Source organism: Populus trichocarpa, chromosome 15, assembly GCF_000002775.5.
Source record: "Populus trichocarpa isolate Nisqually-1 chromosome 15, P.trichocarpa_v4.1, whole genome shotgun sequence".
Classification (NCBI taxonomy): Eukaryota; Viridiplantae; Streptophyta; class Magnoliopsida; order Malpighiales; family Salicaceae; genus Populus; species Populus trichocarpa.
Window position 1 is genome coordinate 5,075,252 of NC_037299.2, and position 71,795 is coordinate 5,147,046.

At 31.6% G+C, this 71,795-nt stretch overlaps 6 protein-coding genes across 13 annotated transcripts in view; 2 read left to right on the top strand and 4 right to left on the bottom strand.

The window, feature by feature from the left end:
* Window positions 1–16,392: 16,392 nt before the first annotated feature.
* On the bottom strand, window positions 16,393–18,663 carry LOC7475626 (protein BREAKING OF ASYMMETRY IN THE STOMATAL LINEAGE). Its single transcript, XM_024585900.1, has 5 exons — window positions 18,207–18,663; window positions 17,622–17,980; window positions 17,366–17,473; window positions 16,975–17,138; window positions 16,393–16,879 (listed from the first exon to the last, which is right to left on the bottom strand). The coding sequence occupies exons 1-5, from the start codon at window positions 18,292–18,294 to the stop codon at window positions 16,771–16,773; spliced, it is 828 nt and encodes a 275-aa protein (XP_024441668.1). The 5' UTR covers window positions 18,295–18,663; the 3' UTR covers window positions 16,393–16,770.
* A 13,113-nt stretch (window positions 18,664–31,776) lies between these two features.
* Window positions 31,777–36,190, bottom strand: LOC7475625 (D-aminoacyl-tRNA deacylase). The gene is made up of 9 exons (XM_002321430.4): window positions 36,003–36,190; window positions 35,714–35,894; window positions 35,441–35,583; window positions 34,059–34,122; window positions 33,870–33,922; window positions 33,529–33,584; window positions 32,990–33,064; window positions 32,625–32,813; window positions 31,777–32,287 (listed from the first exon to the last, which is right to left on the bottom strand). Exons 1-9 carry the CDS (start codon window positions 36,102–36,104, stop codon window positions 32,200–32,202), a joined length of 951 nt encoding a protein of 316 aa, XP_002321466.3. The 5' UTR covers window positions 36,105–36,190; the 3' UTR covers window positions 31,777–32,199.
* Window positions 36,191–41,455: 5,265 nt separating this feature from the next.
* LOC7453859 (plant intracellular Ras-group-related LRR protein 7) lies at window positions 41,456–47,168 on the bottom strand. The gene is made up of 11 exons (XM_024585947.2): window positions 47,041–47,168; window positions 46,787–46,919; window positions 46,115–46,184; window positions 45,917–45,963; window positions 45,283–45,391; window positions 45,033–45,118; window positions 44,595–44,685; window positions 43,332–43,417; window positions 42,417–42,503; window positions 42,158–42,298; window positions 41,456–41,640 (listed from the first exon to the last, which is right to left on the bottom strand). Exons 2-10 carry the CDS (start codon window positions 46,883–46,885, stop codon window positions 42,188–42,190), a joined length of 786 nt encoding a protein of 261 aa, XP_024441715.1. The 5' UTR covers window positions 46,886–46,919; window positions 47,041–47,168; the 3' UTR covers window positions 41,456–41,640; window positions 42,158–42,187.
* Window positions 47,169–56,299: 9,131 nt separating this feature from the next.
* Window positions 56,300–62,624, top strand: LOC7453858 (uncharacterized). Of its 5 annotated transcripts, XR_002978023.2 has the most exons (11): window positions 56,388–56,542; window positions 57,182–57,276; window positions 57,368–57,427; window positions 58,794–58,896; window positions 59,334–59,931; window positions 60,302–60,428; window positions 60,586–60,753; window positions 60,838–60,942; window positions 61,477–61,588; window positions 61,710–61,925; window positions 62,312–62,624. XR_002978023.2 is itself a non-coding variant. In XM_024586049.2 (10 exons), the coding sequence occupies exons 2-9, from the start codon at window positions 57,196–57,198 to the stop codon at window positions 60,895–60,897; spliced, it is 1,065 nt and encodes a 354-aa protein (XP_024441817.1). In that variant the 5' UTR covers window positions 56,388–56,542; window positions 57,182–57,195; the 3' UTR covers window positions 60,898–60,942; window positions 62,312–62,624. The 5 variants fall into 5 exon arrangements, 3 of the variants coding, with proteins under 3 accessions (XP_024441815.1, XP_052303678.1, XP_024441817.1); XR_002978022.2 differs by lacking the exon at window positions 61,477–61,588; XM_024586049.2 differs by lacking the exons at window positions 61,477–61,588; window positions 61,710–61,925 and having other exon boundaries at window positions 59,334–59,371; window positions 59,504–59,931.
* Window positions 62,625–63,553: 929 nt separating this feature from the next.
* LOC7475624 (SNAP25 homologous protein SNAP33) lies at window positions 63,554–67,008 on the top strand. The gene is made up of 6 exons (XM_002322005.4): window positions 63,554–63,776; window positions 64,221–64,776; window positions 65,358–65,451; window positions 65,853–65,983; window positions 66,554–66,651; window positions 66,775–67,008. Exons 2-6 carry the CDS (start codon window positions 64,282–64,284, stop codon window positions 66,872–66,874), a joined length of 918 nt encoding a protein of 305 aa, XP_002322041.2. The 5' UTR covers window positions 63,554–63,776; window positions 64,221–64,281; the 3' UTR covers window positions 66,875–67,008.
* Window positions 67,009–70,956: 3,948 nt separating this feature from the next.
* LOC7453857 (heparanase-like protein 1) overlaps window positions 70,957–71,795 on the bottom strand; it is a 5,581-nt gene continuing 4,742 nt past the window's right edge. For all 4 annotated transcript variants that reach the window (XM_006374103.3, XM_052447574.1, XM_024586699.2 and 1 more), the window contains one exon: window positions 70,957–71,548. In XM_006374103.3, coding sequence (XP_006374165.1) covers window positions 71,159–71,548 — 390 coding nt within the window. In that variant the 3' untranslated portion in view covers window positions 70,957–71,158. The remainder of the gene's footprint in view (window positions 71,549–71,795) is intronic.

The window sequence follows — 71,795 nt, forward strand, 5'->3', positions numbered from 1 at the left end:
CCACTAATGGTATTTCAAACAAGTATAGTATAAACTCTTATTATTCAATTGGAAACCACACACAAAGGAGGTTCCAATCAGATTATAAATTGTTAACGTGATTACATTAGTTATCTTATTCGAATAATGCTAATACTTGTAAATGTTGTCAGGCATTCATGATTATAACTTATGTTAACAACAAATCAAGTTCCTTTCATAGCTCAGGTGTCGGTTATACCATACAGTATGGGCTATGAAAGTGCCAAGTATTTGTTGTACCAAGTGTTATACAACATAAATCTAGATTAACCATTTAACAAGCAAAGTATTAAAAGTGAACAAGATAACAAATATAAAGCATGTTAGTATCCAACATTAAGGTCCATGTTAAGTTTATATTATACTTATTCTTACACCATTAGTGTACCCTTTTCACCTTGACATAATTAACTTAGCTAAACATAATGAAAGAAAGAAACATAAAGAAACAAGGAAAGGAAATGAAAAGCATAAGCAAGAAATTAATATAAGCAAAACTTAAGCATTACAAAATATAAAGAGAGAACAAGAGCATGATCTTGATCTGAACACCAAGATGCCTAAATACATGGCAAATGCCTCCTTTTATAGGCCAAAATTCGGAACTATTGATTTGTTGACTAATTGATGAGTGGGTGGCCACATCTTGACTTGGTGACAATTCTTATCTTCTTGTCTGCCAAAAACGTCATTGATGACGTCATAATTTGAACAAACTTAAATCATGAAAGTTCTAGGGAATTGTCTCATCTTTCCAGGATAAAAATTTGAGATCATTTGGACTTCTAAAACTCGAGATATGGGCTGAACACTGAACAGTGTCTGGGTTGCAGGACAGATTCGGGCTTCTTCATTGTTGCTACAATTTGGACTCGAAAACGGCCTTATTAAATCTTGAGCTCCGCATGAAAGTTGTAGTTCTATGTCTTACCTTTCCATCCATATAAAGTAGACCTAAATCCGAGATCTACAGCTCCAGATATAGCCCGATTACCGAACAATGTTCCAGTTTGGACTGCACCAACATCTCTTTTCTAAGTTTGGCCATCTCTTTGTCCTTTCAATTTCAGTACTTCAACTCATCAATCAATTCTTTCATTTATGTGATAGGCCTGCATTTAAGATGAACATTTACCATAAATTAAAGGTATCTTATATTATTAGATACGTTATTATAAAACATGCTTTAGTTAAGGAGTTATTGATACTTCAAGTGCAAAATAATGATATAAAACCTTGATAAAAATGCACTTTTAAGTACTAATCACACCCCCCAACCAGCTTATTACTAGTCCCTAGTAATCAAAGCGTTAAAATAGAAAAACTATTTGCAAATTTCACAAAGCAAGGCATTCATCATTCAACTTCCATTAATCTATCCAGATAAATAAACTCTCATTAAATTTTATGTATCTGCTCAATACCTCTTAAACAAAATATTATTAAACCTTCCTTTTTATGTGCTCAATGTATGAAAACATAGATGATGGGGCTTTTATTGGAAGAAAACAATATTATGTTCTAATGTTTAAGGTTAACTTCCTTGGGTTGGGATTATTATCTTTTTTTTTTTTGGTATTTTTTTTCAATATATATATACGTATACTTAAAACACAATGCATCTTTAACCCATGTAACGAGCTTTCGGCTAATGACTCCCAGACCAGTTGGTCTTAGGGCATTAGGTGTTGAGACACCCCTACGAGCTTAGTAACTCGGGTTGCAGATACTGATACGTAGATAGTGCAATGTTTGATTCCCTTAAGCTTTTCTCCTTAACCCATGTAACAAGCTTTGGGCCAATAGCTCCCAAGTCAGTTGACTTTAGGGTATTAGGTGTTAAAACACCCCTTCGGGCTTAATTGCTTAGGTTAGGGAGGCTACGAAACCAAACTTATCTACGCTTTTATTATCATCAATTTTTGTTGTTGTTGTTTTTTTTTTTTTTTTTTTTAAATTATAGACTATCCCTATCCCTTAGTTGTTACCTTTAACAAAAGAACATAAATAATGTAATAATCCAATGTGCAACCCACAATCATATGTTAAAGTGTGTGTGTGAAAATGAAGGTTTAAGAATACTTGTTAAATGAGTATATGAGCAGAATCAAGTGATAATAATGCGAGAGTTTGTAAACCTGAATATTTCAAGAAGTATTCTAATAGGCCTTGTTATGAATATTGCAAATAACCATTGGAAAATGTTTACTAAGATGCGTCTCAAGAGTCAATAAAATTTCCCCTTACTCTGCCATCCTAGTAAGAACAGTTTAGCCAAATGGTTTTTTTTTTTTTTTTTTTTTTAAATACTACTACCCTCTCCCCCCAACCAAAACGAGACATTGTCCTCAATGTCCTAAGGTAGAAAGATAGAGTATAGAAGACATCACCTGAAACAACGAACACTGACAAACCTGAAACATACTTAAACAAATATAAGAAATAACAAAACAAAATAATATGCTAATAATAAAACCAAAAGACACAAGGATTCACAAACGAAGGCTCAAATCCAATCTAAGCTTTTTACGGCTTTCTGTAGTTGACCAATTTATGTGACTCATGGAAGGATCAATTACAGGGGTGAAAGATTGTAGTTTGTCGATCAATTGTTCAGCAGTAGCAGCAGAGATTATGATTTGTCGTGCCGAAAATGTTAGAAATTCCTGTTCCACAGCTTGATCAAGAAAAGACAACAAATTATCATAAAAACCATTAACATTGAGCAAACCTATAGGTTTATGGTGAATGTGAAGTTGGGCCCAAGAGGAAATATGAAAGATCTCTTCCAATGTGCCCAAACCACCTGGTAAGGCAATGAAGGCATCAACATGGTTAAACATTGCATTCAATCGATCAGACATTGTGGAGACCTGTAGTTCCTCTCCAATTGTTCTTCCAATGATGTCCCCTTTTGTTAAAGCTTCGGGGACGACCCCCAAAACTTGACTACCTCCTAAAAATGCAGCTATTGCCACACCCCCCATTAACCCAAGGCTGCCTCCCCCATACACTAAATGAATCTTTTTCTCAGCTAGTACCTGACCAAGATGATTTGCTGCTTCCAAAAAAGCTATTTCCTTCCCAGGACTGGATCCACCGAAAACACAAATATTTTTTATGTGATAACTTGAGGGACCTGCCATTTCTACACACTTCTATATCTGTCTAATGTAAGGGTTGAGTAGAAATGAGGGGAAGGAAGAGAAGATTTTATAGATGAGGATTTGAAAATGCAATCATATCACCTAGATATAGGCCAGCTGGAGTCTCACACTCTCTCTCTCTCTTTATGTATTTATTTATTTATTTATTTTGAAAAGCATGTGTATGTACAGGTAGTTGTGATTGTGGCTCACATCTTCCCTTGGTTTTACGTCCAAGAACGGCTTAAACGCCCTCTATGGGTCGGGGATAGGCTTCCCATCCAGTTTTCTTAAAAACTGGCAAACAGGGTCTTTTTTAGTCAGATTCCCAAGACTAAGTCGATCATGTTCTTTATGAAATTGTGGCCCTAAATCATGAATAGCACGATGCACATCTCCACCAGGATATGTCTCAAAAGTCAATAGAAGATTATCTAAAGATTCCTTATGTTTTGAAATAAATCCTGACTTTTGACAATTTTCACAAGCTTTGCAGAACACATGTGTGTCTTTGAACATGGTGGGCCAATAAAATCCACATTGTAAGATTTTTGCAGTCGTCTTTTTTGACGAGAAATGAGTCCCACATGCCTCAGAATGACAAAATTTAATGACATTACTTACCTCATTGTCAGGAATGCATCTTTGAAATATTTGATCAGGACAACATTTGAGTAAGTAAGGGTCATCCCAATACGATTTTTGCACGTCGCTCAAAAACTTTCTTTTGTCTTCGGTACTCCAATGAGCTGGCAAATCTCCTGTTGCAAGAAAATTGATATTTTTAGCAAACCAAGGCATTGAAGTAAGAGAAAGTAAGGATTCATCAGGAAAGTAATCGTCGATTGGTGTGATGTCGGATGTCGAATCTATTGTCAATCTTGACAAGTGATCTGCATCAACATTTTCAGTGTCTTTTTCATCCGTGATTTCTTCCTGAGAATAAATCATTTGCAAATCTTCAAATTCATCCAACTCATTTTTACTCAAAGTAGATTCAAGTTGATCATAAACTAATTCTTCAATAGAATCTACTTCTTGTAAATCATTATCATCTCTAGGTTGCTTGCAAATGTTGAAAATATTCATCTCCAATGTCATGTTTCCAAATGATAGCTTCATCAGTCCATTCCTACAATTAATCAATGCATTAGAAGTTGCAAGAAATGGACGTCCTAAAATAACAGGAAATGAATTACATGCTTTAACAGGTTGTGTGTCCAAGACAATAAAATCTACAGGGTAAATGAATTTATCGACTTGTACTAACACATCTTCAACTATTCCTCTAGGCACTTTTACAGATCTATCGGCAAGTAAAAGAGTCACAGAAGTTGGTTTTAACTCACCTAGATTGAGACTTTGAAAAACTGAATATGGAAGTAAATTCACACTAGCTCCAAGATCAAGTAAGGCTCTTTCAATTTTATGTTCTCCAATAAAGCATGAAATTGTAGGACAACCAGGGTCTTTATATTTCAAAGCATTATTGTTCTGAAGAATGGCACTTACTTGTTCGGCTAAAAAGGCTTTCTTTTTCACATTCAGTTTTCTCTTCACAGTGCACAGATCTTTCAAAAAATTTAGCGTAAGAAGGAACCTGTTTAATAGCATCCAGCAAAGGTATATTGATCCTTACCTGTTTGAAAGTTTCAAAGATTTCAGAGTTGTGATTAACTTTCCTTTGTTTGGTCATGGCATGAGGAAATGGAAGTGCTGGCGGAGAATCAGTCTTTTCCTTGCAATGATCAGATTCAACCCCTTCCTTACCCTCAGAGATTGACTCATCATCATTCTCACAAGGTTCAAGAATGGGTTTTTCAATAACCTTACCACTGCGAAGAGTGATGACTGATTTTACGTGATCCATGTGTTGGCTTCCCGAACTACTTGCATTTGCATGGTACTGCCCCTTGGGATTTTGTTGTGGTTGAGATGGAAACTTACCTTTCTCTTGGAAACTGAGAGCAGATGTGAACTTTGCAAGAGTATCTTTAAAATCTGTCATGCTTTGAGCAATTTGAGTGTTAATTGCCTCTTGCTTTTCCATAAATGCATGCAATGTTTCCTCAAGATTTCTTCTAGGAGGCGGAGCATAAGGAGGTGCATATCCATGAGAATTTTGGAAATTATGGTGTGCTTGAAACGATGGCTGTGAAGTTTGAGCATTATTGTTCTCACTCTTCCAACTGAAATTTGGATGATTTCTCCAACCAGGGTTATATGTTTGCGAATATGGGTTATGGTTGGGCCTTTGGAAACTGTTTAATGCGTGGGCTTGTTCATGGAGACATTCTTTAAAAGAATGCAAGGTTGGACAGTCATTGGTTGAATGTTCGTTGGTTTCACAGATTTGACACGCAATGTCTTGAACAGATTTTAATTGACCACTCTTTTTCAATTCTAGTGCCTCGACTTTTCTAGCTAAGGATGCAAACTTGGCTTGGAGGTCATGATCTTCCCTAAGGTTGTACATACCTCCACTAGATGTATGAGGTTGGGTTTTACTTGGTGCCTCATAAGTACCTGTGGTGTCCCAATTTTGTGCATTTTCAGCTAGCAAATCTAAGTACTCCATTGCTTCATTAGGGTCTTTATCTTCAAAAGTTTCATTGCACATTAATTCAACCATTTGCCTATCTCTAGGAGTTAACCCTTCATAAAAATGTGAAACTAATCTCCATGTTTCAAAACCATGATGGGGGCAAGTATTAAGCAAGTCTCGATACCTATCCCAACATTGGTAAAATGTTTCTCCTGGTTTTTGAGTGAAAGTGATTATTTGTTTTTTGAAAGAGTTTGTTCTGTGGGACGGAAAAAACTTCTTTAAAAATTGTTGTTGCATTTCATCCCAAGCACGAATGGATCCAGGTCTCAAATTTTGTAGCCATGTTTTAGCTTTATCTTTTAGTGAAAAAGGAAAAAGCTTTAACCTAATGGTGTCCATGCTACAATTTGAGTCATTATAGGTGTTACAGACCTCCTCAAATTCCCTTAAATGCAAGTATGGATTTTCTAAATCTAAGCCATGAAAAGATGGTAAAAGTTGAATAATGCCTGTCTTAAAATTAAAATGAGATGCATCAGGAGGAAAAACTATGCATGAGGGTGCACTTGTTCTTGTGGGATTCATGTGGTCTCTAAGAGTTCTAACCCGAATATTCTCATTATTCTCATTATGAAGCGACTGATTATCTTCTTCGGCCATATTTTCTGAAAATGATGAGGATACCCTACAAAGTCTACCACTTAACGTACGTGACCACACTCTCATGCACGTGCAGGAAGAGAATAAAAGAAAGAAAAGAAAAACAATAGAAAAAGAAACAAAACAAAAGAAACAAAGTTAGATACAAGAAAAGAGAAAAGAGAAAATACAATAAACACTATAATTTGTACAAGAATTTACCTCCCCGGCAACGGCGCCAAAAACTTGACACGACCAAAAGATTGATGTCTTCTCCCAAGTGCAGGAGTGTCGAAGTAATAAATAACCCGGCAAGACCGGGGTCGAACCACAGGGAGGTTAATTGTATAAATTATAGATAACAATAATACAACAACAACAATAAGAACAATAATAATAATAGTGAAGAAGAAGAGGAAGAAGTTGATGAGAACTTTGAGATGGAAGATTAACGTAAGGATTAAACAATGATAACAACAAATGTCAAGGTTAGAGGATCCACTAATGGTATTTCAAACAAGTATAGTATAAACTCTTATTATTCAATTGGAAACCACACACAAAGGAGGTTCCAATCAGATTATAAATTGTTAACGTGATTACATTAGTTATCTTATTCGAATAATGCTAATACTTGTAAATGTTGTCAGGCATTCATGATTATAACTTATGTTAACAACAAATCAAGTTCCTTTCATAGCTCAGGTGTCGGTTATACCATACAGTATGGGCTATGAAAGTGCCAAGTATTTGTTGTACCAAGTGTTATACAACATAAATCTAGATTAACCATTTAACAAGCAAAGTATTAAAAGTGAACAAGATAACAAATATAAAGCATGTTAGTATCCAACATTAAGGTCCATGTTAAGTTTATATTATACTTATTCTTACACCATTAGTGTACCCTTTTCACCTTGACATAATTAACTTAGCTAAACATAATGAAAGAAAGAAACATAAAGAAACAAGGAAAGGAAATGAAAAGCATAAGCAAGAAATTAATATAAGCAAAACTTAAGCATTACAAAATATAAAGAGAGAACAAGAGCATGATCTTGATCTGAACACCAAGATGCCTAAATACATGGCAAATGCCTCCTTTTATAGGCCAAAATTCGGAACTATTGATTTGTTGACTAATTGATGAGTGGGTGGCCACATCTTGACTTGGTGACAATTCTTATCTTCTTGTCTGCCAAAAACGTCATTGATGACGTCATAATTTGAACAAACTTAAATCATGAAAGTTCTAGGGAATTGTCTCATCTTTCCAGGATAAAAATTTGAGATCATTTGGACTTCTAAAACTCGAGATATGGGCTGAACACTGAACAGTGTCTGGGTTGCAGGACAGATTCGGGCTTCTTCATTGTTGCTACAATTTGGACTCGAAAACGGCCTTATTAAATCTTGGGCTCCGCATGAAAGTTGTAGTTCTATGTCTTACCTTTCCATCCATATAAAGTAGACCTAAATCCGAGATCTACAGCTCCAGATATAGCCCGATTACCGAACAATGTTCCAGTTTGGACTGCACCAACATCTCTTTTCTAAGTTTGGCCATCTCTTTGTCCTTTCAATTTCAGTACTTCAACTCATCAATCAATTCTTTCATTTATGTGATAGGCCTGCATTTAAGATGAACATTTACCATAAATTAAAGGTATCTTATATTATTAGATACGTTATTATAAAACATGCTTTAGTTAAGGAGTTATTGATACTTCAAGTGCAAAATAATGATATAAAACCTTGATAAAAATGCACTTTTAAGTACTAATCAATAACTCTTAAGGAAACAATGTCTTTTTTTTGTTTTCATACTTTGCTAGCAGATTATAGGCCCAACTGACGCCATTCTCTCTCGTCCGAATGAATTAGCAAGCCTACTATATATCGTTGGAAAGGTACAGACGTTTAGTTCTCAAACCAATTAGAATCACATCTAAAATTATCATTTAGCTTCAGATATGACCTAAAAAAAGAAGAAAAAAAGTTCGACTAGTATATTTGAATTTTTTTAACCCATGCCTCTTGACTTAGCCTATTAACCTTCTTTTGAATCCACTTCATTTTAGGCCTTAGAATAGACTCAATTGACACTTCTAATAGATCATTTGATTTCGTATCTAGGATCGCATCACCTCTAGGGATGAAAGGATCAACCAAGAAACCCTGGCCTCCACCCAAGGATATTTTGAGATTATAGTCCCCATATACATACATATATGAGTTAAGGTATTCCTTCCCTCTTTGAGAGTTTGTGAGGGATGGGTGGTCTTGTCAACCTTTGACAAGTTTTTTTTGGCTTGTTGGTGTTGATCCTATAGTAAACATTTTGTAATGAATTAATCAATTAACACAAACTGTAATTTAAAATAAGGATACCATAAAATAAAATTTAAAAAACTTTAGGGACAAAATTAAATTTTTGCAAGATTTGAAGAACTAAATTATAGTGTCTCACCATCAATGGATTAAAACATGAGAAAAATAAAGCTTTTAGACCGAAAACATAAACACCTAAACCTAAAGGGATGAAAAACAAACAATTCAAAAAATTTAGGGACTAAATTGAGGTTTTTTGAAATAGATGAGGACAAAATTGATTTTTTGTAAATTGTATGTGTTTAGAAGTTTTAGGACAAAAATGTAAACACCTAAATTACAAGAATGAAAAATGAAGAACTCAAAAATTCAAATTTAACTTTTAAAAAAAACTTTGGGAACCAAATTAATTTAAGGACAAAATTGAATGTTTGCAAAACTTCAAGGACTGAATCAATATTTTCTTAATATCTGGGAATTGAAAATTGAAAAAAAATATAAAGTTTTAGGACTGAAATATAAACAACTAAAATTAAAGGGATAAAAAAAGAAGAATTCAAAAACTTTAGGGATCAAATTAATTTTTCTCAACTTTCTGGACCAAATTAGAGTTTTATGAAAATGTTTTGAAGTTTTAGTATCAAAATGTAAACACCTAAAACTAGGGAGCAAATTGATGTTTGTTAAAAAAACCTTTATGGACCAAATTAAACTTTTGTAGATTGAATAGTTGAAAAGTTTCAAGATTGAAACGTAAACACCAAATGCTATAAAGGTTAAAAATGAGAACTAAAAAATTTTAGGTATAACATTTAACTGTTTTAAAAAGTTTGGGAACCAAATTATTTTGTTATAGGGACAAAATTGAATGTTTGCAAAAATTCTTTTGTAAAATTTCAAGGACTCAATTAATATTTTCTCAACATGTTGGGGGCTAAAATGTCAGAAAAATAAAGTTTTAGGACTTAAACCTAAATGCCTAAAACTACATGGATGAAAAATGAAGAATCAGAAATTTCAAAGGACCGAATTAAATTTTTTTAAGTCTTTAGGGATCAAATTGAGCTTTTATAAAATGAATATGAGCGAGTAAAATGAGTAATAACGAATATTCTCATTTCACATAGACACTGTAGCCATATATATTATACCAACAACCTTGTTAAAGAGTAAAATGAGAGAGGAACCTGTATAGAAATGCAAAGAGTATAAGCGAGTTATGTCTTCTCGAAACTAAAGATAATATTACATTGATTAGTGTAGAAGTGCACATATTTTAGGATCTGTGAAAACAAAGAGAAGATGTCAACAGAAAATACAATAATTTATAGGAAAAGGAGAAGGAAAGATAGACCACCTCAAGAGTTCATTCAAGACTTGTGTTACCAGAAGAAGAAGAAGAAGAAGAAGAAGAAATTAGTCTTTCAAATTCAAACTAACGTGATCATTACAGTTTTCAATGCACTGTTTCATTTATGTCTTTAAAGTGCATTGTTTCAATTAGCTAATAAGGTTTTCTTTTAGTTGATTTATGCACTGTTTTGTTGGGAAAAGTTACTCTATGTCCTATATGTTCTAGGGGATAATTCTAGAAAGGTGATTTAAGCTATATATATATATATATATATATATGTAACAAACTTGTCTAGGAAAGGCAGGAAAAGAAATGAAAAGTGAATGACACTCCTAGAATTTAGGAAATATAACAAACTTCTTTGTCCTATTAACCACCTCCCTCAACATCCATGGTTGAACACTGAGAATTACTACTCTTCTCCCTATTCCTATAAGCTAACTCACCCATTTTCATCGCTGGATCAGATCCAAATGGACATCATAAGCATCTCACACGTAACAAGTGAGCAGACTATCCACGGACTTCAACCATGGTACCATACACAAGGGCAGCTGATTTCAAACATATCAAGGATTCCATTGTAGCAGTCAAGCAAGAGAGTAGCTAAAAGTACGAGTAATTAGTGAACCTGTTGAAGGGATAAAATTTGAAGCTGGATCAAACCATTGAAAACCAAGTGGCTCAAATTAGTGATATCAGAAACATGATGGGAACCATGGCACAATGACACGACCAAAAGATTGATGTCTTCTCCCAAGTGCAGGAGTGTCGAAGTAATAAATAACCCGGCAAGACCGGGGTCGAACCACAGAGAGGTTAATTGTATAAATTATAGTTAACAGCAACACAATAACAACAACAATAATAGTAATAATAATAATAATAATAATAATAATAAAGAAGAAGAAGAAGTTGATGAGAACTTTGAGATGGAAGATTAACGTAAGGATTAAACAATGATAACAACAAATGTCAAGGTTAGAGGATCCACTAATGGTATTTCAAACAAGTATAGTATAAACCTTTTTTATTCAATTGGAAACCACACACAAAGGAGGTTCCAATCAGATTATAAATTGTTAACATGATTACATTAGTTATCTTATTCGAATAATGCTAATACTTGTAAATGTTGTCAGGCATTCATGATTATAACTTATGTTAACAACAAATCAAGTTCCTTTCATAGCTCAGGTGTCGGTTATACCATACAGTATGGGCTATGAAAGTGCCAAGTATTTGTTGTACCAAGTGTTATACAACATAAATCTAGATTAACCATTTAACAAGCAAAGTATTAAAAGTGAACAAGATAACAAATATAAAGCATGTTAGTATCCAACATTAAGGTCCATGTTAAGTTTATATTATACTTATTCTTACACCATTAGTGTACCCTTTTCACCTTGACATAATTAACTTAGCAACACATAATGAAAGAAAGAAACATAAATAAACAAGGAAAGGAAATGAAAAGCATAAGCAAGAAATTAATATAAGCAAAACTTAAGCATTACAAAATATAAAGAAAGAGCAAGAGCATGATCTTGATCTGAACACCAAGATGCCTAAATACATGGCAAATGCCTCCTTTTATAGGCCAAAATTCGGAACTATTGATTTGTTGACTAATTGATGAGTGGGTGGCCACATCTTGACTTGGTGACAATCCTTATCTTCTTGTCTGCCACAAACGTCATTGATGACGTCATAATTTGAACAAACTTAAATCATGAAAGTTCTAGAGAATTGTCTCATCTTTCCAGGGTAAACATTTGAGATCATTTGGACTTCTAGAACTCGAGATATGGGTTGAACACTAAACAGTGTCTGGGCTGCAGGACAGATTCGGACTTCTTTGTTGTTGCTGCAATTTGGACTTGAAAACGGCCTTTTTAAATCTTGGGCTCCACATGAAAGTTGTAGGCCTATGTCTTATCTTTCCATCCATATAAAATGGACCTAAATCCAAGATCTGCAGCTCCAGATATCACCCAATTACCGAACAGTGTTCAAGTTTGGACTACACCAATCATCTCTTTTCTAAGTTTGCCCATCTCTTTGTCCTTTCAATTTCAGTACTTCAACTCATCAATCAATTCTTTCATTTATGTGATAGGCCTGCATTTAAGATGAACATTTACCATAAATTAAAGGTATCTTATATTATTAGATATGTTATTATAAAACATGCTTTAGTTAAGGAGTTATTGATACTTCAAGTGCAAAATGATGATATAAAACCTTGATAAAAATGCACTTTTAAGTACTAATCACACAACATATAGAATTCATCTTGCAAAGACTCTATCAAATTCCAGGTAGTTCTAGCCAAGGTAAAAAGAAACACACCTTGAGCCTGGAAGGAACAGATTCCAAAAACAAGGTGCTACATGAAGACAAAATCATAACCCATAAGGTACACAAACCCAAACACTTTTTTCCAACATTCAATGAAGAAGATGTGCACAGGTGGCTGTACAAATGCACACAATATTTCGAGATTGAAGACATTGCCAACTCTTAAAAACTACAAATAGCATCATATTATCTAGATGGTGTTGCTCTTTACTAGCATCAAAACTTTCTGAGGAGTTTGGGGAGCCAAAAGGCAACTTAGGAATAATATATGGAAGTTATTTGTTACAGGTTTAAGGGGCAATGAGATCCTTTAGAAGAGTTGATGGAATTAAAGCAACTTAGAGACCTAGAAGAATATATCCAGGACTTTGATATATTATGGAATAAGGCTAAGATCAGCGAAAAACAAGCTTTGGTTATCTTTCTAGGAGGCCTGGAGTTAGAATTAAAAAACACAATGAAAATGTTTGAGCCTCAGACCCTTAAACATACTAGTAATCTAGCTAGATTACAAGCCAATACTCTAGCCTACATGAAATCTTCAAGCTTCACTAGGAGATCTTTTATATCACTCACCAGTCAACCTAACCAGATCACATCTCCCCCCCCCCCCATTAAATCCCACGATGAACCTTATAACCCTTCATACAACCATAACAAAATCAAACCCTGCCCACTGAACCAGTACCCTTACCAACAGCACCAATAAAACCTTCATTAAACCCATAAAACCTATCAAAAACCAAGAGTTCGAGGAGAGAAGGCTGAAAGGGTTGTGTTTCTGGTGTGATGAAAAGTTCATTCTTAGACACAGTTGTCGAAATAAAAGGTTGTATTCACTAAGTGTAGTAGAAGAGGAGGAAAGAATCACAAAGGATGAGGTTCTGGAAAAGAAAATCAATATAAGATAATTTACCCCACACACCTCCGTCGATACCTTGGAAGGAACTGTGGGACTCAATACCATGAAAGTAACTAGAAAGATAGAAAGGATGACAAAGTGCATTTTGATTGATTCTAGAAGTACCCATAACTTCTTAAACATTATTATGGCCCTTAAACTACAATTTTAGTTAACTGCTATTAAGTCAATGATTGTGCAAGCAGCTAATAGCGAGAAGATGATTTGCAAGTTCATATGTAAGAGACTCCGATGGAAGATGTAGGGAATAAGTTTCATAGCAGATGTGTTTATCATTAAGCCGAGTAATTGTGAGATGATGTTAGGTATACAATGGCTATCTATGTTAGGAGATATTTCATGCAACTACAAACACCTATGAATGTCATTCGATTGGCAGGGACATAAAGTATTACTCAAAGGGAGAATCCACCTAAGTTTCAAACCATTGAACTAGAGCAGTTAAGCTCTCTAGTTGGAAGCCAAAAGCAAGTAGCTGGTTATCATTTATGTTGCCTAAAGATAGTAGAGGAGAATGATGACTATTCCACTGGCTTCTTGACAACTCTACCTCAACTCCAAGGTATTAAGGATGCCCACCTACAGAGTCTCTTGGAAGCCTACCAAGGCTTATTTCAGGAACCTAAAAGGCTACCACCACCCAGAACCTATGATTACAGGATTCCTTTGAGGGAAGGGAATGAAGCAGTAAATCTAAGGCCTTACAGATACTCATGACTATAGAAAGACACTCTATAGAGATAAGTATTGTATCTCAATGATAAGTATCGTATCTTAATGATTGAAGAGCTGCTAGAAGAATTGGTGGGGGTTGTGATCTTTTACAAGATCGACCTCAGATCTAGTTATCATTAGATCTTAATGGCCCCAGGGAAAGAATTTAAGACAGTCTTCAAGACACACAATGGCCACTACAAATTTTTGGTCATACCCTTCGGGTTAACCAATGCTCCAATCACAATTCAGAGTCTAATAAATGAAGTTTTCAAGGAGCACCCAAGGAAGTTTATCTTGGTGTTCTTTGATAATATACCGGTGTATAGTCAGATACTTGTCAACCATTACAAGCACCTAAAGACAGTCATTGAACTGTTAAGAGGACACTTGTGTCAGGTCGTGAATTGCCTAAAGGAATCACATCTACAGAGCCATTGTTGACAGGATGGAACCGCTGCTTCCTGTAAGGAGAATGTCTGAAAGGAAGGCGATGCAATCTGAAAACTAGTTACTGAAAAGTTAAATTAAACTACTTAAGATTTTTTTAATATTAAAGGGATTATGACAGGTTGCTAAATATTATATTTGATTTTCAAATATAAATCAATTAATTATTGAATTGATAATAAATTAAATTATTTAATTTATTTAATTCTATTTTATTTAGGATTATGATTTATATTTAGATCAACTTATTAAGGGATCTAATGGGTCACACATATATATTATTTAAGGGGAAAATTGATATTTTTTTCGTTTAGAGTTTTTAGGTTTTTCTATAAATAGATTGTTATCCCTCGCATTACATGATAGTACAACAGTATAGTACAAAAACATTGAAAGACAAAAGAAAAGAGATATATTCAAAGCTATAATAATCTCTCTTTTCTAAAAGGATTTAAGAGATTTCTCACTGGTAGTTAATGTGGATTATTGTTAGATATCGAATACTTGGACAACTTGTGGTTTTGCAACAATTCAATCTTGAAGTAATTATTCAAAGCTGGAAAAAAAATTTAATCTTTAAATAAATAATTCTAAATATATCTAATGAGATACTTAGAATTTCTGAATACGTTTCAAGAACCTCAACAATATAGACCTCTATCCAGGAAGACTTCTCAAACCTCTTAAACTTTTAATATTTGCTGCTCTGTGTATTTGCTGTTAACTTCAAATAGGACATTCTGGCAACAGTTATTACTGATTTAACTGTTAATGAAAATAATGTTAAAAATTTGGATTTTTCTCCACCAGACTTGGTACTTTTCATTTGAGAAAGCCAGTAAGGACATGGTCACAAGTTTGTTTTATTGAATTCAGCGCGATGAGCAGCACCTTTTTTATTGTTCATAAGACAGCCTTTTAACGACATGGGAAGTGATGGAGGACATGTGGCATGTGGAGAATAATCAGGAGGCTGAGTAAGTAAAACAAGAGGCAAAGATTGTTTACCTTCTTGAATGAATGCCTACAGAAAACACCACCTCCTGTGTTAGTATTTTGTGAGAACAAGGCTGGTGTGGGTGACATTCACGAGTATCTTCTCCTGAAGGGAGTTGAGGCTGTTGTGGCTATTCATTGAGGCAAAGGCCAGGAAGAGAGTACGCTATTTCATCATTTAAAGAAGGCAAGAAAGATGTTTGGTTGCAACTGATGTCGCCTCAAAAGGCTTGGATTTTCCTGACATTCAACACTTGATTAACTATGACATGCCTGCTGAAATTGAGAACTATGTGCATAGGATTGGGCGAGGAGGAAGATGTGGTAAGGCTGGAATTGCAACAACTTTTATAAACAAAAACCAGAGTGAGACAACACTTCTTGATCTGAAGCACCTCTTGCAAGAAGCGAAGCAGAGGTTCCTCCTGTTTTGGGTGAGTTAAATGATCCAATGGAAGATGGAGACACAATTACTGCTGCAAGTGGAGTTGAAGGGTGTGCTTATTGTGGTGGTCTCGGTCACCGCATCCGTGAGTGCCCCAAGTTGGAGCATCGGAGAGGCCAGCAACTCGCCATCTCCAGGACGGATTATTTCGGGTCTGGTGGTTACAGGGGAGAAATCTGATGTATTTGTACGGTCTTTTCATATTTTTGTACCGTGTTTGTGTTACAGTACAAGAGATCTTTATGCTCTGTTAAATGGCTGGGATACAATAGAGAGGTTACTGTCAAATTTTATGATGTGGAACCTGTAAATGTAGTATAGGATAAAAAGCATTGGAGAAATAGCTTGTCAGCAAAAGAGAAATTAGAGTATATCTTGCCCTGCTCATCGAATTGTCATGTCGCTTGCACAAATTTATCCCTTGATATCATGAACTGCATACTGGAGAGGAAGCGAAGAAAGTTCAAGGTCCCAAAAACCAATCCATGCTATTATAGTCGAATCCAATTAAAATTATATGTTTAATAAGAAAAACATTTGTTTATTCTCTCATGTTCTATCTCTATAGCATTATTTATGTTCCTGTCTTTATGCTTCTGTCAAAGGCTTGCAATAACCTTCAACTTCCTCACAATTAGATGGGAAACTCTAGTTGATCCTCAACTTTGGTGCTTACAAAAACCTCACCAAATACTTAATCAAATACAAATGAACCAAGTCCTCGCATGCAAGCATTGATAGCTACTGTGATTAAGAAAATCGAGAATTAATAATAATTATTTAATGTAGACCTAGTATATCTAGAAGAAGAAAAACTGAGAGAGAGAGGGAGGACAAGTTTCAGAATCTACAACATTGAAAACGAGCACAGGGGGCCTTGTGCTTCCTTGCATGAAGGCTCTCTGATTTTGGCATTTGCACAGGACTGCCTATCAACTCCCAATGCATTCTGCATCATTTTAATTGATCATTTAACAAAGTTAGTATCCAAAAATTATACGATCCAAGTTGAAAATAAACAACATGCACGTTTAATTAGCTTACACTGGAAAGGAAAAAGATCCTGTACTGCTTCCATCTGATTGATTTGAGTCGCTAGATTTAGCAGATACCGTCCCGCAATTGTCAATCTCTCCAATATGGCACCACCTTGTTCTAGCATTACAAGGCGGGTCTAGACCCGAATGGCTGTCAGCTGCTTCCTCCTCCTATTGAGAAATAAAAGAAAAAATTAAATTTGATGCTCCAACCCATTTCATCCACTTCACAAAGCCAACAAGTTTCATTGTTGTTAAATTCATAGCAATCAGTCCTACGTATTATTCCAATAGAAAATATGTAGCATGTCATGTAATTTTCTACGTGATTACTTCAGTTTTCCAATCTTGCCATGTAAATTTTGTTTTAACTATTGAAAAAGAGAGAGTGTTTTTACGTTTTTAACAGGAGTCATCTCTGTCTCATGTCCATTTGCAACAATTGACTTCCTCTGATGGCTGCTCTTCCTAACTGTTTCTGAAACCTCTACCTCTACACAGTGAAGCTGTTTTGGCATCGTAAAAAGATCGAAGAACATAAATATTGAATCTTTCAGTTGTAATTTTGCACTGAATCAATTATACTTGCCTTGTTAGCTCAATATCTAACCTTTTGCAGAACAGAAAATGAAGAAATGGTTGCCCAGTGCTCACCTTTCGATTGACAGACCTTGGACTTGTATTATTAGCAGTGAAATGAAGAAATGTTTCTGGCGACTTGCATTCTTTCACAACATCAAAACCACCATCCTCTCCAAAACAAAAAACAATGTATTCCTCATCTTGCAAGTGGGGCCGGCATGAGTCCCTGCTATTACAATTTTGCACTGAAACACTACTGTCAACAGTAGCCTGTGTTGAACCAGGATTTACCTGTCTGAATTTTTTATTTTTTTTCGATAATTTTTTGTTTCTTTTATTGCCACCTCTAGTACTGTCTTTTTTCACGCCAAAAACCATGTTTCTGATTGGCAGTTTAGATGATGAATTGGGAAACGTTTCCTGTTCATCATCTGTAAGGAAACAAAAACAAACAGAACTCACAAATATTAGGAAATGCTAAAGAACAGCAGACAGAAAGAGAAATCAACACAACGCTAAAGCTGATAGTTTTTGCATGAAAATTGCTACAATGGAAAAAAACTAGTACTTCTACACAACCCATGTGCCCGAATCTTATTATTTTTTCTTTTTTAAAAAAAATAATTGACCAAGCTCAGATAGAATTCTTGTGGGTACCTAAAGAAAACCTGCAAGCCAAGAAACAGGACGCCCAGTCCCTCACTCTCCATCTAACAAGCCTGGTCATAGTCAATGGTGTGGACATTTTTTTTTTATTTTTTTTGACAGTTACGAAAATGCTCTATCCTCTTTTCAAGAAAAAAAAACAGTAGACAAGAGGAAATTGGGACAGGAGAGGGAAATGGAGGCTTTTGAATTTGAAAAAAGTAGAAGAAGTGCACGAATAAATTAGGGAGTGACAGGCACTGAGGCAGTGTGGAACAATTATGACCTTGAGACGGTTATGATTCTAGATATGGTAAAAAGAGAGAGAGAAATTGAAGGAGATAATGACATGGTTGGCAAAATCAAGACTTTGGCATTAGCTGTTGTTTTTTGGTCCTTGAGAGAACACTCAAATTCTTGACAGGTGGGTTTTAATTAGTTTAGCTACCAAAAATCTTAACGTTGTACCAAGTGAGCTGAGGCTGCCTCTTCTTTTACAATTTATGTCCCATAAATTTCGATGCCAACAAAAACTTGACCGTTGATTTCTTCTTCTTCTTCTTCTTCTTCTTCTTCTTTTACGAATGGAAATAGATTTTTATTTTATTTTATTTTACATTAAAATTAAATTTCTACGATTCAATTTCATAACCTTTTCTAAAATTAAAACCTTAAATAATAATATAAGATAAGAAGACTTTTCTAAGATTAAAACCTTAAATTAAATGAATACTAAGCTAATTTATGATTCTTAATTAGCTATATATTGAGGATTTTCTCTCTAAATAAAATTAAGTTTTTTTTATTCCGTGTACATGTTCAAACTCTTATTATTTTGTCCGTTTTTACTTGGTAAAGTGTGAATCCTGATCACTTGATTAATAGGTAGACTATTTGTTTAATTCTTGTGTCAATCAAGATTTTTTTTTAATATGATTGATTCTATTACACCCCATCAATTTCAATTAAATTCCTTCTTATATTTTCTTGTAATAATTATTATTTTTAATAATTAACATGTAAATATTTATTTTTAACATAAACACCGACACAACAAACCTATTAAAGAGTTTTGCAATACTCTACACATACATGTATATATTTAATATGTGTTGTAGTCAATCGGTTAGTTACATACAATATTATTATATTCATGTAAATATATATTTATTATTATTAAAGGCTTAATTTATCTTTAATATTCATATAATATTAGATTAATAAATCTAGAGTAAAAATAAAGTTCATAGAAAAAAAATGTCATGCAAAAAAAAATTATAAAATTATTATAATTATGGGATTCCTATTGCATCAAATCATTGTTCCTAAAATGTTTTTGATTGATGCTCCCTTAAATACTGGACATTCAATAGAGTTGTAAAAACCGGTACATATTATGTTCTTTCTTTTATGAAAGGAAGTAGCTATTATTACAAGCTGAGGTATAAGAGATACGTAAAATTAATATGTAGGTTCTTGTCATAAGACACGTATATTGAACTGACCCGCATGAAAATTTTATATGGAGAGATCACTTCTGTTTATGGAAAGGCTCACGTGACAGTTGTGTAAGTGATCTTTAAACTTGATATTACTAAGTTATCTTATATAGATAATGTTATACTTTGATCATATTACATGTTATTTTAATCGAGATAATGAAAGGACAGATATTAGAATAACATGAATTATATGAAGATACTTAAGTAATTAAAAGAGGATTCATCACCCTAAGTGAATTAGAGAAAATATTTCATTTGTTTTCAAATAGCATTGACTATTGACTGAGAAATCTTTGGTCAATGTGAAATGAGATTTGAAAAGAGTTTTAAATCTTATTCAAACAATCAATGATTATTATGTAGAGAACAAACATAATTTAACATGACAGACATATTGCATGCTTTAATATTAAATTAAAACATTATTGATGAAATGATATTAATTACACTGAGAAACCAATCATTAAAAGGTTAAGTCAAATCACTAATGACTTTTCTAATATTTTGGAAATCATGACACGTTGCTAAACGATGCGTCTGATCTTCAAATATAAATTAATCAATTGTGTAATTGATAATAAATTAAATTATTTAATATATTTAATTAGAATTATATTTTATATTTAGACCAACATATTAGAAACCTAATGGACCACACACATTAAAAATCATTAGACATAATTAAAATGAGATGATTTAATTAAGTATGACTTGATTAAAATATATTTTAGAAATTAAAAACTAGAATATAATTAATACAATGATTATATTTCTAAATCTAGAAAAATCTTCCTGATTTAATATATGGATATTATTCAATGGAAAAATTGATATTTTATCAATTTATATGTTTTTTAGATTTCTCTATAAATAGTAAATTATGCCTCTTATTTTTTAGAGATTGTTTATTAGACAGTAATACTACAAAAACATAGAATTAAAGCTAACACTCTAGACATAGCAATCTCTCTCTTCTAAATAGGGATTTAGGAGATTTGAAGATTTTTCACGGGTGGTTCGTGTGAATTACCGTTAGAGGACAAACAATTGGATGACTTTTGGTATGAGATAACTCAGTCTTTAAAGAATTATTTAAAGTAGAAAAAGATTGGATTTTCAGCTAATAAATCTCTAAATAACTCTAGATCTATCTAACGAGATGACTCCTAAATAATTTTATTTTATAATTTCTGCTGTATATATAATATTTGAGAAACGATATATATATATATATATATATATATATATATATATATATATATATATTACAAAAGGCTCAACCAATACAAAAGATTGGGAGATGAAGTCAGAATTCACAGCCAATAAATGGAGAGTAGAAGATATATATAAATAATTGGAAAACAAAAATGTAATGCCTCGTAGCAGATCAGTAATCTAACAATGTCACATTGTATCCAATTATGGCATCAAATCCAACCAATTGAGAGTGACCACGTTGAGTTTAGAATATTATTATCATTTTTTGGGAAGGGATAAAAATTTGCCACGTGACCATCCACAATTGAGTCACCCACCAACCGATTGTCCATATTAACTCAGTCCCTCAAATATTGATGTTCTGTTTAGTTAACTCTTGTTAATTGATTTGCTGATTTTGCAGTTTACTTGTAACAATGATTTTTTAAAAAAATATTTTTATTTAAAAATATATTAATATTTTAAAAAAATTTATTTTTAATATCAGCAAAACAAAATAATCTAAAAATATAAAAAAATTATTTTGAATTTCAAATTCTTACAGAAACAAGAACAGGTGTCTTCAATTCTAACATAATTTATTATAGCCACAACCTGTAATAAATTGACGCTAAAAATAACGTCCAAGTTTGCCTCCCTTCTTTAACAGACACTGACAGAGGCTAAATGCATTTATCATTTCATGTCTCGCTCATGTGCATCACGTGACTGACCCAATTAATGCCCAATTCCTTATCATTTATTATAGAATTACCTAATTAAAAAAATAGAAGATCAAAGTTTAAAACTTGGGAAAACCAAGTGATCAATTGCAAATTGGTACAAAATAAATTCTCTTTGATCCACCTACTTTCCTTTGAATTCCTCTTCAGTCCATTTAATTTTTAAAATTTTATTTTTAGTCATTGAGTATGAAAAATAAGAGAGAGTTGCTTTAAAATGAGAGCAGAGAGAAAAAATTATTGATTGAACCCATTACATAAACAAAAAAAAAATCTTGGTGTTCATGAATTTTATTAACAAGAATAGTTTCATTGCGGTGTTTTTTAACATTTATATTGTTGAAAAAAGTAAAATAGGACTCGAGAACATTTTGTGGATCAGGTTGATTTTTTATTTTTTTTTTAATCAATTCAATGTTAATTTATGATTATAAATTGATTTTTGATGTTTATACGGGATTTTGAACTTTTAGATGTTCATTAGATGTTTTTAGATTTAAAAGGAGTTTAAAATAGATTTTTTTTTTAATCATTTTAGTTGAAATCCTAATTTTCTAACCATCTTAGATGGTCAGAGTCAAACTAGAGAAGATGTGTCGTTTGGTTGTTTAAAAAAAATGAGCTAGGCATGAGGGACTTGTGCACTTTGTTTTAAAGACTCTTATTTTTTTTAATGAAAAAACCATTTAATTAAATTAATTAAAATTATTTAAAAAAATTATTCCATTGAATACCATTCAATTTTGATTTTTTCAAATGAGATTACGATATTTTTTATGATATTAGGAAGCATTCCTTTTACAATATTTCATGATTATTTTTTTTATTTTTTTATGAAAGTTTAATTAAAAAAACTAATTATAATTAAAATAAAATAAAATAAAATATATTCAAGATATTTTTTCATTAGATATCGATTAACTTAACATTTATTTTTTAATGTTATTCTTCCCTTTAATGATATTAGTAATCATTTTGTTAATTATTCTATGATAACTTACTATGCATGTTTTTTTATATGTTTGTGATCATTAATATTCTTTAAAAATAAAGTTCAAGTAATTATATTTATTGTTAATATCTTTTTTTAATTTCTTTTATACTTCTTATATAAAAAAAAATTTGGTTCATAAAAGGAAAATACTTTTTATTCTCCATGATTTTACTGGTTATCTTTTCTATGATTTTCTTTTTTCATAACTATATAATTAGTAAAAAAAATTAGCTTTTGCAAATTTCTCCATTACAGCGCCCAAGTAATATATCATTGTTTTCTTTCCTAATACATTCACCTAAAAAGTATCAATATATTGTTTTTCTTTTGTATTAAAACTGCCATTTATGATTTTGATAAGTATTTAAAAAATAATTATTGTAGTAAAAAAAAGTGCATTGATAAGATAACAATTTTGATAGAAGAAAAACTTTTTTTTATCTTTATTTCAAATCATTTTTATTTTTATTGATTTTAATTGCCTTCGATTTTTATAAGTTTAAAAACCCATAAAATATTTTTTTTATTGAAAAAAATTAATAAGAAGATGATACATATACTAGAAAATTATTTTTTTTTCAATGGAATTGAAATTATTACTTTTCTAATAAGAAACAATTTTATTAGTGTATAATTAAAAAAAATTGAAAAGCTCCTCCCTTAACAAGAAACAACTGTAGGTAGAAATTAGAATAATCAAGGAGGGGTATTTTAGGAGATGCATTGTTTTGAGACGAAACTTCTTCTTCTCCTTCAAATCTCTTTTTGTCAAAGATCGAGGGTGTAGAAAATAGCTAGTTTAAGTTAAAAGAACATAAAAAGTCAATAAGAACTTAAAAAGTCAATTTATAACCACCACTGTCAACAAGACACATGCTTTCCAGAAGAAAAAGAAGCTTATTCTTCATCAATTTAGCTAGATTATGTTAAAAGAACATACAGAATTTTTACTCCGTGGCGCAGACATCTCGTGACAGGCTATATATATATTTTATCCCCAAAAAATAATGTGATAGTAAAAGACTTGAAATCTACACCGTAGGTTTCAAGTTCAAGTCAGAACGTGTATTTTTTATAAAAGTCTGGAGCAGTCAGAGTTTTACTCACTCATCTGGACCCATAAAATATATTTTTCAGAAATAGAATTTTCTCGAATCCAAAATATATATCACGTATTTTAAACTTGAACGTGCTTGGTTTTGCGTGACCATAGCATCAATCCAACAGTAAACAATTTAAAAGAAGTAGGGTCATATCAAAATAAATTATTAATGTAAACAAAATATATTTATTTTGTTCTTGTTAATGTAAATTCTTTCTCAATCCTTGATGTGTTGTTCTGTAAATTAGGTTTCAAGAGATCAATCCTTCTCAATGGGAAACAAATACACAAAATTGAGTAACACTCGGTTAAGATGTAACAAGCATGAAGATATTTGGAAAGAAAATTCGGCAGATTAATTGCTAAATGGATTGGTAGAACTTAATTAAGGGTTTTTATTGAATACAAATTGGTAAAATAAAAAAATATTTTTTTTTGGTACATGCTGCATGAAACAATATAACCAGAGCTTAAGGTACACCAAGTCTCCTTTCAATTTCATTTCCTTTGTTCTTTAGTTTGTTTGCAATCTATTTTTGCTTTGATATTTTGTATTAGTATCGTTGGATCTTTTAAGTGCTATTTTTTCAATTGAAGAAACGTGCTTGAGATTAATGAATGCTTTCATAGCATCATCATTGATGGATGCCTCAAATCTTATATGTTATATAGATCCTCCATGAAAAAATCTAACTTTATTAGCCTTAATTGAATCTTGTTGTCCCCAAGTGGTTTGGCTTTGTGTCTATGATGTCCACTAAACAAAGTTAAAGGGGTATCAGGAGGAGATTCTACTGGATTATTCCCTTGAATTTTAATAAGTTGTGTCATAATTTATTTCTGAGTTATTCCTCAAATTCATCTTCTTTCTTTCAAAAAAACAAATAATAATATAAAGAAAACTGATATATTAGCAAAAGCAAGCTAGAAGAATTTCAAATGTAAAAAAAATTAAACTGCAATTTCAAATGTGCCAAAATATGCATGACATACTTAGTCAACATTTACAAAAGTAAGATAATGTAAGATTATGCATGACACGAGTGAGATGATCCTAAAATGTATAACATTCAAATATAATCATTTACATAACTAATAATAACTAATACACTTAGTATCACTAAATCCTTTGTTTTCCTTTATTTCAACTCGAAGATAAAACATTACTTATCATACATTAATTCTTTTTTTATTTAACTTCCCACATTAACATCATCATACTATTATATATCCATAACCAGGATAATTTTCTTAATGTCGATATGAATTTAAAATTGATATCATTAGCCATCACCTAATGAATAGGTAATCAAGAAAATATCGACATCAGTTCACTAGCATCATTAGCAATTGTTTCCCTAGTTAGCTAATCATAAATTTTAAGGGTCGAAGGCAAGGTTTCCACCTTGACATCATTAGCTTTCTTAATTGTCCGAGAAAGCTAATCAAATCCCCCCCCCTTTTATTTCTAATCCTTTGGATTTTTATGTTGATACTAACGAACCTTGTTAGAATCATTAGTGTTCTTTACTGGAACTGACTAATCAAGTTTGAGTAAATATCGATATCAATGTAACCCATTAATATCATTAGCTTTTCAAATCTCAGAATAGCTAATCAAGTCTTATATGAACACTTTCACTTAACATTCGATAATATCGATGTCAAAGAACCTTTTGACATCATTAACCTCCATATTAGAAGTAGCTAACCAAGTTTTTTCCATCCATTTCCTTTCTTTCTTTGTTTTCCCATTTTTTTAACGATTTTCCATACTAATACAAGAAATAAAAGGAAGTAAATCTAACAATTCTATTAGTGTAAAAATTATAAAATATAGGTGTTCGACACCCACCTGCAATGTGTGATGTCCTAGCATTAGCTCCGCCCTGTGATCTAGCTGTCGAAGTGTCCCCTATCAAAAATAGAATTAATTCATTACCATAAATTCTCATAACCTCAGGAATCATCAAAAACAGAATTAATTCATTACCATAAATTTCCATAACCTCAGGAATCATAACTTGATTCTTTATGACAATTTCCATATCTAAACTCATCATTATTTTTTCCAATTAAAATTCTTCAAAACACATAATTACACAATCTCTTAATTGTTTTACTATTTCTTATAATTAAATACCAACTATCAAAGCTTCCAAATTTCTTCATTTAGCCAACCACAAGGGTCATACTTTATTTTGCTTTATTCATGTATTTTGACTTCACCATGCCATATTTTTATTAACCTTAATTACACCCAATATAATTGAAACACAATTAAGGTAAATCTCACCGTATTATAATTGGTCAAAGTCTTATTCCTACTTACTTGATTATTTTTATGATGCCTAGATAAATTCATAAATCACTATATCTATATCAATTCTCACTTAACGCACCATTTCAACAAGTACAAATTATTTACCTGAATTTCATAAAATCCCTCTTTTTGTCTGGTCCAAAACCATGGAAAAAACATATGATTCTTCCAAAATTTAGCAAAAATCAATACTTACTCAAAGTTTTTTATGATCAAAATTACTATTCCAAACAAAGAACACCATCATAAATATTTTTTCTTAGAAAACCCTTACTTCCATAATACAAACTTAATTAATCAATTCCATATCTTGTCAAAAAAAATTAAAGCTTCACATAGTAAAAGGAATCATTACCTACTAAGCACAAGAAACAAGGGAAAAATTGAACTAGAACCCAAGCTTTTAACACTTTCTTCTTCCCTCCTTTATTCCCTTTCTTTTGCTGCCACTTTACCCTTCAAAATCACTCTCTCTCACTCGATTTTCCTTCAGAATTTGATGTTTTTGGTGTTGATTCTTCCAACTTTCAAGATTTTCTTTCACTTTCTTTGTTTTCCTAAGGTTTTGTAAAGGTATTTAGCATGTTTTTCTTTTCTCTTCTATTTTCTTCAAATAGCCAGCCACACACACGTTATAAACAATAATTTATGAAATTCCTATTATATCCCTCCATGGTAACCTTTTGTTTTTCTAGTTAATTTTCTCTCAACTTTCAACACCTGTTACCGTAAATTTTAAGTTAGGTTATTTTGAATTTCATTAAATGATATTTCAGTACCATTATTTCCTCTTACATCACTCCCATTTAATTTTTATTCACAATTCTATATTTTTTTTTCAGCCATTTTCATTTTTTCATTTTTTTACATTACATACACCTTTTATTTCAAATTCCCTTAATCCATTATCTCTTTGTGAGAATATTCAATTTACAAATTAACATAATATTTACTCTCTTGTTCTTATAAATTTTTTTCTTTATCCAAGGGTTCACATTTCTAAACTCTAATTACAATGAAATTTAAAAAATATAAAAAAGACCTCTGGAATCTTCCGGTATAATCTAAGATTGATCAAATTGTCAAATTAAAATTTTGTATTAGAAAAAATAAGTCTAAAATTGTCTCTCCTTGTTAGATCCCCAAGCCACCAACTTGGTATCCTTGAAAATTGAAAATTCCTTGCCTTTCAAATTTGTTTCCTTATAAAAATTAGGACTTCCAATACTACCAAAGTTGCTGAAATCTTTCCTTATAGAAAAAAGACTGTTGCTGCATAAGAAATCCTTGCAAAATAAGGATTGTTGCCAAATTGGTATTCTTGGAAAGTATGGAATCCTTGCAAAATAAGGATTCCACATGCAATTAAATCATTTTCTTGAAAGAATCTACAAATCATATGGAAAATGTTCCCTTTTCATTTTTCTTTGTTTTCTAACAGCTTTTAAGCGTGAATTCAAACATGTCATTCTCTCTCGTCTAAACGAGTCACGAGGCCTAACATGTATTGATTGAAAGCTTGGTATTTCTAGTTTCCATCTCATATGGAATAGAAGCAAAGTTCTACTTGTAGTTTTATATATGAATGTCCAATCTAGTATATTTACAACTTGTTAACCCAAATATCTTGAATCATCCTAATTAATTTCTTTTGGATCTTTTTAGTTTTAGACCTTGTAATTGATCTAAGTGGCACCTCTAATATATTATTTGGTGATGCTTGTTGATTCTCATCATTTCCCCTCTCATTAAAATGATTCGTCCTCGAATTAACAACAAGAACACCATTTATTGGTAATATATTCTCATAATCCTACAACAAAGAAACTAAAACACTATTTTACATAGGATTGTTAGTATAAAAAACATTCTCAATAACACTAGTTTTTGCATAAAAGCTCTCATACTTTCTTTGTTTTACCACCAACACTTTTTTTTTTCACAAGTGGCCCTTCTTTTCATTCTCTAATCTTGACCAACTCACTATTTGCTCTTATTTCAGCCAACTTACCATTTTCTCTCATCCCAAGGTCCTCGATCAAAAAACCATTTTCTCTCATCTCAAAGCTCTCCAACAAAGTCTCATATTGTTCCATAAGATCAATTAAAAGATATATTATGTTATGGTCATTAACTAGTGCATCTTCTATATGCTTCAAAACTAGTGAACTCTCATTATTATCTTCATCATGTTCATGTAAACCTTCCAAATTCATATTTTAATGATACACTTCACAGTAATTATTCTTGTTATCCTCTTCAAGTTCGTTTGTTATTTCATTTTTATTGTCTAGTGAAAGAACTTCAAAATCATCATAACTCTTAGAACTTATCTCTTGTTTTGCATTGCAATCTTTAACTTCATAGACACCATTATTACTCTCCTCTTGATGTTCATGCTTGATTTCTCTTGTATCATCTATTGAAAGATTTAGGTTTTGGTATGAAATTGTTGTTGTATCAAGAGTTTTCTTTAGACTCTTTCCTATTCTCTTTTCCAATAATTCATAAAAAACCCAACAAGTTTTCAACCTTCCCACTCGTAGTTTTAGAATTTAACATCTTTGAATCACCATCTGATCATTTTGCATCTTTTTTGGCATTGGTTTGCAACTTTCCATTCATCAAGTAGTTTATTTGTTCTTTTAATAAGTATTGTAAGTTGGTTACCCTTGCTTACCTTGACAAATCTCATACAAGTTTTTTTATTGTGAGCATTCATAGCTTGGATCCTCAGATTCTCTTATCTCCTTGTATTATGAACCCTTTGGGATCGTCTCTCTTGCAACTTAGTAAGCATAGCTGATTCCTTATATTATTGAATATCACATCCATGTACTTAAATTCTTGTTACATAGCCTATAAAAAGAGAAAGTGTTCTTCTCTTTCTTAGTTAATGACCCGTTTTTAGAAGACATCGTCAAATCTGAAATTTTATATTAGAAACAAGAAATATCCTCACACTCCCTCGCGTGTTTACACTCAATACATTGACCTTCACTCATTTTTCACTCAAATTTTTAGCTTTTCACGATAAAAGTCTCACCGTTTTGTCTTTTACCTCTCTTGCTTGCCACTTCAGTTCTTTAGGGAAATCGAAAACAAATATGAAAACAAAAACGAATACAATTACAATTACAAAAACAAAACAAAAAGGAATACAAAAACATCAATGAAATTCAAGAATTGACTCTATAAAACCTAGAAACTAGTGTGAACTCAAACAATCTAAATTCATTTGCAAACAAATAATTACATATTGAAACAAAAAATATTATGAAACCCGAAATCAATATTTTAACAAACAACACCCAGTAATAAAACCAACCAATTCAGCAGAATCTGTATTGCAATTTTCTCAAGTCTCAAATTCAAGAATTGTAAATTTCAATTTTGCATCACTAACAAAAACTTGTGATTTCAACTTTACTTGTTCTTTTTTTAATATATTGATTTGGTAGTAGGAAAACTTAATTGAAACTTTTGGTTTTTTTCATTTTATTTTAGCCGCAACAATTCAATAATTGAGAAACAACAAGCAAACAATGCAAAAAATTTAAGATGGATGGATAAAATCTGATTTTAGAATCTTGCTTTGATACCAATTAATGTGAACCTAGAGGATAAGAATCCTAGAACCCACAAACATGAAAGAATACAATTCAAGAAAGTTAAATTCAGATTGATAAAAAACTCAACCTAGTAATTACTTGAACTAAGAAAATTATTAGATAAAATACCTGAACCCATTGATTATAAAGAATCAAGAACTGAAAGTATAAGGAAGAACACTACAAAAACAATTAATCTTTAATAAGTCATGAATAGTTCAATGAAAAACCAAAAGAATGAGCAATTTTGCCACACAAAATATATTATTTACGAATCATAAGCAATCTGAAAAAAAAAAAAAAAAAAAAAAAAAACCTTGAATACATGTTAAATAACCCTATTTATACTAGATAAAACATCTTAAACAAAGCTGGAAAAATAATAAAAGGGTTCTAAATAGAATAGGAAAAATAATCCTAAACCAACTTGGAAATTAAGTGTAATTTTTGCAAGGTCTTTCCAAACTTGATTGTTATGAAATTTTAACCATATATCAAAAAATCAAGATATATAGAATCTTCTGGTAAAATTTCAGCTCAATTCAACGTTCATATCAAAATTTATGCTTATTAGTGTAAAAATATGCATTAAAAAAATAAGCTCAAAATTGACTTTCCTTGTCCAATCCGCAAGCTACCATCTTGATATCCTTGAAAATGAGAAATTCTTTGCAAAACAATACTCCCTAGCATCCGACTTTTTTTCCTTGCAAAAAATAAGACTTCCAATGTTGTCAGAGTTGTTGTTGTGTAAGAAATCCTAGTAAAAGAAGGATTTTTGCTTAATTGGTATTAAGGAATTCTAATTGGTATCTTGTCTTGTAAAAATCCACAAATCATATGAAAGACAATCCTTATTCGATAGTTTTTTTTTTACTTTCCGTGTTTGCTAGTAAATTTTAAACCTAACTTCAAACATATCACTCTCTCTCAACTATATATATATATATATATATATGGATGGAAAACTTGAAATGTTTAGTTTTCATCCCAACTAGAATCGCAACAAAATTCTACCTATATCTTTAAATATAACCCAAACAACACACGAAGATCCAGTTTAATAGATTTACAACTTTTTAACCTAAATATCTTTAATCAACCCAATGAATTACTCATTACTCTTAGATCGTGTTAGTTTTAAATCTTATAATTAGTATAATTGATGACTCTAATAGATACTTTGATGATGCTCACATATTCTTCTAAAAAATTGTTCCTCTAATGGATTATATTGATAATGCTTGCTGATTCTCATAATAAATTAGTAAAAAAATGAAGTTTTCAGTACTGGTTTAAGGTAGTTCAAGCCTCACAAAATTAAAATTAAACACTGAATCTTTTCATAACCTTGGAATTCGTGTGTTTGGTATTGTGGTAGTTTTTGTGGTTGTGATTTAAAAAAAAATTGTTTTATAAAAAGCATTTTTAGTTGAGGCTGGTTTGGTATTTGTACATGTTTGGTTAAAACTGTGATTGAAATTGAGGTTAAACAAAAAGTAGTTTAATATGTTTGGTTAAGAATGTTTTTCAAATTTATGTTATAAAATAACTAGAAAGATATATATATTAATATTGATGGTTTTTATTTTAAATATTGTAGATTTAACTACTACCATTTCATCATAAAATAAATAGTATTTTATATAAAATATTTTTTATTATTCCATTAAAGTATTTACAATTCCATTACGTAATCCATCCAACAAGGACTGCAATTTCCATGGTTTCCTTATCATGCAACAACATCAAGTAAAATATCATCAGGAACAAAATTAAAATTGTGATTACATTCTGCAAATGTTACGTCATCATGCGATCTTCTTCTAATTTATGTAGTGCAATTGAATAATGTTAAATACTAGTTTTTCAAATAAAACACAATTAAAAATAAAAATAAAAATTGAATTTTTTTTACTGGATCGGACCCAGTCCAATACATTTATATTTAGACCAGACCTAGTCCAATACATTTATATTTAGACCGGAACTGGTCCGGCCATGAACAGTGGAGAGTGAAACTCTCCACAGTCAAGACCGCAGGAGAAGGGGAGAAGCAACTTGAAACTGCTTTCGGCAAACCTGTGTTTTCAACATAAATTGTACTGGGTTCCACAAACAGGAAATTAAGTTTCAACATTGACCAAACACATTGTTTGTGCAGTTTACTTTAAAAACAAAAGCTGCCGCGTACACCAACACCCTCTTAGCTAATAGAGAAATTCATACAAATTCAAACTCAAACTTGAAAGGTAATACTCTAATAACTTTGAATTTAAATAAGACTATATCTTGCTGGGGTGTGCATTGCAAGTGCTTTGATGAAACCCAGCCATCCATTCGTATTCATCTCCCAATATATATATCCTAGCTTTTCCAGCCCTAGCACCTTCCAGAGCCTTCCACTTTATCTGAAAAGAAATCTTCTTCTTCATCCTCTCCCTGGCTAAGATTGTTACGCAAGAGAATTGAAACAAAGTATGAATCCTTTCAAATATAATTGGTTTTTATTCAAATAGTACTGACACAATAATTAAGAAAAGTCACTGGCTTTCCCAATCTTTATGTTCTGCTCCACCAAGAAAGTTGTGACGGCAGTCCTCTGCCAGCTCTTGAAACTCCTGCATTCACCAATAAAATCGATAGCATTAGGATGATACAGTTTTTAGAAAAGAAGAAGAAAATAAGCATCACAAAGCATCAGATGCAAGTAGCTCATTGTGCTTTGAGGGGAAAAATATGAATTTTACTTGAAATCCAACATATTCAAAACTGTCAAACAAGGCCATGCCTCTTGACTAACTCTTTTTCAGTCATTTCTAGATTAACATTGTGTTCACACACAAACTGCAGGTCTGCATACTATAGATCGCAATGATCAAAGCAATTAAGGTAAAAGTGGTTTTCGGAGGATATGACACTAATCACAGATGAAAATTCGTTCATGGAATGACAAACTTGTGATCAAGATGTGCTAGAATTTCTCCCCCAGGGAAAGCTGATTTGGTAGCTTCAAATGCAACTTTGATTGATTCTCTCCAAGTTCCGTGCACAGCCTCAGTATTTAGTTGTGTTTTTGATTGACCAGGATCTTCCATCGGCAAGGAGTATCCAGAAAGCAAATGGCCTACCCAAACACCATCTTTTCTGAAAATGGAACATTAAAATAAAAAATAAAATTTGTCATCTTGATAAACAGCCATCCATTTCCATTCAAAAAAACAATACGCTTAATTCAGGAGCAAAATTACTGTGATGATGTAAGGTACAAAATAATTACTCAGCCATATAGATAGAAAAAAGATGCCAAGATGGAAACTTACAGAACAATGTCCATGTGCCGGGGCACATAATGCCCGCCACCTATTCCAAGAAGGATTTTGTTGCTACCACCATTCCTGAATCGATAGAAGTATCAATTTTGCAAATGAAAGTGTAAATTTGAAGGGTTTTTGGGACATAATAACTGCTCTATTTCCCCCTTCATCTATCTATCTTTTGGTATAAAGTTTTTTTCTTTTACCCTTTCCCTTTCCAAACCAAGAGAGGGTCATCAGATGAAGAAATGGTAAGCAAGCATCAAACACTTGCATTCACTCGCTGTAATATAACATGGAAAACATTCATGACACATGCAGAAAAACCTTAGGGAAACCAGAAAAGTATTCCCAGATTATTCATGCCTAACAAGTAGGAGTACCAGGAGTGAAACAAATTCCCTTTGATTTAAAAAAAATGGAAATTCATCTACCCACTCCATATCTTGTTGCTTAAGAAAAATAGGTTGCAATTCATTACTTTAAAACAATGGAATTATCTATTCATTCCATATCTTGCTGCTTGAGAATAATAAGTTATGTACCTGCCCCAGTCTCCCTCAGCAATTCCTCCTCCAAGACCCAATCCTTCCCAGACTAACTTCAAGCACCAAACAAATTATATCACTAAACAGGGTAAAAATCTTCATTATCACTTCAAAACTCAAACATAACACTAGTCATGCTGCTTTATAGCTCATTCATAGGCAACTGAAAGAGAGAACTGGATTGTGAAACTATGAATGATTCAAAGTTAAAACTTTCCAATCAAATGCAAACAAAAAAGTGAAGTCAGCAGGTAAGTAATGTCTTGAAAGCATGCAATTTAACTATAACAAGGCCACTGCATATAAAATATAGCTTATTCTGACCAACAAATACCCACCAATGCAATGGCCTGTGCAGCATCCTGCCTCCTCCAGTATTCTTCTGTGCTACCTAGTGAAAATGGAAAAGGAAATCAACAATTAATTAAACCAGGAAAATCAACAACACAAAAGGTCAATGGATTGTAAAACCAATAATAACGATCCCATAATTAAAAAAGCAGACCTAATCAGTGGTAGAATCTTACCAATCTCCACAAACATGGTTGGCGAATTAGTTAATGGCCCATGATGTGTGGCTTCTAATGTAACCTAAAACATGATAGAAAAATTGAAAAAAGTCAGTATGTTTCAACTCTTTTGGTGAAAGGGGGAAGAAAAGGAAACACACAGCCACAATAAAGAGTTTTTTTGTACCCACTAATACTAATACTCATGATTATGATTAAACTAGAGCATAAACTAGTTAATGAAAAAGAATTAATCAATAAATGCAGTTTGAGATTAAACTAAATGCAACAATTATCAGAAAGTTCCTCTAGGCTATGGTTGAATCTCTTCCCATTGAGTCATCCTGGGCTTCCTTTAGATGTGCATTCCAAGGCAATTTCAGTGCAAGATTATATTATTTAGCTTCAGTAAAGAAGCAGGAGCATGTGGAAGAGGCAGTATCTCTGGAGGTGTAGAAAATTACTTGCATTATGAGCACGCAACCATGTTTGCCTACATTTGTTTTCTTCATTTCCCATTCCAGATTCAGCTGTTCAGGAATCGGAAAAGCTTCAAAGGGATTTCTTGAGGAAGAGAATGGAAGAGGAATTTTAAGTGCTACTTGGTAAATTGGAGAGAGCAGTGTACTCCTTTTGATAAGGATGCTTGAGTGCTCCTGATTGGACAGGTACTCAGTAAAGCATGATAGTTTTTGGAGACTTGTAGTTGCCAAGAGCAGGGAAGGTACTGGAGGCTGGTGTTCCAGAGGAGTTAAGAGTTCTCAAGGTGCTAGCTTATGGAACACTATTACAAATGGTTTGGATGTCTATATTAATAGAAATAATAGAACCTGATCTACTATAATGTTTGGCATGGGCAATCAACCTTTAAAGTGAATTTCCTGATTTCTTCTCTTTAACTTCAAATGAAAAAGGCAACAACAGCTAGCTATAGTGTGTGGAGGAGGGTGATCTATTGGATTTAAGATTTAGAAGAGATAAATTATGACATGACTGGAACTTAGATACAATAAATCCTCCACTGGTATTGCTGTATCTAGGGAAGAATATCTGGGCACTGACAGTTAGATGTAAATGAATTTATGATCTAAAGATATCCCAGGAGTCTTTTTACGAGGTTCAAGAGAGTTGTATTTTGACAGCTAAATATTTGAGGAGAAGATATAAGATTAAAATAAGTTGGAAATTTCTGTGCAGATCTAATTGAGAAGTTATACATCACTTACTTTGAGATTGCCCATAAGCAACTATATTGCACAACTTATTACTATCTCTAGTCCTTAAGGATTAATTCAGCATAAGTAACTCGAAATGAAAATCAAGAATCCAAACCTGTTAGGATTATCAAATGAACACAGCACACGCATCGCAAACAACCAAATGAAGAATTTCCAATTTACCTCGAATTCAGGAGTTAGTTTTTGTGATTCAGCAATAGTCCTCAAGAGCCTCAACCATGGTCCTATCCGAGGATTTGGAGGTGCTGCCCATCCTGGCTTCCCACCAGCAACAAGAACCTCTCCTTCACTAATATGTGGAGTACCTAATCCAAGAATGCAAATCCGAACAAACATTACATTCTTCATTTCATTATTGTTTCCCCTTTGAATCCATAAGGCTAACACACAAAGAACCAAACAGTAGTACAATAAAATGAATGTAAACTAATATACCAATTGGATGGACCGTAAGAGCTGGCCGACTAGAAGAAGCAGCATGCTTGCTAAGAAAAATGATCTCATCGACTAACTCGCCGGTTGCCTCCTCCCAACGTTTATCTAAGTGATCCTCCTTAACAAGACTGTTATCCACTTTTATTAGCCTCACTTCCTTGTTTACAAAACTTACGGCATCCTAACAAACGCGCCATAGAATTCATGTCAGTCAGTCTCTTGTTTAAACTTTAATTAATTTTGTTGAAAGAAAATAAAGCAAGAAAAGCAGAGGGTGAGAATTGCTGACCTGCAAGGAGGGGCCAGCGTGCCAACCGGGCATGGCTAGAAGAGCCGAGGCTGGGCCTATGGATGCCGGATCTGAGGTGGTCGCCACCAACAGGATCACCATTCTCTTTTCTCTTTCCTTTGATAACAGTTTCTTCGCGGCAGACGAATTCTTTGGAGAACACAGGACTGAGCATCTGGTTTCCGCGTGACTATTTATTGAGTTTTTTCTTTTTCTACTTTTTACAAAGGCAAAGTTCCTTATTTTTTATTTTTAAAATATTTTTTAAAAAATTAATTTTTTTATTAATTCAAATTATTTTAATATACTAATATTAAAAATAATTTTTAAAAAATAAAAAAAATATTTTTATTTTAATATATTTCAAAACTTTTTTAAAAAATTATTATTATTATACTCTCGAATATCCTCTAATATTATTAAGACTCTCTTTTATTTACTACACAAAAATAAAAAATTAATATTAATTTTTTTAATATTCATTAAATTTAAAAAATATTAAATATTATATAAAAAACAAAATCAATTAAATTTTATCTCATTTAAATTTATAAATTTAAATTATGTATTAATTTAATTTAAATTGAATATTATAATTAAATTTGGTTCCAAATAAAAAAAGACATCTGTATCAGTTTTTTTTTCATGAATAGATTATTATTAAAAATAAGTTTTGATTTCAATAAAAAAAATTATAAAAATGAGTTAAAATTTTGATTTAATTAAAAAATAAATTGTTTTATTTTTAATTTATAAAATATAGCTTATTCAATATTTTTCTTTAAAAAAGTTGTTTCAAGTCATTTTTTTTATTAAACATACTTCTAATTTAAAATAATTTTAAAAATTTTAAAATTATTTATGAAAAATAAATTTTTAGATTATAAATCAAATTTAAAAGTCATAATTTAAAAATCATGTCAAACATACTCTTAATGGTTAATATTTAGTTAAAAGTTTATATACATTTATTATAATAACTCCTAATAATAAACTTTAAAAATTTTGTTAACAGTTTCTTCGCGGCAGACGAATTCTTTGGAGACCACAGGACTGGGCACCTGGTTTCCGCGTAACTATTTATTGAGTTTTATCTTTTTCCACTTTTTAAAAATGCAGAGTTCAAATTGAATTCTTAAACCTTATTTTTGTATTTTAAAAAAGTTTAGATTTTATTTTATTTTTTTATTTTATATTAATTATTTTTATATTATTTTGATGTATTAATATTAAAAAAAAATTTAAAAAAATAAAATAAATATTATTTTAATATATTTCCAAACAAAAAATACTTTAAAAAAAATAATTGTTACCATATTCTCAAACATCTCTTATATTATTTTAAAGCTCCCTTCTATTTACAATATGAAAATGAAAAATTAATATTAAAACTTTTTTTAATATTCATTTACTAAAACAATATATATTATATAAAAAATAAAATGAATTAAATTTTATCTCTTTTAAATTTGTAAATTTAAATTATTTATTAATTAAATTTAAATTGAATATTATAATTAAATTTGGTTCCAAATAAGAAAAAAAGACATTTGTATCAGTTTTTTTTTTCCATGAATGGATTATTATTAAAAATAACTTTTGATTTCAATAAAAAATTATAAAAATGAGTTAAATATTTGATTTAATTAAAAATTAAATTGTTTTACTTTTAATTTATAAAATATAGCTTATACAATATTTTTCTTTAAAAACGTTGTTTCAAGTCATTTTTTTTTTATTAAACATACTTCTAATTTAAAATAATTTAAACTAATTTTTTAAAATTATATAAATTTTTAGATTATAAATCAAAGTTAAAAGTCATAATTTAAAAATCATGTTAAACATACTCTTAATGGTTAATAGTTAGTTAAAAGTTTATATACATTTATTATAATAACTCCTAATAATAAACTTTAAAATTTTTGTATGATTTTTTATAAGTGTGGTTAAAATTAAAACAATATTCTTTATACTATGCTGCCACTCATACCTTTTTCTTAAAGAAAAAGAAAAGAAAAGAGAACTTATTTTTTATATTGTAGGTAAATAATTGTTTCGATTAAAAAACTATCGTATCATTTTTATTTAAAAGTAAAATTGAATTGACTATATGATAAAAATAAATATAATTATACATAAAATTAATAATCTAAAATCATTTTTTATTTTTTATTTTGATTGCTTGTATTTAGTATTATCTATAATTGAAAACTCTTAAGACTTTCCAAATTTATTTATTTAAAAAAAACTAACTTGATAAACATTGCATTAAAAATATATGAGTAGTAATTGTAAGAAAAAAAATATTAATTCTTAATCAACAATATTTTTTTAATTTCTTTTTTTTATTACCTATATTTTGTAATATTTATAATCAAAAGCTCTTAAAAAAAGCTCGAAATAAAGCTTGATAAAAAGAAAAACATTGAATCTCATATACTAATATTTGTATTTTTAATATTAAAAAATAAAACAACTCTCCTTAAATTATATTATATTACAATTTGAGTGGATTACTTTTTTCTTAATTAGTAACTATTAAAGTTATAAACATGAATAATAATGTTATGCTTCTTTTGACTAAGGAATCTTTTATAATATTAGTATAGTTTCTCAATAGATATAAATCATTTTCTATAGAAGAGTCAAAGTTAACATAAAAAAAATAACCGAAATTCAATATAATAATCTATGAAGTTTTAAAGTAATATTATTATTTATGAATTTTAATTATATGTGCGCTGAATATAAATTAAAATATGTTCGAATAGAAATTTTATAAATCATTTTGTTCAAAAGAGTTTTTTTAAATATTATTAGCGATTGTAAAAAGAAATAACGAAAACTTAATGAATCCTTTCTTCCAAAAGAGTCAAATATAATATAAGACAATAACTAAGGAGAACAAATAAAAATACTATGACTTAATTTAATAATTTGATATAATATTTTAAATTTTAATTATTTTTTTCTAAGTTTTTTAGAGTTTTAATAGTCAAAATAAAATATTAATAAGTTACTAGATACGAGATATTTATTTTATATTATTTAAGTGTTTTTTTATGTATGAATAGGTAATAATGAAAAAACATGATAAAACTTTTTTTGATAAACTATATTAATGTTTTAATTTCTTTTTTAATTAGAATTTATATATTAGTATTTGCAATATTTTATAGTATTGCGTGTGTATTGTTATTTTTTTATATAGAGTATACTAGCCTTTGTGCTTGCGTTTCTCCTGAACTATTTTTTTAAACAAAAAATATTATTCAGGTACTAAAAATAGATAAAATAAATGTATAAAAATTCATTTATGAAAAATATGTAAAAACTCTAATTAGAGTTAAGCCAACACATAACATTTTGTTAAACTTGTTACTGGAATAAATTGATTAAAAAATTATTATAAAATCTTTTTAAAAAAAATATGTTAACTTTTTAAACTCATGACCCGGGTAATTAAATTTGAAGCATCTAATCTAGAAAAAGTCATGAAAATCAATCCCCAAAAAAATAAATATTAAAGGATGAAATTGAAAAAAAAATTATAATCATACAAAAGAATTTTAAAAAATAACAATTCAAAAAATAAGGATCAAAATCACTACCATTACTATATTATTAATAAGTAATGCCATCATTATTATTATTATTTATAACCACTATTATTATTATCACCATCACCACCACAACTATTCTTAACATTATTATTATTAGTAATAATAGTAGCATTCCTATTAATATTATTATTATTTTAACAATCAATACCACAATCATCATCACTACTACTATTATTGTTGCTATTACTATTGTTATTATCTCTATCATTACAACAGATATTATTGATATTTTTATTATCATCACTATTTCTTCTTCTTCTTCTTCTTCTCTCTCATCATCATCATCATCATCATCACTAATTTAATTTTTGTTATTGTTATCATTAATAATATTATTATTTCCATTACTATTTTTTGAATTATTATCACTATTATCATCATCGTCGTCATTATTATTATTATCATCAATAATAATAATAATAACTATGAACTTGATTTGAATGATAGAATTGAAAACTATAAAAATTTCAACAAAAAAACCAAGGAAAACAATAAGAAATCAAAAGAAAAGGGACCAAATTGAAATCATTATTATAATTGAAAAAACAAAAATCATAAACTGATTTGAAGGATAAAATTAAAAGCCATAAAAACTTTGACAAAAAGGCAAAGGAAAAAATAAGAAAATTAAAGTAGAAGGATCAAATTGAAATACCTTAAATATATAAATTAAACTCCAAGATTTGAATTGAAAACAAACAAAACTTTAATAAAAGAAAAAATAACTAAAAAACAATAATCAAAATTAAATGGTCTGAATATGAAATAATTATAACAATGAGGACCATAATGTATTTACAAGAAAAGGGGAGATAAATAAATGAAGAAAAAGAAAGAGGGTCACCGGCACGACGTTTATAATGGAAGAAGAGATGACAAGAAATAAACTAAGACAGTTGAAGCCTATTTTTCACTATTGGAAACCACCGCACGCGCCACTTAAAATGTGCAGTGGTTTCAATTGACACGTAGCTTTTTAAATATACAATTATTATTTTAATGCTTAATTGCTATGAGTTTTTTGTGGAAAAGAGCTATGTTTCTTCTTATATATAAATTTTTGTCCTTGTCTAACAATTTATTTGTTAACAAATAGTGGAAACTCTATTTCATAAAATAAATTGTTAATTTAATATCATAATATTTATCAACACATTAAGCAAGATAAAACAAATTAAAATAAATTTAGCACAAAACACTATAGAAATATAACTTCAAACCAAGTGTAAAACAACAGAAAATTCAAATATCTAAAGGGAAAGAATTGGCTATAACAACGGGGTAAACAGGTTAGTGTAAGAGGATAATTAATTGAGCTAACGTAAATTTCAGTTTTCTGTTAGCTTATAGTGTTAATGAAGTAGCATGGAGATTTATGTCCATGAGACAGAGGAGAAGTGTATTAGAGAAACATCATAATCAAACGAAACCCACTAGAATTGAGAATCTGGGAAAAGCACGCTCGGTCCCGTTTTTTATTAGCTGAACCTAGCACACTTTTTGAATGGATTTGTAGTTCATGAGCACCCTAGCATACTACTTTTTGAATGGATTCTGTCACACGGACAAATATTCAATTAAGAGATTACTCCTTTGAATATTTTTTTTTTTTAATTCCCTTTTTGTTGGCATCCCTTTACTTTCTTAGGCCATAAACAATAAACAGTGCAAATTAAGATGAGCAAATATTTCTGAGAACTAAATAGTTTTGAAAACCCTCGTCTACTCTTGTTCTTTTAATCACATACTGGACCAGTTTGCATAAAAAAAATGAATTCAGGTTGCACTTTAAGGTCTTAAGAACAAAATGAAAAGAGATGCATCAACTACCAAAACACCCATAATTAACTATTCAAAAAGAAAAGAGAAGACATTTACAACGATATGTTATATTCCATAGGTGACAAAATATTCAGGCTGTATAAGGAGATAGCTACTCTAAAACTACAACCATCACGATTCAACACCCTTGTTTCCCTTGCTTTAGCCCTTAAAGATGTCCCACGTCCATTCTGTTCAGGAGAAAGTACATTAATTTGCTAAAAACAATTCAAGAGAAAGCATATTCTGGAATGTTTTTACAGAGGAAGCGCCGCATCAAAATGGAACAGCAAATGTGCACATTCGAACACTTGCTTGTGCGCGCGCATGTGTGCTGTGATCATGTATGTTTTGATTTTGTTCACTACCAAATGATTTCTACTTTGTCATGCACCAAAAGAAAAGGTCTTGCAGACAATCAACCAATATAGATATTGATGATCGCATCCCATGTAGCCACAAAAATGAAATACGTTAATCCAATTTTAACTTAACAAGACACGTGAGGGAAAGTGAAGGGTATGAGGGGGGTGCAGGAACATGACATTTGCAGAATTCACCAGTTGGTAAAATGTTTGTTCTTCTAGAAGTGTACTCTATTTCACTCGGTCACTGTACCAAGCATTGATATATTTTTTTTTTTTGGCGTGGGGGGGCAATTAAAAGAAAAAACTTCATGTCATAAAAAGGTTATGGTGTGAAACTTACTATGTTGTTGGAGTATCAAGACAATAGCAATCATAGATCAACACCCTCATCAAGGCCTTTTGAACCAATCATTACGTTTGAATCTATTTGTTTGTCAAACTTCCTCTTCCTTCTGCCTTCAAATTCTTGAAATCCTTCCATCTACAAGTAATTTTTTGAACATTTCAAATACAAAAGAAAAACACAATACTAACCCTGCTGCTGAACTGAAAAAAAATAAAAATCAACCATGCAGTAGAGAGCTGAATCTTTGTCTTGCCTGCTGAAATTGATCCATAGAAATTGGATTATCATGCAAAGAAATACTCTGGAGAGCCTTACAGTCTTTCAAAAGATTTGGAGGAATCTGTCAACCATGGAATACAAAATTGTCTATAGTCTTGTCTGACAAATAAAACCTACATTGATGATTCAAATTATCATAGTACTAACTCGCAAGTCACAAGCATACACTCAACTGGTAGAATGCATGCATAAACCAAAATATGAACATAAAAAATGGATGAGTCTGTGAAGAGAAGGAAAGAAACTAGTGCTGCTGGCCAGAAAATAGTTAGTGTTCAAATCATTATATTCAATCTAACTAATCTGGATAAGTAAATAATTAAGCTCAAAACAGTTAATCCAATTTGATACACAGCCACTAAACAACTATTATTTCCTAAACCACAGCCTGAAGGTTTGAGTGAGAACTTTTGCAAGTTTTATAAATTATAAATCAGGGGAAAATGAAATTGCTTCTCAGATTAGAAGAAAAAAGGAATGAAGAGAACATTTTCAAGGTTAAAAAAGAAAGGTTAAGGATTCAAGAAGAAGGAACATCAGCAAAACAGCTATTTGCTTTCAATCAACAGGGAAATAAATATAGAAGAAACCGGAAGCAATTAAAAGAAGAAAGAAATGGCATGCACATTGAAAAGATATAATCAACAAACTCTCCTGAATTACAATTGAAACCTAGTTAGCAACACTCTACAATACTAGTTATCATTTCCATTACTGAGAAAAAAATTAAATACAATTGGTACGCCCAATATGACCATTATACTAGTAAACTGGAAGGCATTCTGGAAGTGGGCCATCATGACTGGCAGAGGCTGGCAGTATCAAATTACCACATCTACCACTATGTACAGTTTCAGAGAAGTTAGACAAGATTTGAACTAAATATTACCTGGCCCACACTATTATTGTTCAGGGAAAGCGACTTCAAGTGAATGAGATTGCAAACAGATGCAGGAAGATCTTCAATGAGATTATCTGCAAAATTGGCCAAGATAATAAGCTGTGAGAACTCTGAGAAGTAATGGTAGGGTTATTGATATCTAGAAGCACTAAAACAGAACAAGCTACTCGTATTATTTCTAAATAGGCAAACAAAATCAAATCCATGTGCAAGAAAACAAGTAAAATGTATTAAGATCTCATCCAACTCATGGCGGCCATATAATGAGACTCCAAACAACCGTACAAGTGGTTCAAAATAAGAATTGGATTCGTGAAAAAAAAAATCCATGTGCAAGACTAATATATGAAAAAGCATCCAACTAATGCCCATAAAATGACACTTTATGGAACTATACAAGTTGCCCTCATAATAAATGCATGCAGCGATTTATGTATCTTGACAAAACCTCTTGGAGCATAAAGTTGTGTATATGAGCCTAATGTTAATACAAACACTATCAATAACTTAATCTGTACAATTTACCTGTTATGTAATCCAAGAAGGTGCTTAAAAATTACCAAGATGTTATGCTTCATTCCTAGTAATATCCAGCGCTGCAGTTCTAGAAGCATTTATCTACTACAAACATTTAGATCAATTTCTAGGCATGAACATAAAACAAAGATTTATTCCAACCACCAGACACCTTAACCTTATCCGAATTATTTGAAGGGAGAACCAAGTAGGAGAGTTTATCCAATTAGTTTAAGACAATCAATTTGATTTCTAAACATAATTTACCAGTTGTTAACTTTTGAGAAATCCGTCACAATTGTTGCGAAGGAAACAAAAAAAAGGAAACAGCATAAGAGTGATGAACAAAAATCCTAGTACAGTAGAATCAGATTATCAGTGAGTTTAGAGCATCAAATTTACATGGAATTTCCAGCAACTGAATCATTTCAACAGGCATTATCCAAATCTAGGGCCTATGCCATCAAATTTTCATGTTCGTAACAATTATCATGAAAGCTACTGATGTTGGACCTTTTTGCAGCTGCCATATCAGTGACAACCAGCTGCCTCTAGGTACCAACAATCCTCTTCAAATAGGAAAGTTGAAGAGTTTCATTATCCATGAATGAAAAACAGGTAACAAAAAAAAGGTTTATGGAATGCTTCACATTATATTCAATTACAGTAATTTTTTTGTGTATAAAATATCAACAGGGAAAAAGATTAAAAAGAAAAACAAAGATATTAGCATACCATTTGCTTGTAATTCTTCTAGAGAGAAACAACTCCCAATTGATTCTGGAAGAGTCTTTAACTTGTTATTTGACACATTTAAAAGTGATAACTGCATCATCAAACATTAACTTTTGTCATGGAAGTTAAAGAGATAAGATAAATGCATCATGCTGAAAACCAGTAGTGCCATGTTCTTATGAAGTAATAGGGGAAGTATTTTGGTCAATTTCTAAATGCCCACAAGGCAGACTTTCACCTCTCTTAACTATTTGCATCCTCTAACTTTTGTCATGGATTCTAATTTATTTGTTTTGAGAAAAGCTTAGGTTCTTTTGAAAATCTAAGTATAGACCTTCTCCATTAAAATTTCCTTATTCTCATACTTGGTAAATTTTATGCAATCTCAAATCATTTCATAGCTTAATTCAATATCAAAAACCAAATAGAGCCACTTACATTGCGCAAACTCCCAATCGTCTCAGGCAAGCATGTTAGAATGTTATCTGAGATGGAAAGCCTCTCAAGCCTCACCAGCTGACCCACTAAACAGGAAATATTCATCAATTTAGGTTTTACGCAAGAAACAAGGACAGTAGGAAGTGTGCAGATAACGCCATGAAGACTGTCAGATTCAACCACAAAGGTAAAGGAAATAGATTTAAGAAATAATAATAAATCATCTTACTTATTTAGAGAAGAACATTACATTCATCAGGTAAGGAAGCAATTCGATTCCCATCAAGAGTCATAACTTTTAGTGACTGCAGTTTCCCCAAATTCATTGGCAATCGCTCAACAAGATTATCAGCTAAAACCTGAAAAGAGAAAGTTGCTTTGATGGGTAATCCAGGCATTCCATAAGATTAGCTAATATGCTAACAAGTACTTCCATATGCTCGTGACACTATGACTATGGATGACACAACTGCTAGAAAAATAATTGATCTGTTCAGAATATGAGAAGCAGCTGTTCAAGCATCAATTCATGAGTAAACTCTCTGGGTGTATGAAAATTAAATAAATGAAACAACACTTTCTTCATGGTTATGAACCTATAGACTTTGGTAGTGCACCATAAATCAGGACACAAAAACCATTGGCCTTTGTGGTAAGCAGTACACATTCCTATTTAAAATGCAAAAAGTTGCAGATTCAGCCCACAGGAGGGGAAACGTAAAAAGGAGAATGCCATATCCCATAAATTTCAATTTAAAAACAAATTTGACAAATTAAAGCTTTAAGATAACATACAAGGGCTTTTTATGCAAGTTTGTATTTACAATACAAGTTCTCAAAAAAAAAATTAAAGGCAGTTAAAGCTAAAATTTTATAATTCTTACCAGGCGTTGCAGGTTTATCAATTTGCTGATCTCCATTGGAATGTCAACTGCAGTGAAAACATGGCCATCAAGTCTTACAATAACACAGGTGAGGCAAAACTGCAGTTTTTTTTTTTTTTGCCACTACAAATCCATATCATCTGACAAAACGGATTTGAGAAAAGCCAACAAAAGGTAAAAAATGAAATAAACTATTACCCAATTTATTGTGTGTTAAATCAAGGGTGCGGACCGCTTTGTCAAGATCAAGAACCTCGTCAGGAAAAGCCTGTTGGTGAAAAAATAGAGAATGAAAAGGCATATGAACAACTGCGTTTATACTGCTGATATCTAAACTATCAGCACTCACCTTCTGCGGTAGAAAAAGTTGGTGACTTCTAAACGATTTACTTACAGTACAGAAAGAAATGCTAAACGAACGAATCATGAAATGAAAACATTGAGTATGAAATTCGGATGCGAATTTATTAGATTAGTCATATGCATGGTATCCATGTTTACTTATACAAGCATGTGCGCTCCAAAAGGTAGTGATGGCAAGGGGAAAAAATCAATCATCATTTCTTTTCTATCAAGTAAATGCTTTAAAATTAATCGAAGCAAAGTAACACCCAACCAAGTAAACATCATAAGTCGAAACCACTTAGCTTAAATCATCGTATTCAGCAAATTAGATATGTCATAATAATATCATCAAAACAGAAATAACCATTCATTTCATTCTGCAGATAAACACCTGATTACTAAATTGAGTTGCTTGTTCTTAATTTTTTAATCAAACAAAACCCAATATCATTGTTATTTACTTATTTATTTAACCTTAACAAACAAGAAGGAAACAATAAATATAAAATAAATATATGTGATTGCCTTCAATTTAGCGTCGCGAAAAGCAACAATGCCGGTAGATCGCCAGCGGGCAATCCTAGAAGCTTTAGAATCCACGTTTTGGCTTGCACAGCAACCCATCTTCTTCGTTATCGTCAATGATGATCAGCTTATGCTTATGTTTAAAAAAAAAAAAGGATTAGGTTTTTTAGGTTTAGGTAGAAGGGTGGAAGCCAATTCAAATAAAATGTTTGCAGAAGAAGAGATTGTAAGAGCATGAGTATTAGAAAGGAAACCACAATCTTAGATGACCAACAGAGCCACCCCCGCCCTCTCCCGTCTCCTCTCCTCCCCTCTAGCTAAACCGCGTTGTTGTTGACTCTCTTTTTTCTCCTTTTTTGCTTTTTCTTTTTTCTTTTTTCTCTTGATTATCTAAAAGTTTGTCGTGATAACACGGTTTTTAAAAAATTTAAATTTTTTTATTAAAAATTAATTTTTTATGTTTTTTAAATGGTTTTGATATATTAATTTTAAAAATAATTTTTAAAAAATAAAAATATATCATTTTAATACATTTTAGTACAAAAAATACTTTAAAAATTAATCACAACTACACTTCTAAAAATTAAAGTAGTGTTCTACTATGTATATACACTCATATTTTAAATTTATATCTTATCATTCTAAAATAAAATTATATAATTAACTTGAAATGTAATATGTTTTTTAACGAATTAATTTATTATTATTAAATTAATTAAAAATATCTGAATTATCTTATATTTTTACTGTTATTATGCAATAAAATTAGTAAACAGTCTTTAAAAACAAAATTCATGCTTCTAGGATTTTTTTTAATTTTAATTTGAAAATTAAAATATCTAAATTATTCTTGAAATCTATTTTATTATATAAGGCCTGCATCTGTGAACTTTTCTGTCATTTCATCTTGATTTTTTTATAATTGTCAAGTCAGGGTGATTTGGTATTTCTAAGATAAAAGATATTATTAAAACAACTTCTTGGAAGGTTCGTGCAGTACATTATTTTTATTATAATATTGTTGTCTTGGGCCTCTCAGAACCAACCAAGTACATGAAACAACATTCTTTCTTTTTACCTCTCCCAAAACTCTCGAACATGCGATTGGTCTAACCTTTTTTAATTCTAACACAATCATTTCGATCCCTTTATCTTTCCCCACATTTTTTTTTTTCGTTTTGTTTTTCATTTTTTTTTGTTTTTTTGTTTGTTTTCGTGTTACATGTTTTTTTTTTTCTTTTTTCCCCAAAATTTTCTTTTTTTTTCTTTTTTGTTTTTGTATTCTTAAAAAAAAATTATCTTTATAGATTTTTTTTAATATTGAACTGGTTGAAAATTTAGTTTCGTAGTTTTTTTCTTTAAAAAATTATAGATTACTAGAATGTTTCCCTACATGGTTTTTTTTTTTCAAAATGGTCTTTGTCGATTTTATTTTTTCATATTGAGCTAGTTGGGAATTTTGCTTCATAGTTTTTTTCTTTAAAATACCGTGGATTGCTACAATGTTTCCCCACATGTTTTTTCAATTGTCGAAATTTTTTTTTTAATATTAAGCTGGTTGAGAATTTAGCTTTAACTTTCCCCGCATGTTTTTTTTTCCATTTTTTTTCTTTTTGCTTTTTTTTTCCAAAATTATCTTCTTCTTTTTTTTCCTTTTTCTTTTCATTTTTTGTGTTTTTTTTTAGAATTGTTTTTGTTGATTTTTTTTTTAATATGGAACTGGTTGAGAATTTAGGTTTGTAATTTTTTTCTTTAAAACATTGTAGATTAAAACACTGTAGATTGCTACAGTGTTTCCTCACATGGTTGTTTTTTTTTTTTTTATGATTTTTTTGTTTTTTTTTCAGAATTGTCTTTGTCGATTTTTTTTTCTTCATATTGAGCTAGTTGAGAATTTAACTTCTTAGTTTTTTAAAAAAAAACACTATAGATTGCTACAGTATTTCCCTGCATGGTTTTTTTTCCTTTTATTTTTTTTTGTTATGATTTTTTCCAAAATTTTCTTTACCGATTTTATTTTTTAATATTAAGCTGGTTAAGAATTTAGCTTTGTAGTTTTTTCCTTGAAAACATTGTGGATTGTAACAGTTTTTCTCCATATTATTTCTTTTTTTTATGATTTTTTCCACAAACCCACAAAAACACACAAGCATGCCACAAGCCCGTGGCATCGCGTGTGCATGGCATCTAGTTTATATTAATGCTGCTCAATATTTACAACTCGTACTTCAACTCATCAATGAGTCCATTAACCACATTCCATGCACTGAATTCATATTTTACTTCGACTCTGGTTTCATCAACCCATTCAATACATTTACTCATGATACACCCTGGTTATGGTATTATCACCCTATTCGATACATTTACTCATAACTTGGTCTGTTTATTCATCATTTCTTTTTAAATACTCGTGATTTATGCTTCAAAACATAATACTCCTCACTTTTACAATTAACTAAATACTAGTATAATAGGCTTGTTATTTCGACCGAGTTGGATATCACATATTAATCCTATCATTGCTGTCAGTTCAAATTCTACATATTTGTCCCACCATTGCGATCAGTTTAATTTTTATATATTTATCCCGTTATTGTATCAGTCTAATCACAATAATCTTGTTGTTAAAGTCAGCTTAATCACATAAGATAATTATGTCATAATGATCAGTTTAATCATATAAAATAATTTCACTGTTGCAGTTGCTTTAATACCTTAAAGTAGCCCCCTTTTTATAGTCGGTTTAATTTATTAAAATTAGTCCCCGCTCATGTGGCCACCTCAATTTTAATAATTTAATCCTGTTAATTTGGAAGACTTGATTTAATTAAATTAGGCCCTCCTTGTGTGACTGACTTTATTTCCTTTCGTTCTCGTGTCCTTTCTTATCAAGTTATTTAATTGCATGCTTCATAAGGAATTTATATCCATGTTCTACATGAATTCACATTACATAATTCACTTTGAATTTACATCACAACAATCATTGAATACAAATTTGCATATTTCATTCTCACAGCAAACAATTAAATAAAATGTTTTTTTTATTAATAAAAAAAAAGTCATCTACTTGATCCTCTTATCAAACAAGCTCTATATATTGAAGTCTCAACTCCGAATACCTTTTCTAATTCAAAGATAGATATCTTTATCAATAAATCACTATCTTAACTTGTAAGTTCATATTCATACTAACCAATTTTGCCCATATCAAAGCATCTCATACTCATAATTATCCACATTTAAATTGTCATAATTTATCATTCAGTTATTTCTCAATGCAATTTACAATTAACATTTGTTTTTTATTCTTCCATAAGGTACAACACATTTATATTTTCATTTTATATCGAGATTTCATAACAAATATACTTTCTAAACTTCCATATTAACAGGAAAAAAACAACAATACTAATTCAATCTTTCATCTTTTAATTCGCATTGATAGCCCAATTCAAACCCATAGAGACTTATAACTTAGTCATACCAAATGAATCCAACTCAACATGCCAATTCTTTCCAAACCTATATACTTAAATTCTTTATTTCACATGCTAATTTAATCTAACTTTATTTAAAGTTTTCATCAATCATGCAAAGCATAGAAATAACACAAATTAGCCAAACAATCACAAACGACTTCCTAAATTTTCCAAAGATATTTAAATTAATTATTCAACCAATTTCAATGAAATTCATAATTATTTATAACTTTCACAATTCATTACTCAAACGTGTTAATTTCAATACCAGACATACAATATACAAATCAATTCAACAATTTATCCCCCAATTAGAAAAATTCTCAACTTTCAAACATCATCGATCACTTAACAAGCAAGGAAATCATGTTCATCTTTTAATTTTGTTTCATTTCATCATTTTCCTTCAACATTTCCATATTAATGTTCCAAAATTCCCTTCTTAGACTTTCAGAAACTCCCATTTTAATATGTAAAGCATGTAATCATTCAACATTATATCCCAATTACAACTAATTAGGCCTACATATACATCGATTTACATATAATCTCACAATTTACAAAATTTCCCCACATCCCCCAAAACCACACCTATAGGTGGCCACTAAAAGGGTTAAAAACCCAAAATTTATTCTTTAATTCTTTCATTTTATCTATAATTTAACAATTTCAAGCACCTATTTATCATAATTTCATCCCATAACTTACAATGTCCACAAACATCAATAAACCTTAACAAACAACATTTAGGGTTTGTTTAACCTTTTTCTATAAAATTCAATTGAATGAAATAAAACAATCAAATTCATCTTACCTAACAAAAATTAACTCAATTTGATGAGTTAGAATGTAGTTTCTTCCATAATTTCACCCGTTTCTTTAAATTTCTATTTCTTCCTTTTGCTCCCTCTCTTTCTCTCTCTAGATTCCTAACTTAGTTGTTTTCCTTAGATAAAATCCTCCCTGGGAACAACCTTTTTAATTTACATCTTGAAGAAATGGAGAAAAAAATAGAAGAGAATAATTTTTCAACGCAATTATTGCCTTCAATCTTATGACCAACCCTTTTTAACGGGGAAGAAAATTTTCTTCTTTTATTTATAAAATTACCACTATTTTAACCTTTCTTGAGTAGTTTTGTAAAAACATTCATTCGTCTATATTTTTCCTGCACTAAATCTTTTATCATATCATCCAAAATTATTTTAATTCACTTGATATCTTTCCTCTACAAGTCATAATAATAATAAAATTCTTAATTTTTATTATTATTTGTTACAATTTACTCTACTATGCTCAGTTTAACTTTGACCGTCAGTATTTTCTATACACAATTCCATTCCTTATTTTATCCAAGGTTCTAGTTTAATTTTTTTTTTCTAAGCATTTAAACTCATAGTCATACCAAATATTTTCTTTTAAATGTATCATTTTCTCCCTAGTTGGAATTTATGAAATTTATCACGAGGCTTACAACTCACCCACCAATACTTTTGCATACCACTTTATTATTTAATTCATCAATATATATTTTTAAACTAGCTCACTAGGACCCTCACCCATAATCATAGCCTATTTATTATTATTTTCCATCAAGAATTTCACTAAATAATACTGATTCATTAATTTTAGACTAGGGTTTATAATGTGAATGCAAAAAAGATACCTATTATGATCAATTCTCATAATACTTTTTTGAATTTACAAGTAGACACATACTCAATCATAGTCAATTTTTAAGGATAAAATCATGTTCATGATAGGGTTGAAACTATAAAGCCCCAAGCATTACTTAAGAAACAATTATTGATTTGTTATTGATCTTATACACACGATTAAAAAGTTGATGATGTTCATAAATAAACTAGACAAGGTAGGTGTGATGTTTTAACATAATCATGCTTATATTTATCCGCCACAAGCCAAAAAGATGGATTAGCAATATAGAAAGAAATTGAATGAGATCATCAATACACTATACATATAGTAGCCTTCTTCATGCTAGCAATAATATCAGGCATTTCAATGAGAAATGGGAACTCATATACAATGTCATAATTTAATTCTGAGTTATTCTCTAAAATTCACTCTTTTATAATAAAATAAAATAAAGGCTAACAACGTGGAGAAAGCAGGTTGGGGTATACAACTGTAATTTTGAAGAAAATTTAAGGCCTAATTGTACCCTATTATGTCTAAAAATGAATAAAAAATACAAATTAAAGGTCAAATTAAATGATTATTGGATGAAGTTGCTTGAAATTAAATCCAATGACATAATTAAATTTTTAATAGGCCAATTTGATTTAATCATTGGACAAATTGAATTTTAATTATGTTTAAGAATTAATTTGGGTCCAATTGAAGGATTTATTTAAGTGCAAGGACTTAATTATACTTTAAATGGGTCAAATTAATTTTATTAGGGGCTTAATTAGTGAAACATTAAGTTTGGGAGCCCAATTTGGGCTTAATTGAGAAGATTGGAATTTTAAGAGACCAAATTTAATTTTTACCAAGTTAATTAATTGAAATCAGGGGCAAAAGTGCAAGAAAATTAAAGTTTTGGGGTCAATTAGGGGTGAACTTGACAAAATTCACAGCCAAGGACCAATTTGCAAAAGACACCAAACTATAGGGGCTTAATTGGTTGAAACCGAGGGTGAAATTGAAGAAATTAAAAGTTTAATGGTCAATTAGGGGTTAAACTGCATAAATCTGAGACCAATGACCAAAGTGAAAGAGGCGTGTAAATGCGGGGTTCAAATTAAAGTTCTGTAGGGGCTAAATTGCACTAAGTCACAAGTTTAGAGTCAATTAGAGGTACAATCGAACAAAATTGAAAGTTGAAGGACTAAATTGAAGCCGGATAAAAATCCCTAATTTAAACCTAAACGGCACCGTTTTGTATTAAAAAAAAACAAAACCACACGACGCGTCGTCTGGTCGCTGTTCATTGTCTTCCTTAATTTTGCTCGAGAATGTTGTCTGAGTGGCTGCTTTTCAGGTGCATTTTATGCCTCATATGTCCATCAAAGTTGACAACACATGAACCAAAATGGTCACCTAACATTCCTCTATCCTCGAGTATGATCCGTTCAGGCCTATTAACATTATAGCGGCCCCGGCGCCGGCCTAAAGTGGCCAACTCTTACAGCCTTGAATTGTCAAATTTGACAGTTCATGATGTCTATTTTGAACCAACGCTTGAGATCCTTCCCAACCGAATCAAGGGCTAAAATCTTTTCCCTGTGTAGACAAGATTACCCTCTTCCACCTTCTATAAATAAGGGTGGATTTCATGGCCTGAGAATGAAGAAAATCGGGTCCAAAGTTGATGAAAAACCAGCCACTTCCCCCAGTTTTCTGTCATTTCTGTCCCTCTCTCTCCTCGCTGTTCCAGCCTCCGAACCACGCTACCACTAACTCTTTCGCCACCAGCTCCACGACAGGAAGCCAACACAACCACCATCCGGCCACCAAGCATCCACCGCGGCTCTCTCTCTTCTCCTTCCGACCTTTCTCTCTCCTTTGCAAACCTTTTTCTTCTTCCTCTCATAACCGACTTTGCCCACCATTCCCTTAACCAACACCTCTTGAGCCACCAGCCGAACCTACTTCGAGTCCAGACCACCAATGCGCCAGGTAGCCTTTTTCCTTTTCTTCTTCCTCTTCTTCTTCTTCACCCCCTGTCCGTTGCATGAATAGAGGACCTAGGTCAGGCCTGTTATGGCCCATCCCAAATGTATGGGCTGGTCCTGGCCCACAAAAAGAAAAGAAAAAAGATATGTTGGGCCGAGATCAGCCCTACCCAACCCTTCTTTGGGTTGAGCTCAGCCCAGTTAGCTAGGTCGACCCAGCTCATATATATTTAATTTATATTTATTTATAATAATACATATTATAATATTTTAAAAAACAGTTAAATCCTAAAAGTTTTCCAATCATATTTTCATAAAAAAATTTCATCTTTCTCATGTTTTGAAGAAAAATAAATCGATATCATAACTAGTTTATGATCATCTATTAGGATATGACCAAAATATCAAAAACTTTTTTCCAATCTTTTTTTTTAGGGTTTAGACGTAGATTTTAATATATGTGGGGTGTAAAATTACACGATAAAGTACACCATCAAGTATTAAAGATACAAAGTGTAAATAAATACGATGCTAAAATTCAGATTTTAGAATGGTTAGAATTTAATCCGATAAGATAGAGACTCTCTCAGGAAGAGAGATCTGCTTTGAACTTTAGAAAAGACCAACAAATAGAAACCCGACCTAGAAAAACAATCAAACAACAATGCAGCTTACCTTAGGCAGAGTGCACTAGGGGTGATGCATATTCCCCTTGTACAACCAGTCCCTTACCCAGACTCTCGCAGATCGAAAGTTCCAAGTGACCATAATACTGGATGACGACTCTTGAACATTAATTAAAATTTTATAATTAAATTCAAAAACTTTTTCAATACCACACTTTATTAGAAGGCATGATAAGGCACGATAAAAACCTCGTCGTCGCCCGACAACATCGCAGCAACCTGTGACAAACAACTTAGAGCTCATCATATTGAAATATCATAATGCAAGAATTGTACTTTGCATGTTTGTCGAAACCTAACCCTACGACACATGGAGAAACAGTTGGCTTGTTTAAACGTCAACTCATAGACCAAAGGTAATAATCACATATTTATACGAGAAATTGAATGAATTCTTCACATGAGCTAGAGCCAAGATTTTGCATGTCAATTCCTCCATTTGAAAAGAAGAAATGGACAAAAATATCATGCATTTGATTCACTTGATCCATGAAACAAAGCTAATAGATAGCTGCTTTCTGACTTTGGGTTGCTATAGTTGAATTGTATTGAAACCAAACAATCATTTTTGTTCGGCCACTATACTAGCGTGTTACTAGATCTCTAGCTACACTAAAGTCTACTCTTGTGTATTTCATCAAGAATTATTGCTTAAACACACTTTTTTTTTCTTTCTAATTTACCTATTTACAATGCTAAATTATATTAGGAAATCAAAGACAATTAATTATAGATTTAATTTTGTCTTTAAAGAAATCCTGATTATTCAGGTATTTTATTCTTTCTTCCAAAACTATTGATTTTCCATAATTACTTTTGTTTTTTTGTTTTTTTTTTGTAAATGGCTACCATTTGAGAATTTCTTCTTTATGTAAGGTTTTATATATATAATTATTGATTTTTCCTTAATAGACTTGATTCCTTTTAAATAGCTACCATATGAGAATTTATCTGTTATGGAAGTTAATTTATATTTATATATTTTTATTTGTCAAATTTATAATATTCTATTGATTTGGTAATTTTTTTTTTCTTGAGATTATGCCCCTTAATGATGATGATGATGATGATCTTAACTTGATACTTGAAATAAAATAAACAAAAAAATGAAAATAATAGAATTATTAAAATTGACTGGATTTATTAATAAAGCTTTTTTATAAAAAGTATTTTGAAAATAAAAGTAAAAACTCGGATTATGACAACACTAATCATATGTTGAATAATATATATATATATATATATATATATATATATATATATATATATATTTCATTTTCATTTATCTTTATCTTATATGCTTTGATTATTATATTAATGTTTTTAATAATGATATCTATTTTCTTTCATAATGTTAAAAAAATCATTCTTTGGGTAAAACAATTTATTAAAAAAAATAATTCACTCTAATTCATTCATTTCTAATTATAATAAATTATTAATTTGTATAAATATTCATTATTTATTTTGAGCAACTGAGTTTTCTATATGGATTTGATAAAATGAAAATTTTAATATAACAATTCTTAAAATTATTTTTTAAAATTAAAATATTGATGCGTGAGTGGGTGTGATAAAATATATTTGAAAATGAGTAAATTAAAAAATATAAAATATTTGGTCAACATTTTCCCTCCCTCCCTCCCTCCTTTTTATTTATATTTCCTATATTTTTTATGATTTTTGTTTTAAATTTTCTAGTTATCAAATATGATGGTGAGAATTAAGTTAATTAAAATCAGAGGTCTAGATGTAAATATAAGGATATAGATTGAAATTATGAAAAACTTTTAATAATCCCAAGCAAAACAAAACAAGGCAAAGCCCAGCCTTCATTATTATTATCAGAGTTATTTCTCAGGTAAATCTCTAAATTCATCCTCTCCCAAAAACTGAAGCTGAATCTATATTTCTCTTATTACTATTATCAGAGTTATTTCTCAGGTAAATCTCCATGTCATGATTTTGATGATTATTTTCATTCGAAGTTGCCTCATTTACATTTCAATTTCATGGGGTTTGGGTCTCGATTGATAATCTTCTAATTCATAGATTACTATGTCTCCCCCCCATTATTAATCTTAACTCTGTTTTGTTACTGGTTCCCTCTATATCATAAAATGAAGAAAACCCATGTTAGTTCTAGCAATACTCTTGCAATTTTTCTTATACCAGCACAAGCAATGGAGCAGGAGTCCTTCTATATCATTTCTTTTTCATCGTTGTTATTATTATTATTTGCAAAAATGAGCATTTCCCCTTTTTAGCTATCAACCAATGTTATCAGAATCATGCAAAACAATGTTGATTTGTAGAAACGGAAAAAGGGTTCGTGCTTATGCTTAAGAAGATGATGAATATAACAAGTTTCCATCTTTTTGCACCTTTTCATTTGATTTTGCCTTCTTTTTTTTGTAGAATGTTTGTCCGCCTTTCGATAAATGTGTAGACTTTAGATTTTCCTTTAATTGACATGACCATATACATGCATTCTATGCTTCAAGTGTTTTCTTAGATTTCTGATTTGCTTGCTGATAGTTTAGGCATCTATCTCTGTTTTATTCATTTGTGCTTGCAATCCAGGCTTTCTTGTTTAAATGTCGAGTAGCTCCAAAAGTGATGGAGACAGCTCTTTTGATGCTGAGGAACTTTTGCAAATTGGGACTCGATGCAGAGAGGTTCTTTTTTCATCAACCAAAGACTCTGTTGTTCTGTCTAAATTCTCATAGCAGCTAACTCTTCAACCATTTATTTCTTGCATCACTGCAGCTGCGAAAAGAAAAGGACATGTTGAGAGATTCACAGCCCCAGAGCTTTGAACTTATCAGGGTGAATTTTTATTTTATGCAAGATTGATTGTTATTCCTTTTATGCAAAATTTATGTTATGATATGTAAGTCATTACTTGTGTTCATATTCATATTATATGGTTAAGTTTTGTATCCATTTTCCGGAGTGTGTTCAAGATGAATTTAGCCTAAGTGGGAAGAACTTTTCAATTTACCTTGCTTCAGGCCTTTCCATGATCTGCCTAGCAAATATGCATCACATGGAAGGATGATGCAGGACAGCTTAGGGGGCTGTTCTGGATCTGATTTCAGAGGCTGTTTAGGGCTGTATTGTTGGGGGTTTTGCTGGAACTATAGATTTCTACAAGCCACACCTAAGGAAAAGGAAAACCTAAGCTTCACACAAGGGTTCTTAAGAGTCACACCTAGGAGAGATTGAGACACACAATCGCAAGCAAATTGCTGGAATTTTATTCATAAACTGTAATCAAAATATTGAATGACTACATGCTTTTTTATAGAGTTTTGGTAGTCCAAATCCAATAAGACATGGATTCCTAAACCTCCAACGTAACTATTCCTTTTTAGAATAGGAAAACCTAATAACTCTAAGACTAATAAAATAAAATATTGTAATTTCTAGATTTTCCAGCAGATCCAATAATTACCAAAATACCCTTATGATCTAATCAAGTTCCCAACTAAGTTTTCCATCACTAGCCATGTGCCAAATCAATGCTTGAGTGTTGAAATCAATCTTAGAATGCCTTCTAAAGACCTTTGGGTCTGCTGCCCGGGTGCCCCGTCAAATGATCACGTAGATGGTCGAAGTTAAAACTCCACCTGCTTAAATGCTGTGTTCAATGTTTTCATTTTTAAGATTTGGATTGTGTATCGCCTAATAATACGTCCTCTGGCCCAAATCTTTTTGTCCATTCTTGGAAATCCTTTTAAGAAAACAGCATTTAATCCCATTCATATCAATTGAAACTATTTTAGTTGATGAAAATCTACCCTCCACAAACACGGACATTTATTCTCTTGTTTAACTGGTGAGTCAGTTTCAGGAGTTCAATTCCAACTCTCAGTTAACAAATTTTTGGCACTAATCATTTAATCTTCAAATCATCTTTATTTGATTTGTATTTTACAGTCTTAACCACTCACTTTTACTTTGCTAGTGATTGAAGAACAAGGGTTGAGACAAATTACACAAAAATAGAAGAAAACACTTCACGTTCGATCTCATAGCTCATCCTCTGTTCTGCTTTCTACTATGTGCTTGTAGTTGTCTTGTGAGAATTGACTTTCTACTATGTGCTTGTAGTTGTCTTGTGAGAATTGAAAAATGTAGCTAAAGAATGAACATGAACAAAAAGATCTAATTTCAGATTTTGTGGATGCAGAGATTAGAACTACATGTTAAACAATTATCAGAGGCTCGTACTGAAGACAAGAAACACATTCAGAAGTTGGAAAGAGAGCTGTTGAACTGCTCTCAAGAGATAGGTAGTGGTCCTTCCTTTTTTGTTATATCTTAAAAATTTAATAGGTTCATGTCAAAATTAAACATTAATTGTCGAATATCAAATGCTACACTTGGTCTGTCTTAATACTGAGAATTATAATTTTAAGCTTTGAGCTCCTTTTGTTAAGTTCATTGTTGAAACTGAGGTTTTGATTAATTAATAGTGAAGTTGTACATAGACAAATAATCACCTATGTCCAAAATTCCATCAAATGATTTTCATAGCTATGGTTGTACAAGAGGGTTTTAATATTTGTTGTCTGCTATATTCATTACCATCTAGAGGTAGATATTGAATGAGAATTGAATTTATACTACATATGTATGTCACTGATGGCTGCATTTTCCCTCAGTTCCTGACTGGATGTTCATATGATTCTTTGATTTGGCTTTAACCTGATCATCACACCTTTCATAGATTACTTGCAGGATCAGCTAAATGCGAGGAATTCAGAGGTATACACCCTGGGGGGGCATGTGCATGAGCTTGAGTTGAAATTAGCAAATATGGAACATTTACAAGCAAACAATGGCCAGTTAAGGGAGGAACTGAAAAGGTGTGATTCAGAGCACTTGTTATTGTTACAGGAACTAGAGAGCAAAGAAATAGAGTTGCAGGAGTCAGCTTTGTGCATAGGGAAGCTGGAGGAGTCGATTTCATCTCTAACTCTAGATTCCCAATGTGAAATAGAGAGCATGAAGCTTGATATGATAGCTTTGGAGCAGGCTTGCTTTAAAGCTAAAAAAACCCAGGAAGAAACCATCCAAGAAAATGCTAGGATGAATGGGTTAATTAAAGAACTTGAATTTCAGATTCTTGAGGCAAAGGAAACTATTGAATGTGTAGAGAAAGAGAACATAGAATTGAGGGACAAACTTGTTACGTCTGATGTGAACTCTAAATTATTTCTTCAGCAGATTGAGGAATGGCTTGAAAACAAGGACACATCACAACTTAATACTCAATCATGCTCAAGTGAGATAGAGCACCAAAGTAATATGTCAAAAGAAATGAGGTAAGTTAAAACATGCATTTCCATTAATTTAGTTGCTTGCTGTTAGATCATAAATTTATATTCTTGATATTACATGCTACTCAATTTCTACAGCTACTTTCTGTACCAGGCTAAGAACTCTTAGATACTAACCTCTTCCCTTTGAGAATTCTGGGCTTTAGCATCCACAAAAAGACACATTGAACACTTTATTTTGAAAGCTTTTTCCAAAGATGTATTTTGGATGCTGTGCCTTTCTAAACAATGGGCATTTCCTTAACTCTAAGTTCTAACATAGAGGATAGGCATTAATTCTTTTAATATGACTTTGTTTAAGAATTTCATTGATTTTTTCGTGATGCTTTTACTATTTTTTGTAAAATGCATGCAGAGAGGCCTTAGGTCCATGCTTTTCAAAGCTTGCAACGCTATTGGGATCAGAATCAAATTTGAAGGAGTGGATGGAGAGCATGTCACATCAGATAAGAAAATATGAAGTTCTTGTGAAGCAGCTTAAGGTATGGATTTTGACTTATGAAGATCTATAATTATGTTAAACAGTGCTAAGATGCTGATAAACTTAATTACATAATTAAGTTGTTCTGGTACTTGCAGTGTTTTGAATTTTGTATCTTTTTGTTAGCTTGCTGAGGTTAACATGTGAATTATTACTAGGATGAATTGAGAGAGGAAAAATCAAAGGCAAAGGAAGAAGCGGATGACCTAGCACAAGAAATGGCTGAACTGCGGTACCAAATGACGGGTTTGCTTGAAGAGGAGTGCAAGCGCCGTGCTTGCATTGAACAAGCATCTTTGCAGAGAATATCTGAACTAGAGGCACAGGTATTGATGGTTGATTTGCAGTCATCATGTTACTTAATAGAGGCTTACATAATTCTGAAGGTCTTTCTTGTTTTTCCGAGTAAGATTGAAAGAGAACGGAGGAAATTTTTTGCTGCTGTCGGGCATCTCCATGAAGCAGCATAGGCATTAAGAACTGTGGAAATCCATTAATTGGAAATAAGGGTTCAGGTTTGTGTCTATCTAATCCTTCCTCTTTCAATGCTCTGCAGGTATTCCTGCATCTAAGATGCTGTTGTGTGTTGTGTTGGCATGATTGCATTTATTTTTATTCAGTGATGCCTGAGGATGCTGTTTGATATTTTTTGTTTGTTTTATAATGTCTGAATTTGGTTCTGAGATAGCTGCCTACGAGATAAATTAACTGTAGGCTTCAGTATATGATAGCAAGCATGTGAAAAATGCATTTACCATATGTGCATCAATTATATAAAATATATGGGTAGCATGTATTAAAATGTCTCCAGCATTTTAGCATTTCAGTGCACAGTTACACTGAGAATGCTGACTGAACCTCAAATGATACTGGCTAAACTTTTGTTGGTATGTAATTTCACATCTTGGATTTTCATCCAGCTCTCATTGTGACCTGATGCTCGAGAGAGACGGGCAGTGAGATATTTTCACAAAAAATTGGTCATCAGAGTTTATTTACACCATATTTGTTTCACAAATCATCATCTTCTGAAGGTTATATTGTTTTAGGGCACTGGTTTGCCACATGTCTTTGCCATGCCAAATTCATTGGGTGGGGGGTTCCAGTTAAAGCTACCATGGCCATGCGTTCAGCTGTCCAGACAGCTAATTCTGATCAACTGTAAGAACTATGAGAACATATGTCATATATTGGGAAGAGGGACCATTGCTTAGGAATCATCTTAATATTTCAACCACGGGGGTGAAGAGCAGGTTTTTTTACTCATGCATATATGCTGTAGGTATCGATTATCTCTGAATTCTCTCTACTGGCATGCTGCTATGGTTGGATCATAACTGGGTCATGGCCTTTCTCTAGCATTGAGGGGGAAAATAGAAACAAGATTGCAGTTGCTTTCTTATTTGATTTAAGCTTCTGTTGAAGAGGTGGTGACTTCATTTGCAATTTATACAAGCCAAAGAAGTGTGTCCAACTAGTAGGGTTTCTTCCATGACAGGTTAAGCCTTCATTTTATCTTCTCTCTTCTTCTCCAACTAGTGCAATCTGGTTGAGATACTTAGTAGCCATGTATGGAGCTTGACTCAAAGAAACTTTAGCCTCAACTAACTTGTGGCTGCCTTATGAACCCTTCCTTGTTAAGTGAAACTTATCACAATTAGAGATATAACGATAATTATGGAATGAATTAACTAATAAATCACCAATCACAAACTGTCACATCATCGAGTAACAAAGTCTTAGTAAAGAAATAAGTATCCCTGGCACCCTTTACAATATCTGTGCATGAAACTCAAAATTCTTTCCACTAATCTATCAACACCTTCACTGCTGCATGTTGGGTTTTACTAGAATTGATTGATGATATTGTATGCTTGTGTGCAGGATGATTTTTGAGATTTCTGACAGAAATCCGTACAGTATGGAGCCTCAGGGAACATGTCAATACATATCAGTTATATTTTACATTTACAAATGAAGGGCTATGAGCAATATTTACTTCGTTGCTATATTTTTTTGGGTCTGATGAACGCGACATTGAACGATATTCTGCACCGCATTTTAGTGGGAACACAATAGATTAATCTGAATGTATAGGGTGTGAGTTTGTGCCTTAACCATTTGTTTTACTGTTCACCACTCCGTGGCTTGGGATGCTTTGATTAATCAAACAGCAATCTGTCATTTGAATTTTCTAGCTTATTATCTTAGTCTTACTGGTTAAGGCATCCTTCAAAGTGTTTGGTTTTTCCTCGAAGTTTCGTGGCATGGATCGATGCATCATTGATATCTCATATTTCGAAAGAGACACCATTTTTAGTAAGAGGTTGTGATATCTTTATTGTGGAGGTCAATGTTGGACAAAATCAAAGATGGTGTCTTTCCCCACTTGCGAACGTCAAACCTCTCTGGTCTTGTTCGATGTGACATGCGATTTTAAAAGTCTTTTTTCGATGAACAACAACTCTAAGCTACAAGACAGAGTTATCTTTACATTTTGGTTTTAAATACCTTTTTTATTTATTTATCCAGCCACTAAATGAAAGATTTTGCATATACTAAAATTGAAAGGAGAAAAAAATCAAAATAGTCTAAGGTTGCTTTGTATTTGTTTGGCCTCCTTATAATTATAAGAGTTTTTGTATTTATTTAATTTCTGAAAATATTTTTCTTATTTTTCTATAATGCTTTATTTTTATTTTTTGTATGGGTAAACTTTATTATTTTTTTTAAAAATTTTATTTTCAAATAATATTTCTAATATGTTCAGCCTTATATAATATATTTTTTTAATTTTATTTAATCAATTTAATACGTGTTTATTTCTATTATCATTTAATTGAATAAATTTTTTATTTTAATAAATAAATTTAACAAATACAAACGAGTAAATATCTCGTATTGTAAGATAAAATATCCTAATCTATATTTGTCTTTTGATATTTTTAAATTTATTTTTTATTATAATTTATGACTTTTATTTATTTATTTATTAAGACATATGTAATTTATTTAATTATATATATACATAACTTTTTTTAATTTTCTACAAAAATACATAGAAAAAAACTTATATATATATATATATAATTGTTTTTTTGTTGATTAAAAAAAAGGGCCGGGTCACATTACACGACTGTTTCTTCTTGTTATTCTTGTTATTTATTTATTATTATTAGAACCGGTTTCTTTGTATCCTAGCGCTGATCCAAAGGCAATCGGCCACCCACGACTTTGCTGTGCCTCCGCGTTGAAATTTGCCTTCTCTTTGTAAAACAGCAAGAGGTTGTTTGGATTTCCTTTGCACTGCAACTGCTACTGTTACCTGCACCAGTCTAATTTCTATTAGGTATGTTTATGCTTGTTTTTTGTTTTAATTTCTAATATGGCTTTCTTTTGTTTCTACTTGTTTGCTTGCTTTCTGGGTTGTTAACGGAGAATTGATGTTTCTGCGTGCACGCTCGGAAAACACAAGCTTCTTTCTCTTCTTTCTGGTTCTTGATGAATGTTATAAAATAAATCTTGTTTCTTGTGTAATTTCCTTTTAGTAAAAAGATCCTCTTGTTTCTACTTGCTTGCTCAAGATTCTTTCCTTTCTTTTGGGTTATATAAAGGAAGTGAATAAAATAAATCAATCTCGATTACAGTTGTAGGTTTGAGGGTTCTATACATGTTTTGAAATCAAAATTTCATGTGCTTAAATCGAACTGCACTGGATTTCTTTTTGTGTTGAATGCTGTTATTTTACAACCATCACTATCTCACATGTTTTTTGTTTCTTCATTTTATGCAGGAATCTCAATTGATTGCTCAGCATCTCCTTTATTTAACTCTTCGTTACACTCATTCACATAATGTTTGGTTCAAAGAAATCTCCCTTGAAGATTTCTAAGCATACCAGGGTTGACCCTGAATGTCCAGCTCCTTCTCGGCCAAACCCTTTTGATTCTGATGACGAGTTTGACACCAAGAAAACCCTTAAACCTTCAAGAAAAACTTCTTCTGAACCCAATCTAACTGCACCCTGTTTTAGCACTAATCCTTTTGATGGTGACGAGGAAAGAGGGTCGTCGGCTTCATCCACATATTTCCTTGCTTCAGCAGCAAGACAGAAGTACAATAATGATTTCCGTGATTCAGGAGGACTGGAGAACCAATCTGTTCAAGAGTTGGAGAGTTATGCTGTTTACAAGGCTGAGGAGACCACAAAATCAGTAAATGGCTGCTTGAAGATTGCTGAAGACATGAGAGAGGGTGCAACAAGAACTCTGATCACCTTGCATCAACAGGGTGAGCAAATTACCAGGACCCACGATGCTGCTGTTGAGATCGATCATGATCTTAGTCGGGTAGGACTTAGTTTGAGATCTTACTTTATGGTTCATGAATTTAATGCATGCTACTTAGATTTTCTCACTTAATGAGATGAGCTAGTGCATAACCGATGTTAACACTAATCTATAAAATGGTGTTTGGAATTTTTCTATTGCATATTTAGTTGGATTATTTTGGAAGCACCATCCTGTTTGATGAGTTTGCTATAACATGATCATCTTTTGCAAACTGCATGAATTTTTATAGATCTATTACTCTTGTGTTTTATGATTTCCAATAAGACTTTTGAAATTTCAGAGCTCCTTATTTAGATTGAGCCCTGTGAGTTTAGTTTGTTGGGGGGGTATTTTGAAGAAACCTATCAGAGGTGAAAACCATTGCCCCCTTATCCACTAGGCTTCAACTCTTGGACACAAACCCCTGCCACCAACCAAAAACAGCAGTGTACTGGAAAAATCATTGTTTAACCTGTTAAGACTTTAGTCTAGAATATCAGTTCTTGTGCCCTTGCAATCTCTTGATTTTTTTTTCTAGTTTACAGTTCTCCATTGATGTTATCGACTAAAAGGAATTTCATGGTTGTTTCTGTTTCCAGGGTGAGAAGCTTTTGGGAAGTCTTGGGGGCATGTTCTCTAAAACTTGGAAGCCGAAAAAGAATCGTCCAATTACAGGCCCTGTTATCACAAGAGGTTACTTTCTATCCCTATTTGCTGTGATCTACTTGTCAATTTTTTTCCCCTTCAAAACTTGATATTACATTAGGCTACCTATTATTGTTTATTTTCTGAAAAAGGTTGAGGGGTTCAACCTTCTTTTTCTTTCTATGGTACACATGTTTTTCTATACTCTTTTTCATTCATTTTTTTTATTGGCAACCTAAAAGTTAATTTAAAGATGAAAAAGCCCCCGGGGAAGAACAATGAGGGAGATGAGGACACCCTTCTACATGTAGAGTATAATATGAGTTGCAGGAAGGGCTCAAAAGCATGAAGTTGAAATAATATAAAATTATCAGAGTTCTTCTTTTCTTCTTCTTCTTCTTTTTTTTTTTTTGTCTTTTAATGTATTTGTGGTTTGCTATCTTTTGCAGATGCTTCACCTCAAAGGAGAGGTAACCAGTTGGAGCAGAGGGAGAAGTTGGGGTTGAATCCTGCACCTAAGGGACAGTCTAGCATGCGAACACCCCTTCCTGAGCCAACCAACGCATTCCAGAAAGTTGAGGTTTGTTTTTATTTTGTGATGTGCTCATTATTCATAGCAAATAAAAGGTATACTGCTATGTGGCTGTGGAGCAGATAATTTCAAAATAAAAATAAAAATGACAATAGATGAAGCTATCTTGGTATTATGAACTTTGTAGATGGTTTCCCTTCTTCTTTCCTCCTTTCCATCTGGTGGCGGGGCTGTGACAGAGACCTTTGTCCTATTCTTTCAAACATGAGATTCAATGCACTATTTTTTTCCCTTCTAGATCAATTTAGGGTTTTCACTTTGGGTTAGGATTTTTATATATTGGTAAGTGTGTCCATCTTTTTCCCTCGTCTCCGGGAGGTGTATATAGAAATTAGAAAGTTAGATCAGAAGGACAGACTTGTACTACCCAGTCACCAAGTCATTTGTTCAAGAACATTATCCACAATTTTAGTTTGACCGTCTTTTATTATTTGGGACAGTCAATTTGTTCATTTTGGGTTTCTGTCTTGTCAATGTACAAGAGAACTAAAGTCTGCCATGAGTATCTGCTATTTCAATCCCACCTATCTCTGATTATTTGGGATTCTTGTGGAACAGTTAGAGAAGTCGAAGCAAGATGATTCGTTGTCTGATTTGAGTAATATATTAGGAGAGTTGAAGAATATGGCGGTTGACATGGGGACCGAAATTGACAGGTGAGTTTTGTTATATGATATCTCAGCAGCATTTGTTGATTTGGTGCAAATGTTTGCTTATTCTCGTTGGTCTCTCCCATTGGGAATATTCCTTCTGTAATTGTGTTATCTCTATAATTGCAGGCAAACCAACTCTCTGGATCATCTCCAGAATGATGTGGATGAGCTAAATTACCGTGTCAGGGGTGCTAATCAACGTGGTCGTCGTTTGCTTGGAAAGTAGAGGATAGGTGGTTGTGACGGTAGCATGCAGTACTGATCTGCTTGGTTTCTCTCCTTTTACCATTTATGTAATTCCTACACACATTTGGGATTTGGCAATATGCCCTGATTTTTTAGTGGATTTTGGAACTGATACTTCTTTCTGTTATCCACTCAGATTTCAGAAGCTAATATTGGGCTAACGTAAAATATTTAGTCATTAAATATTAGCAAGGGGTTATTTTCTTCATTCTATTTTTTTATGATTAGTAAAATATTGATTTACCCAATAAAAAAAAATTGAGCAGTTGGCCAAGAGTTTTTATGCCTTTATGTTTTATACAAAATTATACATTGACTTTTAAGCATTTTCAGAAAAGAGCAAGAGTTCAAGGGTGATTTTATCCTTTCACATAAATTTTTATGTTAATACCAGAAACATGGGGGTGTTTTGGATTTTTTGGTCTTAATAATTATTTTTTTAATAAAAAAAATGTAGGATTGAGGATATAACGTGTTGGCGTGTGGGAGGCGACACCCGTTGTTTTTTAGGCGGCACGTGCAATGTGTGATGATAGTTGATAAGTGGTTTGCCGCCGATGATGTTTTTTTTCTTTCTTTTTCTCTCTCTTGCAGAAAAAGTTCACATATGTCCTCTTTTCTTTTCATTTTGAAGTTCGGTCCTTAAGCTTCTGATTGACTATTTTTGTCTTTGATTCTTTTAGAAAAGTTGATGTTTTCAATTTAATTCTTAAATTGCAATTTGTCATATGTTATTTTTTTCAATTCGATTCTTATTTTTTTTATTTTTACTTTTTTTCTTGGCTCTTTTGTTAGAATTTTGTTGTTTTTAATTTCATTATTTCATCAAACTTTATGTTGTTTTGTTTTGTTTTGTTTTCTAGTTTAGCTCTCATTCTTTTAATTTTTTTTTTGTTAAAATTTTTTTATTTTAAATTTAACCCTTCAATTTAATTTTTTCATGCCCTCAAATTTTTCTTTATTTTCATTTTCACCCTCATTTTTTTAATTACATTTTTTTATGCACGATAAAGATTTTCCTCGATTTTATCATTTGGCGTTTGATTTATTAGGGATTGAGCCTCGTGGTTTTTTCATTTGTTGTGCTTTCGATCTAATGACATGGGTCACGAGTTTTAAGAGTTCATATAGTTAGAGATTTTATCACACTGTCTTATGTTTTTTTTTTTAAATGATTTCGTGGTTATCTTCAATTTCTTTTCTATTGATTTATCCCGGTCTCATGACCTAATCCACGAGTTTTGCAGCCTTTTTTGGATAAAGATTTTTTTTAAAATGTTTTGTTTTGTATTTAATTTTTGAAGAATTTTTATTTTATTTTTGTATAGGCAAGCTTTATTTTATAAAAAAATATTTATTTTGAAATAATATTTTTAATATGTCCGGCCTCGCATAGTTTTTTTTTTCATTTTATTTTATTCACTCAGTTTCATATATGTTTATATTTCTATTATTTTTTATTGATTTTAATAAACAAATTTAGTAGACACAAACGAGTTCCAGTCTCATGGCCTAGGCCACGAGTTTTGCAGGCTTTTTTTGAATTGAAGTTTTTTTTAAAAATATTTTGTTTTGTATTTAATTTTTGAAGAATTTTCTTTATTTTTATACAAATAAGGTTTATTTTATAAAAAAATATTTATTTTGAAATGATATTTATGATGTGTCCAACATTGCATAGTATTTGTTTTTATACTTAATTTTTAGTGTTTCTCTTTTTTGTTATTGTTAATGATTTTTTTGTTTATTTACATTGGTGATTATTAATTTATTTGATTAGATGCATGTATAAGCTTTTCGATTTATATTTTGAATTTTTTTATGTAAAAAAGCATATCGAAATAGATTATCTACCAATTTATTTTTTAAAACAAATTACAGCCAGAGGCGGAATGCAAAGAAAGAAAAAAAATCTGAGACCCGAGTTATTGATTTAATTGATAATTTAAATAATATGATAAAAAATGCAACAACATAAATAAACAAAAAAAAAGGTAAAAAGAACTCAATTTGAGTCAACTCAATACTGAAGGGTGAAACTGAAAAAAAAACAACAAAAAAAAAATCCAGTTAAATCGGGTAAACTCAAAAACTTTGCTACCATGAGCATAAGATCGAAATAATCTCATAAAAAAAAACGCAGGAGAAATAAGAATTTAAAAACTAATTCCTAATAAATCTTTAGCTCTAAAAAAGATGACTCTCAATCTTTAGCAGTTGAAGTATAAAATTAAGAAAAAAATAATTTAAAAAGGTAAAACAAACTCAATCTTAACTCATAGGGGTCAAAGATGCAAAATCTCTAACCTAGTTGTGATACCAGGGTGACCACGTTTAAAAGTATATTGAATAAAATAACAAAACTTAATTATCGAAGAACTCAATGTTGAAAGATAAAAAAAAATTAATTTAAAAAAACAATAAAAAAAATATAAATCAATTCAGATTAACTTGCAAATCTGTGACCAATAAAATCGTAAAATCCTTGAAGCTGTTCAATCAAGAATATATATATATATATATAAAAGTTGAGAAATTCTTGAATTGGTTTATCATTGTAATAAAGTGCATTCATTTACAATTTTCAACAAACCTCTTCACCATCCATGTATTGTACTCATAGTTATTAAACCCGGACCGCCCGGCAGGTCAACCCGGGAACCGGTCAACCAGGTGGCTGGACCGGTCCGGGTTTATTAAAAAACCGGTCGGTGCAACAACCCGGTTTCTGTCCTTCAGCCTCCTTTCTTATTTCATCATCTTCTCTACAATGAGTTGCTGTTAGCAGTGGAGAGGAAGGGAGAGTGAGGGACGTTGCTGTGTTCGGCTGCCGCTAGAGGCTGGTCAAAGGAGAGAGAGCTGGGTCTTAGTTTAGCAGAGATGAGGGAAGCTGGAGACGACGTCTGTGGGGCTATTCTTCTATGTTAGTGGGCGGCGACTCTAGTTTGGCCAAGAGATGGAGGCGACCGGGGAAGAAGAAGGATGGGCTCTTTAGTCTTGGCTAAAAGGGCAGAGGGATGACTGAGAGAGGGATGAGGGAAGTTGTGGGCGGGCCTCTGTGGCAGCTACCTTGGCCAAGCGAAAAGGGAAGCTTTGGCTGGTTCTGGGAGAGAAAATCCAAAGCCAAGGGAGCGGCGACTTCTTGTTTTTTTTTTTTTTTTTTTGTAGAGATAGGGAAAATTTAAAGGCTTTCTGTGTGCCGTTCCTTCAAAAATTTTCATTCTTCAGTCGATTGGGCATACTTCCTTCTGAAGTTGATTGGTGAACAAAGGAATTTAGTACGAAACAGTAAAGAAATAGAAGAATATGAAACATGTTGCATTCTTTTGACTGCATCAACAATTGAGGACTTGCTTGATGGATTTTTATGACTAGGAAATATATTAAATTTTAATGTGGGGGCTTATGTTGAACTAGACATTCTCCGTAGCTTCTGGAGCCGTTTAGCTGGGAAATATAGAAACATGTTTTACTGGAAAGAGAAGGTAAATTACAAAGTTACGGGAATATTTTCTTTGGTCTTTGGGCTATGCAAATAATTTATTTTGAAGTGATAATGCGTTACTTGATTATAAAAACAGGAGGAAGATGCTTCTATTGAAGTTGTTGTCGACAACTTTCAAAAGAAAGAAAGAGGAGTGAATCTCAACAGGGGGGCCATCAACCTCGATCTTCAAGAAGAGAAGAAAGTTTTTATTAATTTTTCTAGGTTGATTCAGTTTAACCCGGGTTGACCCATAAAATCCAGGACCCAGCTTCTTGGCCGGGTCAACCTTCGGACCGGATTTGATAACTATGATCGTAGTCTATTTTAGCTTAACTTACAAAATTAAGGTTTATTTTGAACCACAGGTGTTTTCAACCCGGCAGAACCACGAGCAAATGAAAGGGTGCATTTTTGGTTTCTTCCCTTCAGATCTTCCCATACAACCTTTTCCCTTCGGTCCTTCGGGCTTGGTTTGGTTTATCTTGTTATGGGACACTTGTGGTGGGGGCGAAGAAATACATGCAAGAAACAAATTTATTCTCGAGATAAAAAAGTTGAAGACATTAAGCTATATATTCTGATGAACACTTAGAAACAATTTATTCTCGTGATAAAAAAGTTGAAAACATTAAGCTATATATTCTGATGAACAATTCATTATCACTATATATCACCTGCAATAATTACAATTACCTTAAGCTCACATCATTACATCACTGCCTTGCAATCTCATATACAACAAGGTGAAGTTTATTGCTCGAATTCTGCTTCAAAGATTCATGCACAAGCTGGAGCATCGAAGTTTGGGAATACGATGAACGAAATCGACAAAGGATTGATGTATAAAGGAGAATTCACATCAAGACGGACAGGGTCCAGACTCGGAATGTTTTCATCTTCTGTAAGCTCTAACGGGATTCCATTAAGAACCATGGTTCGGCTTTGAAGGTTCCCATCTTTTGCAGTTAAATGGTACTCCTCTCTATACAATGGTTCATCTGATGCTCGGCTCCCAACCCATGAAACTGATCTCTTGAGGCCACGCACGAAAGAGTTTTCTCCAGATATGTTTTCTTCCACGGTCAATCTCATGTCCATGCTATTTTGAACACTGATTATGAAATCAGTCTGATTGCTTAAATTGATCAGCAGTAACGTTATACCTGCCTGTATCAAGATGAAATCAAGTAAAACCATTGTGTTTTATGCAAGCTTGCAGAATGTTTTGAGGCATGAAACAGTTGTAGAAATGAGTAGGGCTGCTACATATGCATGCACAAGCACACGTATCCACATGTAGATGACAGATGCTATATAAACCACTTGCACCATTGCATGAGAACACCAAACTTCTTTTATGACCTAGATGGGGGGGTGGGGGGGGGGGGATTATGTCTGAACATTGTAAGAGGAT

Coding starts and splice junctions, on each gene's coding strand:
- LOC7475626 (XM_024585900.1), bottom strand. CDS start 18,294: ATGTCCACACCATTGACTATGACCAGGCTTGTTAGATGGAGAGTGAGG. Junction 17,981..18,206: donor GGCTTGCAGGTTTTCTTTAG/GTACCCACAAGA, acceptor GTTTCCTTACAG/ATGATGAACAGGAAACGTTT. Junction 17,139..17,365: donor AGATGACTCCTGTTAAAAAC/GTAAAAACACTC, acceptor ATTTCTCAATAG/GAGGAGGAAGCAGCTGACAG.
- LOC7475625 (XM_002321430.4), bottom strand. CDS start 36,104: ATGGTGATCCTGTTGGTGGCGACCACCTCAGATCCGGCATCCATAGGC. Junction 35,584..35,713: donor TCTTACGGTCCATCCAATTG/GTATATTAGTTT, acceptor TTCTTGGATTAG/GTACTCCACATATTAGTGAA. Junction 33,065..33,528: donor GCTGAGGGAGACTGGGGCAG/GTACATAACTTA, acceptor CTATCGATTCAG/GAATGGTGGTAGCAACAAAA.
- LOC7453859 (XM_024585947.2), bottom strand. CDS start 46,885: ATGGGTTGCTGTGCAAGCCAAAACGTGGATTCTAAAGCTTCTAGGATT. Junction 46,185..46,786: donor TTCGCGACGCTAAATTGAAG/GCAATCACATAT, acceptor TTTCACCAACAG/GCTTTTCCTGACGAGGTTCT. Junction 44,686..45,032: donor CGATTGGGAGTTTGCGCAAT/GTAAGTGGCTCT, acceptor TTGATGATGCAG/TTATCACTTTTAAATGTGTC.
- LOC7453858 (XM_024586047.2), top strand. CDS start 57,196: ATGTCGAGTAGCTCCAAAAGTGATGGAGACAGCTCTTTTGATGCTGAG. Junction 60,429..60,585: donor TTCTTGTGAAGCAGCTTAAG/GTATGGATTTTG, acceptor AATTATTACTAG/GATGAATTGAGAGAGGAAAA. Junction 60,754..60,837: donor TATCTGAACTAGAGGCACAG/GTATTGATGGTT, acceptor TTTCCGAGTAAG/ATTGAAAGAGAACGGAGGAA.
- LOC7475624 (XM_002322005.4), top strand. CDS start 64,282: ATGTTTGGTTCAAAGAAATCTCCCTTGAAGATTTCTAAGCATACCAGG. Junction 64,777..65,357: donor TCGATCATGATCTTAGTCGG/GTAGGACTTAGT, acceptor TTCTGTTTCCAG/GGTGAGAAGCTTTTGGGAAG. Junction 66,652..66,774: donor ATGGGGACCGAAATTGACAG/GTGAGTTTTGTT, acceptor CTATAATTGCAG/GCAAACCAACTCTCTGGATC.